The 72,089-nt window shown below is 39.0% G+C and overlaps 2 protein-coding genes and 1 pseudogene across 5 annotated transcripts; 2 read left to right on the forward strand and 1 right to left on the reverse strand.

The window, feature by feature from the left end:
* Positions 1–13,313: 13,313 nt before the first annotated feature.
* Positions 13,314–13,520, forward strand: LOC136393217 (small ribosomal subunit protein eS1-like). Its single transcript, XM_066365833.1, has one exon. It carries the CDS (start codon positions 13,314–13,316, stop codon positions 13,518–13,520), a length of 207 nt encoding a protein of 68 aa, XP_066221930.1.
* Positions 13,521–36,890: 23,370 nt separating this feature from the next.
* ATP23 (ATP23 metallopeptidase and ATP synthase assembly factor homolog) lies at positions 36,891–51,656 on the reverse strand. 4 transcript variants are annotated; one of them, XM_066369337.1, is made up of 6 exons: positions 51,380–51,656; positions 48,319–48,364; positions 47,561–47,642; positions 42,668–42,805; positions 39,577–39,660; positions 36,891–37,338 (listed from the first exon to the last, which is right to left on the reverse strand). In XM_066369337.1, exons 1-6 carry the CDS (start codon positions 51,558–51,560, stop codon positions 37,135–37,137), a joined length of 735 nt encoding a protein of 244 aa, XP_066225434.1. In that variant the 5' UTR covers positions 51,561–51,656; the 3' UTR covers positions 36,891–37,134. The 4 variants fall into 4 exon arrangements, with proteins under 4 accessions (XP_066225434.1, XP_066225432.1, XP_066225431.1 ...); XM_066369335.1 differs by lacking the exon at positions 42,668–42,805 and having other exon boundaries at positions 51,380–51,655; XM_066369334.1 differs by lacking the exon at positions 39,577–39,660 and having other exon boundaries at positions 51,380–51,655.
* Positions 41,944–42,258, forward strand: LOC136393218 (large ribosomal subunit protein eL42-like; annotated as a pseudogene).
* Positions 51,657–72,089: the final 20,433 nt, after the last annotated feature.

The raw sequence follows: 72,089 nt of genomic DNA on the forward strand, positions 1-72,089 counted from the left end.
AGGGAGGTAGGATCTGGGAAGCTGGGGACCACACTTAAGTTGTCTCTGTCTCTGCTAAATGTGGGCTGCAGACAGACGACAGGAACGTGGCTGTGACCCTATGCTCTGGCCACTTTGATTTATCTCATCCTCTGCTGCTTTACCTCACTGCTCCTTCTGGCAGAAGGAGACCCAGTCACTCTGAGTTTTCCTTTCTGTACCCCTCAGATATAATGCAAACAGCCTGAGCTTCCCTCCTCCCCGTACTCCAGCAGAGAAAAAAAGAAGTCACACCAGGTTTGTCTCCTCCTCAGAGCTGACAGTGCGTTTTATCTTCTGGGACCTTTTTCTACCCGACCCACCTTTAGTCCATTCAGTGCATGGATCTTTCAGATATGACTGGGAGTCCAGCTGGGGTTCCTTTGCTGCATTATCATTGTTCAAGTTGTTGAAATTTCAAGGGGAGATATCAGGAGTTATGTCTCATGCTGCCATTACTCTGACGTCATTGATCTAGTTTCTAATCTGTTTTAGTAACCCTGCATAGCAAAGTTGACTAAATTAACATTTAAATAAAATCGAAGTTTCATAAAGCATTCTAAAAGGCCTTTTGTGACTCAAATTTCATCAATGATACATTAGCACCCTCTGCTGGCTAAATTTTCCAATAACTCAAATTGTTTAGTACTGCTTTTTGTTTTCCTTGATATTTTTTCTTTAAGAGCATTAGATGTTTCATTTTGGTTCAATTTTTTACATGTAAATTAGCAAATAAATATTAATAGAATAGTAATAAAAATGTGCATAATTCTTTTTTTTAATAATTTTATTTTTTAATGGGGTGACATCAATAAATCAGGATACATATATTCAAAGATAACAAGTCCAGGTTATCTTGTCGTTCAATTATGTTGCATACTCATCACCCAAAGTCAGATTGTCCTCTGTCACCTTATATCTTGTTTTCTTTGTGCCCCTCCTCCTCCCCCTTTCCCTCTCCCATTCCCCCCTCCCCCCATAACCACGACACTCTTATCAATGTCTCTTAGTTTCACTTTTATGTTCCACCTACGTATGGAATAATGCAGTTCCTGGTTTTTTCTGATTTACTTATTTCGCTTCGTATCATGTTATCAAGATCCCACCATTGGAACATAAAAACGAGACTAAAAGACATGGACAAGAGAGTGGTGGTTACCAGGGGTGGGGGGAGGGAAGACGCAGGAGGGAGAGAGGGAGAGAGTTAGGGGGAGGGGGAGGGGCACAGAGAAAACTAGACAGAGGGTGACGGAGGACAATCTGACTCTGGGTGAGGGGTATGCAACATAATTTAATGACAAGATAACCTAGACATGTTTTCTTTGAATATATGTACCCTGAATTATTAATGTCATCCCATTAACATTAATAAAAATTTATAAAAAAAAAATCCCACCATTTTGCTGTAAATGTTCCGATGTCATCATTTCTTATGGCTGAGTAGTATTCCATAGTGTATATGTGCCACATCTTCTTTATCCAGTCATCTATTGATGGGCTTTTTGGTTGTTTCCATGTCCTAGCCACTGTGAACAATGCTGCAATAAACATGGGGCTGCATGTGTCTTTACGTATCAATGTTTCTGAGTTTTTAGGGTATATACCCAGTAGAGGGATTGCTGGGTCATAAGGTAGTTCTATTTTCAGTTTTTTGAGGAACCACCATACTTTCTTCCATAATGGTTATACTACTTTACATTCCCACCAACAGTGTATGAGGATTCCTTTTTCTCTACAGCCTCTCCAACATTTGCTATTACCTGTCTTGCTAATAATAGCTAATCGAACAGGTGTGAGGTGGTATCTCATTGCCGTTTTGATTTGCATTTCTCTAATAGCTAAAGAAGATGAGCATCTTCTCATATATCTGTTGGCCATTTGTATTTCTTCCTGGGAGAAGTGTCTGTTCATATCCTCTTCCCATTTTTTTATTGGATTGTTTGTTTGTTTGTCGTTGAGTTTTATGAGTTCTTTGTATATTTTGGATATTCGGCCCTTATCTGAGCAGGTGTTTGAAAATATCATTTCCCATTTAGTTGGCTTTCTGTTTATTTTGTTATCAGTTTCTCTTGCTGAGCAAAAACTTCTTAGTCTGATGTAGTCCCATTCATTAATTTTTGCCTTCACTTCTCTTGCCATTGGAGTCAAATTCATAAAATGCTCTTTAAAACCCAGGTCCATGAGTTGAGTACCTATGTCTTCTTCTATGTACTTAATTGTTTCAGGTCTTATGTTTAGATCTTTGATCCATTTTGAGTTAATTTTAGTACAGGGGGACAAACTGTAGTCCAGTTTCATTCTTTTGCATGTGGCTTTCCAGTTTTCCCAGCACCATTTATTGAAGAGGCTTTCTTTTCTCCATTGTGTGTTCTTGGCCCCTTTATCAAAAATTATTTGACTATATATATGTGGGTTTTTTTACTGGACTTTCTATTCTGATCCATTGGTCTGAGTGTCTACTTTTCTGCCAATACCATGCTGTTTTGATTGTGGTGGCCCTGTTTTGATTGTCAGGTATTGTAATGCCCCCAGCTTCATTCTTTTTCTTTAGGATTGCTTTGGCTATTCGGGGTTTTTTATAGATCCATATAAATCTGATGATTTTTTGCTCTATTTCTTTAAAAAATGTCATTGGAATTTTGATGAGAATTGCATTAAATTTGTATATTGCTTTGGGTAATATAGCCATCTTGATTATATTTATTCTTCCTAGCCAAGAACAAGGAATATTCTTCCATCTCATTATATCTTTTTCGATTTCCCTTAACAATGTTTTATAGTTATCATTATATAAGGCCTTTACATTCTTTGTTATGTTTATTCCTAAGTATTTTATTTTTTTTGTTGCAATCGTGAAGGGGATTATTCTTTTAAGTTCGTTCTCAATTGTTTCATTGTTGGCATATAGAAAGGCTATTGACTTCTGTATGTTAATTTTGTATCCTGCAACCTTACTGTATTGGCTTATTGTTTCTAGTAGTCTTTTTGTGGATTCTTTGGGGTTTTCGATGTATAGGATTATATCATCTGCAAAAAGTGATACCTTTACTTCTTCTTTTCCGATATGGATGCCTTTTATTTCTTTGTCTTGTCTGATTGCTCTGGCTAGAACCTCTAGTACCACATTAAATAAGAGTGGAGAGAGTGGACAACCCTGTCTTGTCCCTGATTTAAGGGGGAAAGCCTTCAGTTTAGTGCCATTTAATATGATGTTAGCTGATGGTTTATCATATATGGCCTTTATCATGTTGAGATATTTTCCTTCTATACCCATTTTGTTGAGAGTCTTAAACATAAAATTGTGTTGTATTTTATCGAAAGCCTTTTCTGCCTCTATTGATAAGATCATGTGGTTTTTGTTCCTTGTTTTGTTGATATGGTGTATTACGTTAACTGTTTTGCGTATGTTGAACCATCCTTGAGATTCTGGGATGAATCCCACTTGATCATGATGTATTATTTTTTTAATATGTAGTTGTATTCGGTTTGCTAGTATTTTGTTTAGTATTTTAGCATCTGTATTCATTAGAGATATTGGTCTGTAGTTTTCTTTTTTTGTGCCATCCTTGCCTTGTTTTGGTATGAGCGTTATGTTGGCCTCATAAAATGTGTTTGGAAGTATTGCTTCTTCTTCAATTTTTTGGAAGACTTTGAGTAGAATAGGAACCAAGTCTTCTTTGAATGTTTGATAAAATTCGCTGGTATAGCCGTCAGGGCCTGGACTTTTATTTTTGGGGAGGTTTTTAATGGTTTTTTCTATTTCTTCTCTACTGATAGGTCTGTTTAGGCTTTCTGCTTCTTCTTGACTCAGTCTAGGAAGGTTGTATTGTTCTAGGAATTTATCCATTTCTTCTAGGTTGTTGAATTTAGTGGCATAAAGTTTTTCATAGTATTCTACAATAATTCTTTGTATATCTACGGTGTCCGTGGTGATTTCTCCTCTTTCATTTTGGATTTTGTTTATATAAGTTCTTTCTCTTTTTTTCTTGGTAAGTCTTGCCAAGGGTTTGTCAATTTTGTTGATCTTTTCAAAGAACCAACTCTTTGTTCTATTAATTTTTTCTATAGTTTTTCTGTTCTCTATTTCATTGATTTCTGCTCTGATTTTTATTATCTCCTTTCTTCGGCTGGTTTTGGGTTTTCTTTGTTCTTCTTTTTCTAGTTCCTTAAGGTGTAAAATTAAGTGGTTTACTTGGGCTCTCTCTTGTTTGTTCATATATGCCTGAAGTGATATGAACTTCACTCTTATCAATGCTTTTGCTGCATCCCATAGATTCTGATATGTCGTGCTGTCATTTTCATTAGTCTGTATATATATTTTGATCTCTGCACTTATTTCTTCTTTGACCCATTCATTTTTTAAAAGTATGTTGTTTAGTTCCCACATTTTTGTGGGATTTTTTTCCTCCTTTTTGCAGTTGAATTCTAGTTTCAAGGCTTTATGATCAGAAAATATGCTTGGTACAACTTCAATTTTTCTGAATTTGCTGATGTTGTTTTTGTGGCCCAACATATGGTCAATTCTTGAGAATGATCCATGTACACTGGAGAAAAATGTATACTCAGTCACTTTGGGATGAAATGTCCTGTAGATGTCTATCATATCCAGGTGGTCTAGTGTTTTGTTTAAGGCCACTATGTCTTTGTTGATTCTCTGTTTGGATGACCGATCTAGAGCCGTCAGCGGTGTATTGAGGTCTCCAAGTATGATTGTGTTTTTGTCAGTTTTTGTTTTAAGATCAATAAGTAGCTGTCTTATATATTTTGGTGCTCCTTGGTTTGGTGCATATATATTAAGAATTGTTATGTCTTCTTGATTCAGTGTCCCCTTAGCCATTATGAAATGGCCATTTTTGTCTCTGAGTACTTATCCTGTCTTATAGTCAGCATTATCCGATATGAGTATTGCTACACCTGCTTTTTTTTGGATATTATTTGCTTGGAGTATTGTTTTCCAGCCTTTCACTTTGAATTTGTTTTTATCCTTGTTACTTAGATGAGTTTCCTCTAGACAGCATACAGTTGGATTTTTTTTTTAATCCATTCTGCTACTCTGTGCCTTTTTATTGGTGAGTTTAATCCGTTTACATTTAGTGTAATTATTGATACTGTGAGTTCCCTATTGCCATTTTATATCTTGCTTTCTGTTAGTTTTGTGTCTTGTTTGATCCTTCTCTTTAGTTTTTCTATCTTTTGTTTTTATTTGGTTGTATTCCATCCATCTTTCCTCTGTTGCTATCTTTTTTATCTCATGTGCTTCTGTGGTGGTTTTTTCAATAGTGGTTACCTTTGAGTAATGAAAAGGGTCCCTACCCCGTTCATTGTAGCGAACTATTTTGTGAGTACTTTTGCACTCCATCGTCCTTTGCTACTGTTAATTTCCATCTTCTTCCCCTCTTTCTTTTTGTTGTTGTCACAGTTTAAATTTGGTTTTATTGTGTTCTTCTTGGAGCTTTTACTTGTGGTTCTGTTTTTTTTTTTTTTTTTTTGTTCTTTGTATCTGATTGGAGAACCCCCTTTAGTAATTCCTGGAGTGGGGGTTTTCTGATGATAAATTCCCTCATCTTTTCTGTATCTGTGAATGTTTTTATTTCTCCTTCATATTTGAAGGATAGCTTTGATGGGTATAGTATTAGTGGCTGGAAGTTCCTCTCTTTCAGGACTTTAAATATTGTGGTCCACTCTCTTCTAGCTTGTAGAGTTTCTGCTGAGAAATCTGATGATAATCTAATGGGTCTTCCTTTATATGTTGTATTCTTCTTCTCCCTGGCTGCCTTGAGAATTTTTTCTTTGCTGTTGGTTTGTGTCAATTTCATTATGATATGCCTTGGAGTAGGTTTGTTGGGGTTAAGAAAACTCAGACTTCTGTTTGCTTCTTGAACTTGAGGCTTTAGTTCTTTCCACAGGCTTGGGAAGTTCTCATCTATTATTTGTTTGAGTATGTTCTCCATTCCATTTTCTCTCTCTTCTCCCTCTGATATACCTATTATTCTTATGTTATTCTTTTTGATGGAGTCAGATAATTCTTGTAGGGCTATCTCATTTTTTTTTAATTTTTGAGTCTCTTTCTTCTCTCTGTTGTGCCTCAAGTTGCTTGTCTTCTATTTCACTAATCCTCTCTTCTATCTGACCTGTTCTATTAGCTAAGCTTGTTACCTCGTTTTTCAGCTCATGAATTGAGTTTTTCATCTCTGTTTGATTTGTTTTTATATTTTCAATTTCCTTGGACATATATTCTTTGTGTTCATTGAGTTATTTTCTGAGCTCCCTAAATTGCCTTTCTGTGTTTTCTTGTATATCTCGGAGGATTTTTAGGATTTCTATCTTGAATTCTCTGTCATTTAGCTCCAAGGTTTCCAATATATTAAATTTTTTTCTCCATAGATTTTTCCTCATCTAGCTGTGTTACTCTCTTTCTTTTGAATCCATGATATTCGATTTTCTCTTCCTTAATGGCATCTGAGGGTGGTTTTGTTGATAGTATTTATGAGATTTAATAAGAAATAAAATGTTTAAAAAAAATAAAAAAATAAAAAATCGAAAAGAGTTGTTTTTTTAAAAAAAATTAATAATGAAATAAAGAAAAGTAAAATTTAATAAAAATGTTTAAAAAAGGAAATTATTCCCCCCCTCCTTCTTTCCTCTCCTCTCCTCTCCCCTCTTTCTTGAGAAAATCTTGTGGTGAACTGTGAATTATAACAAACAATGCCTGTGATGGAGGGATTGAATTAGGGAAAAGTAATAAAGGGGCAAAAAAAAGAAAAAAAAAAGAAAGAAAAGGGGGTATGGACCCACAAAAAGCAAATAAGGAAAAAATTTGGGTCAAGAATAAAATGATTTCCTTTTAGGTGTTGGTTGTCTAAGAGTTATGATGAGAGGAATAAGAGGAAAACAGAAAAATGGAGGGACAAATTAAAAAATTACTATTGTATTTAGTGGAAGAAGAACTAGATAAAATGGAGAGCCAGCGATGGGAGCACTGCTAGTGAGTTATAAAGTTGAAGTAAAAACCCCCCAAAATGCCACAAACATAAGTTTGAGTCCCAGATAAGATAATTTGTTCATTATTGAGGTTTGAATGAGAGGAGATGTAAAGGAGAAAGGAAGTAACTAATATAGAGGGAGAAAAGAAAGGGAGAGAGAGAAAAAAAGAGGGAACCACTAAAAGAAGAAAAAAGAAAGGAGAGAGAGAGAGAGCGAGTTAAGGGTTTTGGAGTGCAACCCTCATAGAGAGAAAGGAAGAGGAGAGAAAAGATAATGGGAGATGTAACACTTATGGGTAGTGTAGTTCAAGGAGAGGAGAGAGTAAGACCAGCAAAGAGTTAATCGGCCAAATTGGAGGAGGAAAAAAAGTATCAAGAATGTAGATAAGAGAAACAAACGAACAAATATAATAAAATGGGATAGGTTATAAAGTCTGCAGATTATTCTTGATTTTGAGAGGTTATCTTCTTGCTTTTTCTTTTCTCTCCCTCTTCCTGGTCGGTGACTCTGTACCCCGGGTTCTGCCCCTTTGGCATGCTCAGGTAGAGGTTTGCAGTTGATAAGTCTCTATGGCAATGTCATGTATTGTGCTTTAGTCTCGTTGGCAGTCGAGGCTCATTAGCATTTATAGGCTCTGACAGTGAGAGAGTCCGTTTTCCTGGAGCCTTTCTCCTAGTCTTTCCTTCCTCAATTAGTAGTCTGATAATCCAGCTATGGGGTTGCTGCTGCCTCTGCCTGGATAGTAAGTGGCTCAAAGAGCTGGCAACTCCCCACTCTATTTCCACTCAGCACAGGGCTCTGGGTAAGGCTCAGTCAGTCAGAGCTGCTAGCATAGTCAGGCGGGCTTTCCGCCCACTCAAAGACCTCTGGCTCTGCCACTCTGTCCGGTAATACAGGCGGGTGCCCACTTCCAGGGCGCTTGGAGGAAACTCTCACTCACTATCTGCGTGCGCAGACCAGGATATCCGGCCAGTAGTCTCACGCTCTGAGTGAAACCCCCAACCGCATGGAAAAGTTGCAGTGTTGGAATTGGCTCTCGCTCTGTCCCCGTTCGCGGCTTTTGCAAGGCACTGGGGCGGCCCAAGATTCTGCTTTGGCCCACACAAAGGTCCCTGACTCTGCCCCTCTGTGCGATAACACGGCGCACACTGCCGAGGCACTCGGAGGAATCTCTCACTCACTATCTGCGCGCGCAGACCAGGATATGAGGCCGGCAGCGTTTCCCTCTGAGTGAAACCTCCACCAGCACGGAAAATTTCCACCGTTGGAATTAGTTCTCGCTCCCTCCCATGCGCTGCTTTCCCAGGGCGCTGGGGATGCCCAGAGATTCTGCTTTCGGCCCACTGAAAGGCCTCTGACTCTGCCTCTCTGTGAGGTCAGAGAGGGCACCCAATCCTGGGGCTTAGGAAGAAATCTCTCGCCCACTAACTGCGCACCGACCAGGAGATCGGGTAAAATGGCTGCCCCGATTGTCTTTCTTTGTTTGGGTTTGGCACAAGTGTTAGCTTGTATTGCCTGGGTTGCCACAGGATCAGTTTTTCCTCGGCTTGGATCTCCGTGCCACAGCCTGGTTCGGCCGTTTGTGCCGCGGCCTGGGTCTATTCACCCACTTTGCCCACCTGTTTCTATATTCACAGTTACCAGAGAAATCCGCCCTGTTTAGGTTAGTGAGGAAGGCAGAGCATTTCTTACTCCCTATTTCCTTTGGGGTTTGGTTATATATTTAGCCAATTTTTCACTCGACCATATCTTCGGGTGTATTGCGAAGCATCTGGAGGCTCCAACTATAGGTTTTTCTGTTTCTGGTTGAAGATCTTGTTGAGTTTTGGGAGAGATTTATCGGTATCGCTTCCTACCCTGCCATTACTCTGACGTCATCTTCGCATAATTCTTTAAAATTATTATTTCATGTTTCAATCCTCACCTTAGAGGTGTTTTTGTGAAAAACCACCTAGAGACTTCCTGGTGGGCTGTAATCATGGAGAATATGTCATTGTCCTTTAAATTGTAAAATATTCAATAAAAGGCAATTTGTGTAGGCATCCTGCTAGCAGAACGTATGGGTTCCAATTTTTATTAATTATAGGTATAATTTCCTGTTTATTTTATATGACCTATTGCTTAGGGGTGTCAGACTTAGAAAATAGAAATATACCTCATGTGCTTTCACTGGACATACTTTTAATAAATACTTATACTAAAAAATAGCAAATTGGTGAGTAAAAAATACCTATTGCTTATCTGATATTTTTTTATATTTTTTATTTATTTTTAGAGAGAGGGAGAAAGAGAGGAGAGAGAGAAGGGGGAGGAGCAGGAAGCATCAATTCTCATATGTGCCTTGACCAGGCAAGCCCAGGGTCTCAAACCAGTAACCTCTGTGTTCCAGGTCAATGCTTATATCCACTGTGCCTCCACAGGTCAGGCTGAAATTCAAATTTAACTGGGTTTCTTGTATTTTATCTGCAGAACTTACCTAGTTTCATGTGTATGTTCTGACATTCACAATTGAAATTCTTTTTTCTTGTGATATTCACTGTTTATCCTACCATGACAATGAATAAAAGCAAAACATCTCTTTCTCTGTTTTTTATTTCTGCCCTCACAGTTTGTGAGATACTGCATAGGTTTTGACATATCAAAGCCTAAAGCAAAATATTGAATTAGCAGGATAGGCTAGGTGTGAGATTAAACATATTTGTTGTTAAAAGTTATTTAATTAATGAATAGTTTGCATGAGAAAAACTGAATTCCTAGACATCTTTTATGTAGAAACAAAGATACTATATAAAATAAATTACATATGTGTTTCATTTTGTTTGTTTTCAGAATGGTAAATTTGGGCACCTAGATGCAACATAAATCAGTGAATCTCAAGCCTGCACAATAGATTCAATCACCTGGAGAAGTTTTAAATCTCAAGGATGTCCAGACTCCACCTGCAGGCCAATTAAATCAGAATCCCTGAGGTTGGGCTCCCAAGGAAGCTTAGGACTTAAAAGCAGCCCAGGTGATTTTAATACGCAGCCAGGATGGCAAGCCATTGTTCTGAGGCCAGCAAGTTCCTCCAGTGAGTGCTTCTTAACTTTGATGTGCATGCAAGTCAATGGGCATTTCTAACCAGCATCCAGTCCATACAGTTACTGCTAGGCCAACGACCTCACTCAGAGAAGAAAAATCTTAGAAGAGGTCAGAAAAGACAAAGCATTTTTATTTCAATATGGAATGGCATAATGTTTGTGTAAATTTAATATGCAGAGCACATAAAACCACATTAATATAATGATAACTGCCATAGAAATGAAGGAGGAAAAGTAAAAAAAAAAACTTTTCTGGCCCTGGCCAGTGGCTCAGTGGATAGAGCATCAGGCCAGTGTATAAACGTCCCAGGTTTGATTTCTGGTCAGGGCACACAAGAGAAATGACCATCTGCTTCCTCTCCCCTCTCTCTTTCCCTTCTTTCCCTCTTCCCCTCCCACAGCCAGCTTGATTGGTTCAAGTGTGGTGCCCCAGTTAGCTCCATTGAAGTGCATCTTCAGGCTCAATGCTCAAACATTGGCCCTAGATAGGGTTGCTGAGTGTATCTTGGTCAGAGCACATGAGAGAGTCTGTTTCACTATCTCCCCTCCTCTCACCTAAAAAAAAAAAAAAAAAAAAAAAAAAAAAAAAAAAAACAATAAAAAACTTAGTGAGTTACTGTATCATCTTCACTTGACTTACTGTTTTCTGTTACAGTATCCCACACTGGCCAAAAAGAGTTAATGTTTTCTCCCTGACTACTTTTTCAACACTGGTATGAGAATTTGCATTAGATCATTTTATATGCAGCATCTCAAATATGCAGTAATTTAAAGCATACAACTTTAGATCATATTAGAATTTAGTTCATAGTTCATTTCCATCAGACCTTTTTTAACTCTTTTAGTCTGCTCAGACTTAAAGCAGCAATATGCAGAATTGTGCAACCATGTGAAGCTGATCAAATCAACCCTTGAAAGTATAATTAGTAAATCTACTCATGTGCTTTTGAAAAATTAATCAAGACAGGTTTAGTGAACCTTTGCTGAGAGAGTCTCTTTAGGACAAATGACTTGGTTCCCAATATATTTGCCAGTAAGGAAAACTCCAGCTGCATATCCCAAGGTGACCCATTTGTCTTGCTTGGATGGAGCATAATGACTTCTTAAGCACTGAAAATAATTCTGCTGGTTTAAAATCAATTTGGTTAATACAATTAAATGAAACTATTTGATCCTTCAGGTTCAAAAACCATCAATTCGATTCATACATTAACATTTTAATATAGAAACTGCCACCATTATCTTTCGATGCCTTCTAACAATGTTCTGCAGCAACATGTTGAGGAAAGCAGTGCATATAACATTGTCTTTAAAATCTCTCCAAAATTAGTTGTGAGAATTGATATTAAAATATTTCTTCCTCAAACACTTAAATTTTACCTCAAAGACAATGCCTTTTGCCTGTATTTACTGGAAAAGACAGAGGAGATCCAAACAGTGCTTTAAGTTCCATTGGATAGCCTATCTCCCCACCCCACCACCTTCAAAGTTATGAGACCTGCTTGGAGCACAAAAGTATGGTCAACAATATTTTCAATTCCCATTTTAGTGACTCAGTCGTTGGTATGTAACACTGGAGATTGCTTCCTCTCTTGGAACTCACTGCTCTGTTTTTCTAATAGGGTACCACTCTTTCTTTTGGTCTCTTTCACCACACTCTCTCCATCTCTTCTTTCTCTAACAGAACTGTAAATGCCGGTAAGCCCCAGTCTATAATCCTCAGCACTTTTGCCTTCCCATTTTATTTCTCTCCCTTCATTCTTATGGCTTCAACTATCACATATATGATAATTCCATCTGTAACTCCAGGCCTAGCCGCTCCTCCAAGCTTGAAATCCATGATGTTCAATGGGTTAGCTATTAGTCCCATGTGGCCAGTAAATTTAAATTAAGAATAAATAAGCCTGACCAGGCAGTGGCACAGTGGATAGAGCATCGGACTAGGATGCAGAAGACCCAGGTTTGAAACCCCGAGATCTCCAACTTGAGCTCAGGCTCATCTGGTTTGAGCAAAAGTTCACCAGCTTGGACCCAAGGTTGCTGGCTCGAGCGAGGGGTTGCTCGGTTTGCTGAAGGCCCGCGGTCAAGGTTCATATGAGAAAGCAATCAATGAACAACTAAGGTGTCGCAACAAAAAACTAATGATTGATGCTTCTTATCTCTCTGTTCCTGTCTGTCCCTCTCTCTGTCTCTCTCTCTGTCTCTGTATAAAAAAAAAAGGATAAATAAAATTTAAAATCCCATCCCATTCTTCACATTAGCTTAATTTCAATATTCAACAGCCACTTATGTCTAGTGTATCTAGTGGATAGGTCAGATAAAACACATCTCCAACATCACAGGAAATTCTATTGAACAGTTATACCTAGATAACAACAACAAATAATGCAGGGTGGGGCAAAAGTAGGTTTACAATTGATCATATGGAAAAATGATACAATAATTAATAAACAATAATACAAAAATAAACTGTTTCACATATTCATAAGTGTAAACCTACTTTTGCCATACCCTATATATGTGCCAGAAGCTCTTCTGAGTCTCTTACATATAAACTAATTTAATTCTCACATAAAACTTTTGAGGTACTTATAGTAGTCAAAATCACAGAGGCAATGATCCCTGGCCAGTTAGCTGAGTAGTAGAGCATCTGCCTGGCATGTGGATGTACCTGGTTTGATTCCAGGTCAGGGTACACAGAAAAAGTGACCATCTGCTTCTCTACACCTCCCCCTTCTCTCTCTCTCTTTCTCTCTTCCCCTCCTACACCATGGCTCAATTGCTTTGAGTGTATTAGCCCCAGGCACTGAGGATGGCTCCCTGGAACCTCTGCCTCAGGTGCTAAAAATAGCTTGGTTGCCAGCATGGTCCCAGATGAGCAGAGCATTGGTCCCAGATGGGGGTTGCTGAGTGGATCCCAGCCTGGGTGCATGCAGGAGTCCATCTCTCTAACTCTCCTCCTCTCACTTAGAAAAAGAGAAAATATGAATAAATGAATAAAATCATAGAGACAAAACCTAGAATGTTGGTTAGTGGGGGGTCAGGGAATGAAGATGGAGGAGTTATTGTTTGATGAGTATAGAATTTCAGTTTTGCAAGATGAAAATAGCGTTGGAGATGAAGGATGGGGAGGGCTGCACAACAATATTAATGTACTTAATACCACTCAACTACACACTTAAAAACATCCAAGATGGACACTTCTGCCCTTTCAGCTCTCTGAGAAGCACCATGGTGGTTGGCAAGAACAAGTGCCTTACAAAAGGCAGCAAAAAGGGAACCAAGAAGATAGTGGCTGATCCACTTTCTAAGGAAGATTGGTGTGATGTGAAAGCTCCAGCTGTGTCCAACATAAGAAACAATGGAAAAACACTACTCATGAGAACTCAAGGAACCAAAATCACATCTGATAGTCTCAGGGTCATGCTTTGGAAGTGACCCTAGCTGGTCTGCAGAATAATGAAGTTGCATTTAGAAAATTTAAGCTAATTATTTGATCAAAAACAAGGGGAGAGAGTAATGGCAGGATAGGAAATGATACCGATAAATCTCCCCCAAAACTGAATAAGATCTTCAACCAGAAACAGAAAAACCTATCCTTGGAGCCTCCAGATGTTTCGCAATACACCCGAAGGTATGATTGAGCGAAAAATTGGCTAAATATATAACCAAACCCCGAATGAAATAGGGAGTAAGAAATGCTCCGCCTTCCTCACTAACCTAAACAGGGCGGCTTTCACTGGAAACTGAGAATATAGAAACTAAGGCAGGCAAAGAGTGTGAATAGATCCAGGCCGCGGCACAAACGGCCGAACCAGGCTGTGGCACGGAGATCCAAGCCAAGGAAAAACTGTTCCTGTGACACTCCGGGTGCGCCAAACCCAGACAAAGAAAGACAAGTGGGGCAGCCATTTTACCAGATCTCCTGGTCGGTGCGTGCAGATAGTGAGCGAGAGATTCCTTCCAAAGCCCCGGGAGTGTGTGCCCATGTTCTCCCACAGAGAGGCAGAGTCACAGGCATTTGTGTGGGCCGAAAGTGGAATCTCCGGGCCGCCCCAGCGCCCTGAGGGAGCCGTGCACGGGAAGGGAGCAAGAACTAATTCCAACACTTGAACTTTTCCGTGCGGGAGGGGGTTTCACTCAGAGGGTGAAGCCGCTGGACTGATATCCTGGTCTGCGCGTGCAGATAGTGAGCGAGAGATTCCTCCGAGTGCCTCGGCAGTGTGCGCCCATGTTACCCCACAGAGACGCAGAGTCAGAGGCCTTTGTGTGGGTCAAAAGCGGAATCTCGGGCCGCCCCAGAGCCCTGAGGGAGCCGCGCACGGGAAGGGAGCGAGAACTAATTCCAACGCTGGAACTTGTCCGTGCGGGAGGGGTTTCACTCAGAGGGTGAGGCGGCTGGCCTAATATCCTGGTCGGCGCGCACGGATAGTGGGCAAGAGATTCCTCCCAGCACCTCAGGAGTGGAAGCCCGTGTTATCCCACAGAGGGGCAGAGTCAGGGGCCTTTCTGTGGGCCGAAAGCGGAATCTCAGGTTGCCCCAGCGCCTTGAAAAAGCCGCACACGGGGACGGAGTGAGAGCCAATTCCAATGCTGGAACTTTTCAGTGCGGGCGGAGGTTTCACTCAGAGGGCGAGACTTCCGGCCTGACATCCTGGTCTGCGTGCGCAGATAGTGAGCAAGAGTTTCCTCCAAGCTGCCCGGGAGTAGGTGCCCACCCATGATACCGGACAGAGTGGCAGAGCCAGAGGTCTTTGAGTGGGTGGAAGGCCCGGCTGATTATGCTACCAGTGCTGACTGACTGAGCCTTACCCAGAGCCCTGTGCTGAGTGGGAATAGAGTGGGGAGAGGCCAGCTCTTTGATCCTCTTACTATCCAGGCAGAGGCAACAGCAACCCCATAGTTGGATTATCAGGCTACTAATTGAGGAAGGAAAGACTAGGACAGAGGCTCCAGGAACACGGACTCTCTCACTGTCGGAGCCTATAAATGCTAATGAGCTTCAACTGCCAACGTGACTAAAGCACAATACATGACATCTCCATAGAGACTTATCAACTGCAAACCTCTATCTGAGCGTGCCAAAGGGGCAGAACCCGGGGTACAGAGTCACCGACCAGGAAGAGGGAGAGAAAAGAAAAAGCAAGAAGATAACCTCTCAAAATCAAGAATAATCCGCAGACTTTATAACCTATCCCATTTTATTATATTTGTTCGTTTGTTTCTCTTATCTTCATTCTTGATTTTTTTTTTCCTCCTCCAATTTGGTCATTTAACTCTCTACCAGTCTTACTCTCTCTTCTCCTTGAACTACACTACCCTTAAGTGTTACATCTCCCATTATCTTTTCTCTCCTCTTCCTTTCTCTCTATGAGGGTTGCACTCCAAAACCCTTAACTCGCTCTCTCTCTCTCTCTCCTCTTTTTTCTTTTTTCTTCTTTTAGTGGTTCCCTCTTTTTTTCTCTCTCTCTCTTTTTTTTCTCCCTCTATATTAGTTTCTTCCTTTCTCCTTTACGTCTCCTCTCATTCAAACCTCAATAATGAACAAATTATCTTATCTGGGACTCAAACTTATGTTTGTGGCATATTGGGGGGTTTTTACTTCAACTTTTTAACTCACTAGCAGTGCTCCCATCCCTGGCTCTCCATTTTATCGAGCTCTTGTTCCACTAAATACAATAGTAATTTTTTAATATTTCCCCCCATTTTCCTGTTTCCCTCTTATTCCTCTCATCATAACTCTTAGTCAACCAACACCTAAACGCAAATCATTTTATTCTTGATCCAAATTTTTTTCCTTATTTGCTTTTTGTGGGTCTGTACCCCCCTTTTTTTATTTATTTTTTTTATTTTATTTTTTTTTTTGCCCTATTATTACTTTTCCCCAATTGAGGCCCTCTATTACAGGCATTGTTTGTTCTATTTAATACAATATAATTCACAGTTCACCACAAGATTTTCTCAAGAAAGGGGAGAGGAGAGGAGAGGAAAAAGGAGGGGGGAAATAATTTCCTTTTTTTTATTTTATTTTTTTTTCTTTATTTCATTATTAATTTTTAAAAAACACACAACTTTTTTCAATTTTTTTATTTTTTTAACTTTTTATTCTTTATTAAATCTCAATAATACTATCAACAAAACCACCCTCAGATGCCATTAAGAAAGAGAAAACCGAATATCATGGATACAAAAGAAAGAGAGGTAACACAGATAGTTGAGGAAAAATCTATGGAGAAAAAATTTAATATATTGGAAACCTTGGAGCTAAATGACAGAGAATTCAAGATAGAAATCCTAAAAATCCTCCGAGATATACAAGAAAACACAGAAAGGCAATTTAGGGAGCTCAGAAAACAACTCAATGAACACAAAGAATATATGTCCAAGGAAATTGAAACTATAAAAACAAATCAAACAGAGAAGAAAAACTCAATTCACGAGCTGAAAAACGAGGTAACAAGCTTAGCTAATAGAACAGGTCAGATAGAAGAGAGGATTAGTGAAATAGAAGACAAGCAACTTGAGGAACAACAGAGAGAAGAAGAGACTCAAAAATTAAAAAAAAAGGAGATAGCCCTACAAGAATTATCTGACTCCATCAGAAAGAATAACATAAGAATAATAGGTATATCAGAGGGAGAAGAGAGAGAAAATGGAATGGAGAACATACTCAAACAAATAATAGATGAGAACTTCCCAAGCATGTGGAAAGAACTAAAGCCTCAAATTCATGGAGTAAACAGAACACCGAGTTTTCTTAACCCCAACAAACCTACTCCAAGGCATATCATAATGAAATTGACACAAACCAACAGAAAAGAAAAATTCTCAAGGCAGCCAGGGAGAAGAAGACTACAAAATATACAGGAAGGCCCATTAGATTATCATCAGATTTCTCAGCAGAAACTCTACAAGCTAGAAGAGAGTGGACCCCAATATTTAAAGTCCTGAAAGAGAGGAACTTTCAGCCACGAATACTATACTCATCAAAGCTATCCTTCAAATATGAAGGAGAAATAAAAACATTCACAGATACAGAAAAGATGAGGGAATTTATCATCAGAAAACCCCCACTCCAGGAATTACTAAAGGGGGTTCTCCAATCAGATACAAAGAACAAAAAAAAAAATAAAGCCACAAGTAAAAGCTCCAAGAAGAACACAATAAAACCAAATTTAAACTGTGACAACAACAAAAAGAAAGGGGGAGAGGATGGAGATTAACAGTAGCAAAGGATGATGGAGTGCAAAAGTACTCACAAAATAGTGCTCTACAATGAACAGGGTAGGAACCCTTTTCATTACTTAAAGGTAACCACCATTGAAAAAACCACCACAGAAGCACATGAGATAAAAAGATAGCAACAGTGGAAAGATGTATGGAATACAACCAAATAAAAACAAAAGATAGAAAAACGAAAGAGAAGGATCAAACAAGACACAAAACTAACAGAAAGTAATCTATAAAATGGCAACAGGGAACTCACAAGTGTCAATAATTACACTAAATGTAAACGGATTAAACTCACCAATAAAAAGGCACAGAGTAGCAGAATGGATTAAAAAAAAAATCCAACTGTATGCTGTCTAGAGGAAACTCATCTAAGTAACAAGGATAAAAACAAATTCAAAGTGAAAGGCTGGAAAACAATACTACAAGCAAATAACATCCAAAAAAAAGCAGGCATAGCAATACTCATATCTGATAATGCTGACTACAAGACAACAAAATTACTCAGAGACAAAAATGGCCATTTCATAATGGCTAAGGGGACACTGAATCAAGAAGACATAACAATTCTTAATATATATGCACCAAACCAAGGAGCACCAAAATATATAAGACAGCTACTTATTGACCTTAAAACAAAAACTGACAAAAATACAATCATACTTGGAGACCTCAATACACCGCTGACGGCTCTAGATCGGTCATCCAAACAGAGAAACAACAAAGATATAGTGGCCTTAAACAAAACACTAGAGCACCTGGATATGATAGACATCTCCAGGACATTTCATCCCAAAGTGACTGAGTATACATTTTTCTCCAGTGTACATGGATCATTCTCAAGAATTTACCATATGTTGGGCCACAAAAACAACATCAGCAAATTCAGAAAAATCGAAATTGTACCAAGCATATTTTCTGATCATAAAGCCTTGAAATTAGAATTCAACTGCAAAAAAGAGAAAAAAAAACCACAAAAGTGTGAAAACTAAACAACATACTTTTAAAAAATGAATGGGTCAAAGAAGAAATAAGCACAGAGATCAAAAGATATATACAGACAAATGACAGTACGACATATCAGAATCTCTGGGGTGCAGCAAAAGCAGTAATAAGAGGGAAGTTCATATCACTTCAGGCATATATGAACAAACAAGAGAGAGCCCAAGTAAACCACTTAATTTCACACCTTAAGGAACTAGAAAAAGGAGAACAAAGACAACCCAAAACCAGCCAAAGAAAGGAGAAAATAGAAATAAATGAAATAGAGAACAGAAAAACTATAGAAAAAAATTAATAGAACAAGGAGCTGGTTCCTTGAAAAGATCAACAAAATTACAAATCCTTGGCAAGACTCACCAAGGAAAAAAGAGAAAGGACTCATATAAACAAAATCCAAAATGAAAGAGGAGAAATCACCACAGATATCATAGATATACAAAGAATTATTGTAGAATATTATGAAAAACTATATGCTACTAAATGTAACAATCTAGAAGAAATGGATAAACTCCTAGAACAATACAACCTTTCTAGACTGAGTCAAGAAGAAGCAGAAAGCCTAAACAGACCAATTAGCAGGGAAGAAATAGAAAAAGTATTATAAACCTCCCCAAAAATAAAAGTCCAGGCCCTGACGGCTATACCAGCGAATTTTATCAAACATTCAAAGAAGACTTGGTTCCTATTCTACTCAAAGTCTTCCAAAAAATTGAAGAAGAAGCAATACTTCCAAACACATTTTATGAGGCCAACATAACCCTCATACCAAAACCAGGCAAGGATGGCACAAAAAAATAAAACTACAGACCAATATCTCTAATGAATACAGATGCTAAAATACTAAACAAAATACTAGCAAATCGAATAAAACAACATATTAAAAAAATAATACATCATAATCAAGTGGGATTCATCCCAGAATCTCAAGGATGGTTCAACATACGTAAAACGGTTAACGTAATACACCATATCAACAAAACAAGGAACAAAAACCACATGATCTTATCAATAGACGCAGAAAAGGCTTTCGATAAAATACAACACAATTTTATGTTTAAGACTCTCAACAAAATGGGTATAGAAGGAAAATATCTCAACATGATAAAGGCCATATATGATAAACCATCAGCTAACATCATATTAAATGGCACTAAACTGAAGGCTTTCCCCCTTAAATCAGGAACAAGACAGGGTTGTCCACTCTCTCCACTCTTATTTAATGTGGTACTAGAGGTTCTAGCCAGAGCAATCAGACAAGACAAAGAAATAAAAGGCATCCATATCAGAAAAGAAGAAGTAAAGGTATCACTTTTTGCAGATGATATGATCCTGTACATCGAAAACCCCAAAGAATCCACAAAAAGACTACTAGAAACAATAAGCCAATACAGTAAGGTTGCAGGATACAAAATTAACATACAGAAGTAATAGCCTTTCTATATGCCAACAAAGAAACAACTGAGAACAAACTCAAAAGAATAATCCCCTTCACAATTGCAACAAAAAAAAATAAAATACTTAGAAATAAACATAACAAAGAATGTAAAGGACTTATATAATAAAAACTATAAACCATTGTTAAGAGAAATTGAAAAAGATATAATGAGATGGAAGAATATTCCTTGTTCTTGGTTAGGAAGAATAAATATAATCAAGATGGCCATATTACCCAAAGCAATATACAAATTTAATGCAATTCCCATCAAAATTTCAATGACATTTTTTAAAGAAATAGAGCAAAAAATCATCAGATTTATATGGAACTATAAAAAACCCCGAATAGCCAAAGCAATCCTAAAGAAAAAGAATGAAGCAGGGGGCATTAAAATACCTGACTTCAAACTATATTATAGGGCCACGACAATCAAAACAGCATGGTATTGGCAGAAAAGTAGACACTCAGACCAATGGAACAGAATAGAAAGTCCAGAAATAAAACCACATATATATAGTCAAATAATTTTTGATAAAGGGGCCAAGAACACACAATGGAGAAAAGAAAGCCTCTTCAATAAATGGTGCTGGGAAAACTGGAAAGCCACATGCAAAAGAATGAAACTGGACTACAGTTTGTCCCCCTGTACTAAAATTAACTCAAAATGGATCAAAGATCTAAACATAAGACCTGAAACAATAAAGTACATAGAAGAAGACATAGGTACTAAACTCATGGACCTGAATTTTAAAGAGCATTTTATGAATTTGACTCCAATGGCAAGAGAAGTGAAGGCAAAAATTAATGAATGGGACTACATCAGACTAAGAAGTTTTTGCTCAGCAAGAGAAACTGATAACAAAATAAACAGAAAGCCAACTAAATGGGAAATGATATTTTCAAACAACAGCTCAGATAAGGGCCGAATATCCAAAATATACAAAGAACTCATAAAACTCAACGACAAACAAACAAACAATTCAATAAAAAAATGGGAAGAGGACATGAACAGACACTTCTCCCAGGAAGAAGTACAAATGGCCAACAGATATATGAAAAGATGCTCATCTTCATTAGTTATTAGAGAAATGCAAATCAAAACTGCAATGAGATACCACCTCACACCTGTTAGATTAGCTGTTATTAACAAGACAGGTAATAGCAAATGTTGGAGAGGCTGTGGAGAAAAAGGAACCCTCATACACTGTTGGTGGGAATGTAAAGTACTACAACCATTATGGAAGAAAGTATGGTGGTTCCTCAAAAAACTGAAAATAGAACTACCTTATGACCCAGCAATCCCTCTACTGGATATATACCCCCAAAACTCAGAAACATTGATACGTAAAGACACATGTAGCCCCATGTTCATTGCAGCATTGTTCACAGTGGCCAGGGCATGGAAACAACCAAAAAGCCCATCAATAGATGACTGGATAAAGAAGATGTGGCACATATACACTATGGAATACTACTCAGCCATAAGAAATGATGACATCAGATCATTTACAGCAAAATGGTGGGATCTTGACAACATTATATGAAGTGAAATAAGTAAATCAGAAAAAAACAGGAACTGCATTATTCCATACGTAGGTGGGACATAAAAGTGAAACTAAGAGACATTAATAAGAGTGTGGTGGTTACGGGGGGTGGGGGGAAAGAGAGAGGGAAAGGGGGAGGGGGAGGGGCACAAAGAAAACTAGATAGAAGATGACAGAGGACAATCTGACTTTGGGAGATGGGTATGCAACATAATTGAAAGACAAGATAACCTGGACTTGTTATCTTTGAATATATGTATCCTGATTTATTGATGTTGCCCCATTAAAAAAATAAAATTATAAAAAAAAAAAAGAGAAAAAGAAAATTTAAGCTAATTACTGAGGATGTTCTAGGTAAAAATTGATTAATATTCATGGCATGGATCTTACCCATGACAAAATGGGCTTTTTGGTCAAAAACTGGCAGACCATAGTTGAAGCTCATATTGAAGTCAAGACTACCAATGGTTATTTGTTTATCTATTTTGTATTGGTTTTACTTAAAAACGCAACAATCAAATTCGGAAGACCTCTTATGTTCAGCATCAACAGGTCTGCCAAATTTGGTAGAAGATAATAGAAATCATGACCCGAGAGCTGCAGACAAAAGACTTGAAAGAAGTGGTCTCTCCTGGACAGAGGGGCAGAGTCAGAGGCCTTTGTGTGGGCTGTGACCAGAGTCTTGGTGTGGTACCTGCACCCTGAACAACAGCACATGGGGAGTGCGCGAAAGTGAACTTCCCTACATCCAAACTTCTCCGGGTGGGTGGGGTGCCTCACCCAGCCATATAAGCTAACAGCCCCGGGAAGGAAAAAAAATACAAAAGCATTGGGAGGAGGGGCGCGCAAGCAGCTTGCAGTCTGACTCGGGAACATATCTGTGGAACCAATCACTGAAATTAGCTTAACCCACAGTCTGCTCACCTCCCAACTGACCTATGCGGTTCTAACTGACAACATCTCTCTCTGTTCAGCATCCAAGAAAAGAGGCATAATATTTTTTAGTGCCTCTTGCTAAAGGGGTGTGGGCAACTTCTGATTGGCAGAGCTTTCATACTCAGGGCTATATGTTAAAAAGAGGTATTTGGCAGCTTGTAAGGTCTCCTGTTTTGCAAACAGTGACTAGGGCATCTTCTACCCAGCCAAAATAGGTTACAAAGTGCAAAAGGCCTGGGGAGAGTGGTCCCACAGAGTGCTGAGGCATACTGGACATGCCTGGAGGCGCATAGAAAGAACCCTGAGAGCAATTGGCTCACAGCCCTGCCTGATTATGATGGCGGCTCTGACTGACAGAGCCTTACCCAGAGCCCTGTACTGAGTGGGGATAGAGTGGGGATTTGCCAGCTCTTTGAGCCTCTTACTCCCCAGGCAGAGGCAGCGGCAGCCTCATAGCTGGATCATCAGGCTGCTAATTCAGGAAGGAGAGACTAGGAGAGAGGCTCTGGGAAAACAAACTCTCTCATTGTCAGAGCCTACAAATGCTAACAAGCCTCAACTGCGAATGAAACTGAAGCCTAATATATGACATCACCATAGAAACTTATCAACTGTAAATCTCTACCTAAGTGTGCCACAGGGGCAGAGCCTGGGGTACAGAGTCATCGACCAGGAAAAAGGAGAGGAAAGAAAAAGAAAAAAGATAGCCTCTCAAAATCAAAAAAAATCCACAGACTTTATAACCTTTTCCATTATTTTTGTTTGTTTGTTTCTTTCATCTTCTTGTCTTGATTATTTTCTTCTTCTTCCACTTTGGTCGTTTTATTCTCCACCCATCTTATTCTTTCCTCTTCTTGAACTACACTACCTATAAGTGCTACATTTACCATTTTTTTCTTTCTTCTTCCTTTCTCTCTATAAGGGTTGCACTCCAAACCCCTTAACTCTCTCTCTCTCTCTCTCTTTGTTCTTTTTTTTTCATCTTTTCATTTTTTCCTCTTTCTTTTTTTCTCCCTCTATATTAGTTTCTTTCTTTCTCCTTTGCTTTTCCTCTCATTCAATCCTCAATCATGAACAAATTATTTTATTTGGGACTCAAATTTTTTCTTTGTGGCACTTTGAGTGCTTTTTACTTGGCTTTTTAACTCATTAGCATTTCCTATTTTTTTTCCTTTTTCCCATTTCCCTCTTATCCCTATCATTATATCTCTTAGTCAACCATCACTTACAAGCAAATCATCTTATTCTTGACCCAAATTTTTTCCTTTTTTGCATTTTGTGGGTCCCTACCTCCTTTTTTTCCCCTTTATCACTTATCCCCAACTCAGGCCCTCTGTTATAGGTAGTTTTTGTTCCATTTAGCACAATATAATTCACAGTTCATCACAATTTTTTCTCAAGGAGGAGGGGAGAGGAGAGGAGAAAAAAAGGGAAATAAATTTTCTCTTTTTTCCATTTTTTTTACTTTTTATTCTTTATTAATTCTCAGTAGTACTATCAACAAAACCACCCCAGGATGCCATTAAGGAAGAGGAAATTGAACATCATGGATACAAAAGACAGAGAGGTAGCACAGATAGATGAGGAAAAATCTATGAAGAAAAAATTTAATATATTGGAAACCTTGGAGCTAAATGACAGAGAATTTAAAATATAAATACTAAAAATACTCAGAGATATACAAGAAAACACAGAAAGGCAATTTAGGGAGCTCAGAAAATAACTCAATGAACACAAAGAATATATTACCAAGGAAATTGAAACTATAAAAACAAATCAAACAGAGATGACAAACTCAATTTACGAACTGAAAAACGAGATAACAAGCTTAGTTAATAGAACAGGCTAGATAGAAGGTAGGATTAGTGAAATAGAAGACAAGCAACTTGAGGCACAACAGAGAGAAGAAAAAAGAGACTCAAAAATTTTTAAAAAATGAGAAAGCCCTACAGGAATTGTCTGAGTCCATCAAAAAGAATAACATAAGAATAATAGGTATATCAGAGGGAAAAGAGAGAGAAAATGGAATGGAGAACATATTCAAACAAATAATAGATGAGAACTTCTCAAGCCTGTGGAAAGAACTAAAGCCTCAAATTCAAGAAGCAAAGAGAACTCTAAGTTTTCTTAACCCCAACAAACCTACTCCAAGGCACATCATAATGAAACTGGCACAAACCAACGACAAAGAAAAAATTCTCAAGGCAGCCAGGGAAAAGAAGAATACAACATATAAAAAAAAGGTCTATTAGATTATCATTGAATTTCTCAACAGAAACTCTACAAGCTAGTCTAGAGTGGACCCCAATATTTAAAGTCCTAAAAGAGAAGAACTTTCAGCCAAGAATACTATACCCATCAAAGCTATCTTACAAATACAAAGAAGAAATAAAAACATTAACAGATACAGAAAAGATGAGGAAATTTATCATCAGAAAACCCCCACTCCAGGAATTACTAAAGGGGGTTTTCCAACCAGATACAAAGAACAAAACAAAACCACAAGTAAAAGCTCCACCAAGAGCACAATAAAATGAAATTTAAATTGTGACAACAAAAACAAAAAAGAGGGGGGGAGAGGACGGAGATTAACAGTAGCAAAGGACAATGGAGTGCAGAAGCACTCATAAGATAGTGTACTACAATGAACATGGTAGGTACCTTTTCCATTACTTAATGGTAACCACCCTTGAAAAAACCACTGCAGAAGCACATGACTTAAAATAGATAGCAACAGAGGAAAGAAGTATGGAATACAACCAAATAAAAACACAGGATAGAAAAACAAGAGAAGAATCAAACAAGATACAAAACTAATAGAAAGCAATTTATAAAATGGCAATAGAATACCCACAAGTGTCAATACTTACACTAAATGTAAATGGATTAAACTCATCAATAAAAACACACAGAGTAGCAGAATGGATTAAAAAAGAAAATTCAACTGTGTGCTGCCTACAAGAAACACATCTAAGCAACAAGGATAAAAACAAATTCAAAGTGAAAGGCTGGAAAACAATACTCCAAGCAAATAACATCCAAAAAAAAGCAGGTGTAGCAATACTCATATCTCATAATACTAACTACAAGACAGCAAAAGTACTCAGAGACAAAAATGGTCATTTCATAATGATTAAGGGGACACTGAATCAAGAAAACATAACCATTCTTAATATATATGCATCAATCCAAGGAACACCAAAATATATAAGACAGCTACTTATTGACCTTAAAACAAAAACTGACAAAAATACAATCATACGTGGAGACCTCATTACACTGCTGACGGGCCCTGGCCGGTTGGCTCAGTGGTAGAGTGTCGGCCTGGTGTGCAGGAGTCCCAGATTCGATTCCTGGCCAGGGCACACAGGAGAAGCACCCATCTGCTTCACCACCCCTCCCCCCCTCTCCTTCCTCTCTGTCTCTCTCTTCCCCTCCCACAGCCAAGGCTCCATTGGAGCAAAGTTAGCCCTTGCACTGAGGATGGCTCCAGGGCCTCTGCCTCAGGCGCTAGAATAGCTCTGGTCGCAACAGAGTGATGCCCCCTGGTAGGCATGCCAGGAGAATCCCGGTCGGGCGCATGTGGGAGTCTGTCTGACTGCCTCCCCATGCTTCTCACTTTGGGAAAATACCAAAAAAAAAATACTTAAAATACACTGCTGGCGGCTCTAGATCATTCATCCAAACAGAAAATCAATAAAGATATATTGTCCTTAAACAAAACACTAGAACACCTGGATATGATAGACATCTACATTTCATCCCAAAGCGACAGAGTATACATTTTTCTCTAGTGTACATGCAACATTCTCAAGAATTGACCATATGTTGGGCCAAAAAAATATCAGCAAATTCAGAAAAATTGAAATTGTACCAAGCATATTTTCTGATCATAAAGCCTTGAAACTAGAATTCAACTGCAAAAAAGAGAAAAAAAACCACAAAAGTGTGGAAACTAAACAACATACTTTTAAAAAATGAATGGGTCAAAGAAGAAATAAGCACAGAGATCAAAAGATATATACAGACAAATGACAATACGACATATCAGAATCTCTGGGGTGCAGCAAAAGCAGTAATAAGAGGGAAGTTCATATCACTTCAGGCCTATATGAACAAACAAGAGAGAGCCCAAGTAAACCACTTAATTTCACACCTTAAGGAACTAGAAAAAGGAGAACAAAGACAACCCAAAACCAGCCAAAGAAAGGAAAAAATAGAAATAAATGAAATAGAGAACAGAAAAACTATAGAAAAAAATTAATAGAACAAGGAGCTGGTTCCTTGAAAAGATCAACAAAATTACAAATCCTTGGCAAGACTCACCAAGGAAAAAAGAGAAAGGACTCATATAAACAAAATCCAAAATGAAAGAAGAGAAATCACCACAGATATCATAGATATACAAAGAATTATTGTAGAATATTATGAAAAACTATATGCCACTAAATGTAACAATCTAGAAGAAATGGATAAACTCCTAGAACAATACAACCTTTCTAGACTGAGTCAAGAAGAAGCAGAAAGCCTAAACAGACCAATTAGCAGGGAAGAAATAGAAAAAGTATTCTAAACCTCCCCAAAAATAAAAGTCCAGGCCCTGACGGCTATACTAGTGAATTCTATCAAACATTCAAAGAAGATTTGGTTCCTATTCTAGTCAAAGTCTTACAAAAAACTAAAGAAGAAGCAATACTTCCAAACACATTTTATGAGGCCAACATAACCTTCATACCGAAACCAGGCAAGGACGGCATAAATAAAGAAAACTACAGACCAATATATCTAATAAATACAGATGCTAAAATACTAAACAAAATACTAGCAAATCAAATACAACAACATATTAAAAAAATAATACATCATGATCAAGTGGGATTCATCCCAGAATCTCAAGGATGGTTCAACATACATAAAATGGTTAACATAATACACCATATCAACAAAACAAAGAAAAAAACCATATGATTTTATCAAGAGATGCAGAAAAAGCATTCAATAAAATACAACACAAATTTATGTTTAAGACACTCAATAAAATGGGTATAGAAGGAAAATATCTCAACATGATAAAGGCCATATATGAAAAACCGTCAGCTAACATCAGATTAAATGGCACAAAACTGAAGGCTTTCCCCCTTAAATCAGGAACAAGACAGGATTGTCCACTCTCTCCACTCTTATTTAATGTTGTGCTAGAAGTTCTAGCCAGAGCAATCAGACAATATAAAGAAATAAAAGGCATCCATATTGGAAAAGAAGAAGTAAAGGTATCACTTTTTGCAGTTGATATGATCCTATACATCGAAAACCCCAAAGAATCCACAAAAAGATTACTAGAAACATTAAGCCAATACAATAAGTCACAGGGTACAAAGTTAATATACAAAAGTCCATAACCTTCCTATATGCCAACAATGAAACATTAGAAAATGAACTCAAAAAAATAATCCCCTTCATGATTGCAACAAAAAATAAATAAAATACCTAGGAATAAACATAACAAAGAATGTAAAGGACCTAAATAATGAAAACTACAAAGCATTGTTAAGGGAAATCAAAAAAGATACAATGAGCCTGACCTGTGGTGGCGCAGTGGGATAAAGCATAGACTCGGAACACTGAGGTTGCCGGTTTGAAACCCCAGCCTTACTTGGTCAAGGCACATATGGGAGTTGATGCTTCCTGCTCCTCCCCCTTCTCTCTCTCTCCTTCTTTCCCTCTCTCTCCTCTCTGAAAATTGAATAAAGGTCTTTTTAAAAAAAAAAAAAAAAAGATACAATGAGGTAGAAAAATATTCCTTGTTCTTGGATAAGAAGAATAAATATAATCAAAATGGCCGTATTACTCAAAACAATATACAAATTTAATGCAATTTCCATCAAAATTCCAATGACATTTTTTAAAGAACTGGAACAAAAAATCAGATTTATATGGAACTATAAAAAACCCCGAATAGCCAAAGCAATCCTAAAGAAAAAGAATGAAGCAGGGGGCATTACAATACCTGACTTCAAAATATATTATAGAGCCATGACAATCAAAACAGCATGGTACTGGCAGAAAAACACACACTCAGACCAATGGAACAGAATAGAAAGTCCAGAAATAAAACCACATATATAAGGTCAAATGATTTTTGATAAAGGGGCCAACAACATGCAATGGAGAAAAGAAAGCCTCTTCAACAAATGGTGCTGGGAAAACTGGAAAGCCACATGCAAAAGAATGAAACTTGACTACAGTTTGTCCCCTTGTACTAAAATTAATTCAAAATGGATCAAAGACCTAAATATAAAACCTGAAACAATAAAGTACATAGAAGAAGACATACGTTCTAAACTCATAGACCTTGGTTTTAAAGAGCATTTTATGAATTTGACTCCAAAGGCAAGGGAAGTGAAGGAAAAAATAAATGAATGGGACTGCATCAGACTAAGAAGTTTTTGCTCAGCAAGACAAACTGACAACAAAATAAACAGAAAGCCAACTAAATGGGAAATGATATTTTCAAACAACAGCTCAGATAAGGGCCGAATATCCAAAATATACAAAGAACTCATAAAACTCAACAACAAACAAACAAACAATCCAATAAAAAAATGGGAAGAGGACATGAACAGACACTTCTCTCAGGAAGAAATACAAATGGCCAACAGATATATGAAAAGATGCTCATCTTCATTAGTTATTAGAGAAATGCAAATCAAAACTGCAATGAGATACCACCTCACACCTGTTAGATTAGCTATTATTAACAAGACAGGTAATAGCAAATGTTGGAGAGGCTATGGAGAAAAAGGAACCCTCATACATTGTTGGTGGGAATGTAAAGTAGTACAACCATTATGGAAGAAAGTATGGTGGTTCCTCAAAAAACTGAAAATAGAACTACCTTATGACCCAGCAATCCCTCTACTGGATATATACCCCCAAAACTCAGAAACATTGATACGTAAAGACACATGCAGCCCCACGTTCATTGCAGCATTGTTCACAGTGCCCAAGACATGGAAACAACCAAAAAGCTCTTCAATAGAAGAATGGATAAAGATGTGGCACATATATACTATGGAATACTACTCAGCCATAAGAAATGATGATATCGGATCATTTACAAAATAGTGGGATCTTGATAACATTATATGAACTGTAATAAGTAAATCAGAAAAAAACAAGAACTGCATTATTCCATACTTAGGTGGGACATAAAAATTAAACTAAGAGACATTTATAAGAGTGTGGTGGTTATGGGGGGGGGAGGAAAAGGGGGAGGGAGCAGGGCACAAAGAAAACTAGATAGAAGGTGACGGAGGACAATCTAACTTTGGGTGATGGGTATGAAACATAATTGATTGACAAGATAACCTGGACATGTTTTCTTTGAACATATGTACCCTGATTTATTGATGTCACCCTAGTAAAATTAATTTTTAAAAAAAGGTAAAAAAAAAATAGAATATCCTATTCTAATTTCTATAGAACCAAATTCTGCTCTTCGGGACTCTAACACTTGCACTGTTAAAGAAGTAGAAATAAGCAGGGAAGAGAAAGAAAATAATGCAAAAAAAGGGGGGGTTGTTAGCAGAATACATAGCTCTTGCTTCTCAAATATTCTAAATTCAGAAGAAAAGTTTAAAAATTCAAGTGCAATATTATTATCAACATAAGTTAACATTTAATTAATTATACATTGGGGATATTGCTCTGAAGTGAGTTTAATTAACAAATAACTAGGTTTGGTAATATCCTGGCTGATTATCTCTATCCTCTTGAGAAGGGGAAGTTAAATGTTGAAATAACATTATCAGATTGCTGCAGACTAAGATCATCCTGTTTCATTCTTCTGTCTGCCCTTCCTTCTCTCTCCCAAGGGCAGAAATGAACAAAACAATGGTTGTCTAATTGCTTAGCACTCAATTTTCTGCCTAGCAAAGACTATGTGGTTATGCTGTTTCCCATATGATTTTAGTTCTAAAGAAAACATTATTGCATTTAGAATTCAGTGCATATTAATCTTTAATTTAATTGTGGAAAGTTTCAAACATGTAGTAAGTGCACAGAATCGTGTGATGAATATTGTCACTTAGGTTTGACAGTTATCAATATTATGACATTTTGTTTAATCTATACCTCCATCTACTCTTCACCTGCCATTCAGTTACTTTCTAAGGTAAATTTTACATATACTGAGATGTTTAAATATTTTTTAAATTTTATTGATTTCTAGAGAGAGGAGAGAGACAGAGAGAGAAAGAGAGAGACAGAGAGACAGAGAGAGAGAGAGAGAGAGAGGTGAGAGGTAGAAGCAGGAAGCATCAACTCATAGGAGTTGCTTCCTGTATGTGCCTTGACCAGGCAAGTCCAGGGTTTTGAACCTGCAACTTCAGTATTCCAGGTCGATGCCTTATCCACTGTGCCACCACAGGTCAGGCATGAGATGTCCAACTATTAACTGTACAACTTTGACAATGGATACATCTGTGTAACCTACATCACAACAAAAATATAAAATACTCTCATCACCCCAAAAAGCTCTTTCTGTTTTGTCCCAATTTTTTTGTCCACTCCCCCACCCTCCTGGCAACCACTGTTCTGGTCTTTTATTCCAACATGGATTAGTTTTGCCTGGTCTATAATTTCATATGCATGGAATCTTCAGGTAAGCACTCTTTTGTATCTTAAGCTTTATTTAATTAGTATAATGTCTGTGAGCTTCATCTTATTGTGTGTATCGGTAATCCATTCCTTTTTGTTGCTGAGAAGTGTTCCATGGTTTGAATATATCACAACTTGTTTATTCATTCTTCTGTTGGTAAACATTAGGTTGTTTATACTTTGGGGTTTTTTATAAATAAGGCTATTATAAACGTTTTTGTCCCGGTCCTTTTGTGGATTTGTTTTCATTTTTCTCAAGTATTATACTTACCTTGTAATAGCACAAAGGATAGGTGTATGTTTAACTTTACAATAAACTGCCAAACCTTTTTCTGAAGTGATTTTACTAATGTACATTTTTACCAGTAATCTATGAGAGTTCTTTTTGCACCACATCCTACCTAATAAATCTTTTAAGCAGTCTATTAAATTTTTGGCTTTTCTAGTGGCTGTGTAGTGATTTCTCACTGTGGTTTTAATTTCCTTTTCTTTGATGACTAATGATATTAAACAATTTTCATGTGCTTATTGTTTCATGTGTTCAATTACGTATCATCCTTCATAAAGTGTCTGTTCAAGTGTTTTGCTATTTTTTATTGGGTTGTTTGCCTTTTCTGAGTTATAGGAAGTTTTCCTATTTTCACATAAGAGGTCTTTCTCAGATAAATACATATATTCTTCCAGTCCATGGTTTGTCTATTCATTTTCTTAATATTTTTCAATGAACAGAATTCTTTAATTTTTAATTTACCAATTAAAAACATCTTATGGTTCTTATTTTCTGTGTCTTTGATGCAGTTTGATCTGCTTTGAGTTAATTTTTGTATATGGTGTTAAAGGTCCAACTTCATTAGTTTGCATGTTGATACCCAGTTTTCTTAGCACTGTCTTAAATATCTTCTCCCCATTGAATGGTCTTGCCACCAGGCTCTCTATTCTGTCCCATTGGTTTATAAATCCTCCAGCCTTGTGGTTTCCCCACCCCCACCCCAAGATTAGTTTGACTACTCAGAGTCTCTTGAAGTTCCACATGCATTTTAAGATGGGTTTTTCTGTTTCTGCAAGAACAAAAATAGTCATTGGAATTTTGGAATTTTGATAGGAATTGCACTGAAGCTGTAGATCACTTTGAGTAGTATTGACATCTTAATATTAAGTGTTCTAATTAATGAACATGGAATGCATTTTCATTTATTTGTTTCCTTTAATGTATTTCAGCAATGATTTGTAGTTTTTATTGTACAAGTCTTTTACCTGCTCGGGTAAGTTAATTTTTAAATATTTGTTTATGCTATAGTAAATAGAATAATTTTTTAACTCCCTTTACAGAGCACTTATTTTTAGTGTATAGAAATACCACTGATTGGCCCTGGCCAGCTGGCTCAGTCATTTAAGAGTGGTGCACCAAAACAACAAGGGTGCAGATTCGATCCCTGGTCAGGGCTTACATGGGAAGCAACCAAAGACTGCACGACTGAACAACAAATATTTCCCTTTCCCCTCCCCTCTCTCCCTTATCCTCTCTCTGTCCCTCTAAAAATCAATAAAAATTAAGCCCTGGCCGGATAGCTCAGTTGGTTGGAGTATCGTTCCAGAGCACGAAGGTTGCCAGTTCGATTCCCAGTCAGGACACGTACAGCTCAATGTTCCTATCTCTCCGTCTCTCCCTTACTCTCTCTCTCCCTGCCTCTCTCTCTCTCTCTGCCCCTCTCTCTCTCAAGAACAAAATAAAGAAATACCATTGATTTTTGTGTGTTGACTTGTATACTGCTACTTCGCTGAATTTGTTTATTCTAATTGTGTGTGTGTGTGTGTGTGTGTGTGTGTGTGTGTGTGTGTGTGTGTGTAATCTTCAGAGTTTTCTACATTTGAGATCACATCATCTGCCAACAGAAATACTTTTGTTTCTTCCTTTCCAATTTGGGTGCCTTTTATTTCTTTTTCTTGACTATTGTTTTAGCTAGGGCTTACAGTGACAAATTGAATAAAAGTGGCAAAGCAGGCATTCTTGCCTTGTTCCTAACCATAGGAGGAAAGTGTTCAGTTTTTCACATTGAGTATGATGTTCGGTGTGGATTTTCCATATATAGCTTTTATTATGTTGAGATAGTAGTTTTCTGCCTGACCAGGTGGTAGCACAGTGGATAGGGCGTTGGACTGGGATGCAGAGAACACAGGTTCAAGACCTCGAGGTTGCCAGCTTGAGCATGGGCTCATCTGGTTTGAACAAAGCTCACCAGCTTGGACCCAAGGTCGCTGGCTCAAGCAAGGGGTTACTCGGTCTGCTGTAGCCCCCCAGTCAAGGCACATATGAGAAAGCAATCAATGAATAACTAAGATGTCACAACGAAAAACTAATGATTAATGCCTCTCATTTCTCCTTTCCTGTCTGTCCCTTTCTATCCCTCTCTCTCTCTCTCTCTCTCTCTCTCTCTCTCTCTGTTTAAAAAAAAGAGAGATAGTAGTTTTCTTCTAGTCCTAGCTTGTTTTGTATTTTTATCAAGAAAGGGTATTGAATTTCATCAAACATTTTTTCTGGATTGATTGAAATGACCATGTGGTCTTTTCCCTTTATTGTTAATATGGTATGTTACACTAATCAGTTTTCAGTTGTTGAACCATCCTTGCAGTTGAGAAATAAATCCTACTTGGTCATGTTGTATAACCCTTTTGATATGTTCCTGAATTTGGATTCCTATTATTTCTTGAGGATTTTTTTAACAATGTTCATAAGGGATATTGGTCTGTATTTTTCTTGTAGTGTCATTTTCTGGCTTTTATATAAGAATAATTCTGGCCTCATAAAATGAGTTGGTAGTATACCCTCTTCAATTTTTTCAAAAATTTTGAGAAGGATTGATATTAGTTCTTCTTTAAATGTTTGGTAGAATTCACTAATGAAGGTAGGGATTTTCTTTGTCAGATTTTTGATTACTAATTTAATATCCTTACTTGTTATAGGTCTAACCATATTTTCTAATTCCTCATGGTTTGGTGTTGGTAAGTTTTGTGTTTCTAGGGATTTTTTTATTTCATCTAGGTGATCCAATTTGTGGATGCAGTACACAGTACCCTCAAAAATCCTTCTATTTTTGCTGAATCAGTAGTAACGTCCCCACTTTCATTTCTAATTTTAGTATTTTGAGATCTCTTTTTTTCTTACTCCATCTAGTTAAAAGTTTGTAAAATTTGTTGATTTGTTCAGAGAACCAATTTTTGGTTCCACTGAACCTCTCTCTCTCTCTCGCCCTCTCTCTCTAAAATTAATAAAAATTTTTAAAAAGAACCAAATCTGCATTTGAATCCCTGAGTAGATTTTTCAGTTGTTATTATACTTTCCAGCTCCAGAATTTCTTTTTGGTTTCTTTTTAAGTCATCTATCGGTTGGTATTTCCATTTTGTTCATACATTGTTTTTTTGTATTTTTTTAAATTATTCAGTGAGAGGAAGGGAGGCATATAGACAGACTCCCACATGCACCCCAACGGGGATCTACCCAGCAAGCCCACTAGGGGGTGATGCTCTGCCCGTCTGGGGTATTGCTCAGCAACCGAGCTCTTAGTGCCTGAGGCAGAAGCCATGGAGCCACCCTCAGTGCCCAGAGCCAACTCGCTCCAATTGAGCCATAGCTGCAGGAGGGGGAAGAGAGAGAGGAGAAGCCCATGGGCACTTCTCCTGTGTCCATGACTGGGAATCAAACCTAGGACAACCACACGGTGGACAGATGTTCTACCACTGACCAACTGGCCAGGGCTTCATACATTGTTTCTTGACTTTCTCCTGTGTCCATGACTGGGAATCAAACCTAGGACAACCACACGGTGGACAGATGTTCTACCACTGACCAACTGGCCAGGGCTTCATACATTGTTTCTTGACTTTCTCCATATCTTACTTTAGTTCTTTCAGCATCTTTAAGACAATTGTTTTAAATTATTTATCTACTATAACTACCATAATGTCTTTTCCAAAGAGTTTGCCAGTTTATTTTTTTCCTTTGAATGGGCCGTACATTCTTATGTATGCCTTGTGTATCCTTTGTATGACTTGTGATATATTTTTATGAAAACTGAACACTTGAATGTAATAATGAGGTAGCTTCAAAAATCAGATTCATCCTCGTTCGTAGGGTTTGCTGTTGTTTTGAGTTTGGGAGTTTTTGTTGTTGTTTTTGGTTTGGGGAGGTGTTTGGTGAAGGTTTTGTTTTTGTTATAGGCTGTCTTTGTGCCAAGGATCTGTCTTAAGTATAAACCTAAGGTCTTCTTGGGTCTTTTCTGAGCCTGCACCTTTCCCTGGGCATACATAGTGACTTTTTTTTAAGAGAGAGAGAGAAATGGGGACAGACAAGGAGAGAAATGAGAAGCACCAACTCATAGTTGCAGCTTCTTAGTTGTTCATTGATTACTTTCTCATATGTTCCTTGACTGGGGGGTTCCAGCTGAGCCAGTGACTTTTTGCTCAAGCCAGTGACCTTGGGCTTCAAGCCAGTGACCTTTGGGCTCAAGCCAGCAGCCATGGGATCATGTCTATGATACCACACTTAAGCCTGCAATCTCACGCTCAAGCCGGATGAGCCCACACTCAAGCCTGTAACCTTGAGGTTTTGATCCTGGGTCCTCAGCATCCCAGGCCAACACTCTATCCACTGCACCGCTACTTCTTGGTCAGGCCATAGTGACTTTCTAACTTCCCTTGTATGTGCCATTGTGTTTTAATGTTCTGGTCTTCAATGCCTGGCTCCCAAAAGGGGAAAAAATAAAAAATGAATAGGAAAAACAGCCTCAGCTCTTTAAATACCATGGAGGTCACTTCAGCCAGCTGAGAAACAGTTTGCAAATATGGGAGGTGGTACAACAATGTCACCATCTTTGTCAGAACCTCTGTGAAAAGAAGCAGCAATCAGCAATCATAGCAGACCCCAAATATATGGAGGACAGGGGGCTTTCTGCCCCACCAGCTCCCAGTCTCTATACAAGCAGCTCTGAGAAAACATGTACGGCTGCCTGCCACAGGCACAGTGGTGGGAATTGGGTAGCTACTACTGCACTAAGAGCAGGAATTGACCAAAATTCGCTGCAATTTATCACCTAAGCCTCTCCCTGGAAGTTGCAAGCCTTCAGTAGCCTCCAGAAGTCCAAAGTATTTCCATCGGACAGATTCTGTCAGTGCGATTTTGTCTAGGTAAGGTAGGCCAAGACATATTTGCTGGGACAGCTGGAAGATGCAGCTCAAACTGGTGAGCCCACGCTCAAGCCAGGAAACTCAGGGTTTCACCTGGGATCTCACTGTCCCAAGCTGACACTCTATCCACTGTGCCACCACCTGGTCAAGCTGCACTGGCCTTTACTAAAAAAAAAAAAAAGAAAAGAAAAATTCTAATTAAGACTGTTTCCAAAAAATTAAGCCTAATAGTCTCATACTGTATTTCCCCATGTATAAGACACACCTTTAATTTGGGGGCCCAAACTTTGAAAAAAAAAATGTATCACATAAAGTTACTGAACTCAAGTTTTATTCATCATAAAATTCATACAACTCCTCATCACTGTCAAAACTCCCACCCATTAGCTTGTCCTCATCTGTGTCTGATGATGAATCACTGTCTTCAACAATGAGCATAAAAACAAGCGCAAAAAAGCGGGAAATACAAGTTAAAAAAAATCTACAACCACTGTATAAGATGCACCCGTTTTAGACCCCAAATTTCTCGGAAAATTGTGCGTCTTATACGTGGGGAAATATGGTACATGTTGAAAGAAGAATAGGAAGTGGAAAAACATTGATCACTGAATGAATTATTTCCAACTTTCATTCCTTATATGTTTTAATCAAACATCTCAATAAATTTCCTATAATGAGAATGGTACATTTTCTTTCCACTTAATGTAAATACCAACAGTGGTTGCCTAACATCATACAAGGATATCACCTCACAGGTTTCTTAATCAAATCTAAAATAATCATATGTAATAAAAATAAAATCACAATAATAAAAAACACAAGTACAATGTAGAAAATATAAAAATGTAATTTATTTGCCTTATTTACCAATGGTTAGCTATAAAGATACAATTTTTTGCCTTGGAGTTTCAGTTTTCACCAGTCACTTTTTCAATCATATGCTAAAATCAGAATCTTCTGTTTTATCTGTATTTAATTGATTGTTTATGTTTTATAGGTTTGTGCACTTGAGAACCATATTTTCTCCTTGATCACTGAAGCTCTATAACATAAAATGTCATTGTCTTCATATATTTGAGTAATATCGATCACGGTTTTGAAAGTCTCTATGAGCATATCTTGCATAAGTCTTGTTATGTGGGATCCTTCCAAAAGGTTCATGGTCATTGAAACAAGATTCAAAAACTTCATCAACAGCCTTTTCAGCTACTTCTTTGCTGATGTTCCTAACAGCCAGGATAGAAAGAATGGCTCTGTCTCTCACACAAGTCTAAGGAGAAAGAAAAGTATGCGGCTTTAATTTTATGTGAAAATTTAATCATAAAATAATACTGTCTATAATGTCTGAACCATAATCAAAAACCATTTTCCTATTATTTTATTCTGTGATTCCAAAGAAGAAACATAACTTAAATTATGGAGCATGTTTAACTCAATCTAAAATTATTTAGGTATAAGTAAGATCATCTCCAATTTTCTCATCCTTTCCAATAATATAAGCAGATGTCATTCTCTGAAGTTCTAGGCAGTGTTTGCCAAACAATAGCTTCCAATCTGTAAAATCACAGAAAAGTGGATAAGCAAGGTTCTGGTTGAATTTTTAATAAAATTTAAATAAATTTAAAATATACTTTATTTCTGCAATTCTCTTCCATTGCAGCTGACCAGTGCTAGGTAACTTTTCCTTTGAGAGAAGCACTATCCCTTGCAGGTAACAGGAAACCACACATATACTTCTCAGGGAAATAGAAAAATCAAACATTTTCTGTTTGTTTGTTTCTGAGTGTTCTTTGCATCAGTATGCAATGTTACTGTTGTTGATTTTTTTTTTTAATCAAGAGAGAGAGAAGCATCAACTTGTAGTTGTGGCACTTTAGCTATTCAGTGATTGCTTCTCATATATGCCTTGACAAGGGTGGGGGAAAGATGAGTGGGGGGGAGGCTCCAGCCAAGCCAGTGATCCCTTGCTCATGCTAGCGACCTTGAGCTAAGCCAGAGACCTTGGACATCAAGCCAGCAACCTTTAGGCTCGCCCCAGAGACCATGGGTTCATGTTGATGAGCCTGCACTCAAACAGGCGACCTTGGGGTTTCAAATCTGGGTCCTCAGCGTCCCAGGTCATTGTTCTATCCACTGCTCCACCACCTGGTCAGGCTACTACAGTTGATGTTTATATTTCTTGAGTACAAAAGCAGGACTCCCATTTCCTAAAACTCTTTTCCCTCAATCAGGCTTCCGCTACCTCCACATACTTACTATCCTGTTCCTAGTCGTATTTGTTTGCTGCTGCTGCTACCCAAGGTAAAAAAAAAAAAGAGAGAGACACTCCTTTGGCAACAACTCAGTGCCCTGGATCATATGCTCTAACCACATTATCCTCTTCTCTGGGTGTGCTGATGTGAACCCTACTTCCGCCCTTCCCACTTGAGAGCCAGAGCAACAGCTCAGTGAAATGCAGCCCAAGCTGAATCTACCAAAAAAGCAGGATTCAAGGGCACAGAAAACATGTGTCACTAAGCTGACAGCACAGGCTGAAAGCACAAGAGTCTTATCTAAGTCATCACCCTCCCCAGGCAGCAGGCTTTTCTTCTAGCTCCCATTCACTACCTTCACAGTGTCTCTTAAGTTCACTTTGACTTTCTACCCTCCACCCCAGATTTAGTCACTCTCTTCTCTAGAGAACCAAGGGCCTTTCTGTTGTTGTTCCAAAGCTATCCTTACTGTACCTGGTTGAAACTGCTGTCCTGATGCTTATAACGCTCACAAACGGGCACAGCCATCTCCTCCCATAGAAAATCTGTGACCAGCATTTCTCCGCCGTGTGGATACAGAGCCCCTTGGTTGCTGTTGGCAGATCTGCTCACAGTCATTATCAGTCCATTGGTTCTATACTCTCTTCTGTGTCCATCTACAGCAGCTAGATGTACGACATGACAGCAAAGCTTTCTAACAGGATGATCTTGCCTCTAGTTTTCTCTTTGGTTTTTGTTATTGGCTTTGTTTTGTTTTGTTTTGTTTTGTTTTGTTTACAAAGCCTCTCTCAGCTCAGTTCATCATAATCAAATCTGTGCAATCCAAAACTTTGCTATGACATCATACACCTTTAAGGTGCACTAATATCCAGCCATAACCTGTGCTGCAGTGTAGTCTCTTCTGAAAGGTATTACTTTTTTGTCTTGAAAATACTGTGGTAGTTTTAAAATGTAAGCCCAGGACTGCAACGATAAAAGACAGGCTGTGATTTCACTTCCATTCCTTATCTACCCCCATCCAAAGGTATCCCGAGAGAGATCTTAATACTTCTCATCACTATTAAATTCTCTGTCACACAGCTTGCCCCAAACTATAAAACAGAACTAAATTCCATCTATTTGGCGTAAATGCTGTACAGTTTGTATTCTTTTCACATAACTAGTTCTTTAAAATTCCAAATACCAAATGTACTTCTCATTTCTTCATTATCTCCACTCTTAGCACTTTTAAAGGTAAGTGATTTCATGTTAGTTACCTGATAGTGTTGCTTTAATCCAAAACGTAACCTAAATATTTCATTTACAAGTGAGCAGTCTCCACTAAGGTTAGCGGCTCGGACCTATCACAAAGACAGAAGGCAAACAAAAATAAGTGCTCATGCTCTATACCTTTATATCAACCAATTTTCTTTATTGCAAAGAATGCAAAAGTAGCATGTTTTACTGAGATCAGGGTAACTGTAAGACTTTTTTTAAACACTTTTTAAAACTCTCTCAGCTCCAGAAGTTATTTAGTTGACAGAGCAGAGGCCCTGGCCGGTTGGCTCAGCAGTAGAGCATCAGCCCTGTGTTGTAGAAGTCCCAGGTTTGATTCCCGGCCAGGGCACACAGGAAAAGCATCCATCTGCTTCTACACTCTTCCCCCTCTCCTTTCTCTCTATCTCTCTCTTCTCCTCCCGCAGCAAGTCTCCATTGGAGCAGGCCCGGGCACTGAGGATAGCTCCATGGCCTCTGTCTCAGGCACTAGAATGGCTCCGGTTGCAACAGATCAATGCCCCAGATGGGCAGAGCATCACCCCCTAGTGGGCGTGTTGGGTGAATCCCAGTCGGGCGCATGCAGGAGTCCGTCTCTGCCTGCCAGCTTCTCACTTCAGAAAAAATACAAAAAAAAAAAAGAGAGAGCAGATATCCAAGAGCTATATTAGACAATGCTAAATGCACTGGACTGGGTGTGCATGACAACCTGAAGTTAGGACTTGGTTTCTAATTTGCCACATTTTTTAAGTAAATAGCAGCTTAGCTCTAGCAGGCTAACTCAGTGCATAGAGTGTCGGCCCAGCATGCAGACGTCCCAGGTTCAATCCTTGGTCAGGGCACACCTGAGAAGTGACCATCTGCTTCTCATCTCCTCCCACTCCCACTTCTCTCTCTCTTTCCCTCTCACAGCCAGCGGCTCAACTGGACCCGGGTGCTGAGGATAGCTTGGTTGGTCTGAGCACTGGCCCCAGGTGCTAAGGACAACTTGGTTGGTCTGAGCACTGGCCCCAGGTGGGGTTTGACAGGTAGGTCCTGGTCAGGGCATATGTAGGAGTCTGTCTATCCTCCCCTCTTTTCACTTAAAAAAATTAAATACGCAAAGTATAAAGCAGCTTTAACAGATGAAAAAATCTTGGAACAACTGGCATAGATTCTATAGATAAAGCTAACCTGGCCACATTTTTGAAAATTCATTGCAAATGGAATGACCCACTTCTTGTTACTTGACAATAATGTGGCCTTTATTCCTCTGAAGAGTTCAAGGACTTATACATTTTAGCTAACAGGAATTAATCCTCATACCACCTGAGAGAACGACCTATTTAACGATTCAGGATTCAGTCTACTCTCCAAATAATATGAGTTATAATTAGAAGCAGTAGGGTCGCTTATTAATTTCAAGGAAAAAAGAAAAAAAATCTGAATTATAAAGTATAAGCTTGACATTTATATTAGTTTTTTTAACTTCTCAGCATATTGCACTCTTCAATTAATGAAATGCAAATATGAAATACTCATGTCTCTCAAGAAGCGTATTTATATTTATATTTATTTACATTTCTGATAGCAATCCAAAGTGCTTAATAATAAATATCGTCTTATGTTGTATTTTTGAGACTCTAGAGCAGGGGTAGTCAACCTTTTTATACCTACCGCCCACTTTTGTATCTCTGTTAGTAGTAAAATTTTCTAACCGCCCACCGGTTCCACAGTAATGGTGATTTATAAAGTAGGGAAGTAACTTTACTTTATAAAATTTATAGAGCAGAGTTACAGCAAGTTAAAGCATATAATAATAATTACTTACCAAGTACTTTATGTCAGATTTTCACTAAGTTTGGCAGAATAAATCTTTATAAAACAACTTACTATAGTTAAATCTATCTTTTTATTTATACTTTGGTTGCTCCACTACCGCCCACCATGAAAGCTGGAACGCCCACTAGGGGGCGGTAGGGACCAGGTTGACTACCCCTGATCTAGAGCAAGAAAGGAGTACCTATAAAGGCAGCATAGAAATCCAGTTAGGAAACCTGGTTGTTGCCTGACTGGTGGTGGCACAGTGGATAGAGCGTCAGTCAACCTGGGACGCAATATAAGAAGCAATCAATGAACAACTAAGGTGCTGCAACTATGAGTTGATGCTTCTCATCTCTCTCCCTTTCCTGTCTCTCTTTCTCTCTCTCACTTAAAAAAAATACCCTGGTTATAATCCTGCCTCTTCCACTTACTAAACTATAAAATCTAAACAAATGCCTCACTTTCCACATATATAAAGTGACGATAGAGTATCCATTTCTATGGCTTGTTATTAAGATCACATAAGAATCAACAAACATTCTATGTACCAATAACATTCTCACAACATGGTGAATGTTCCTAAAATCCACCAGACTTTCGGTAAGAATTATGGCAAGCATCAACCCCACAAAGTAACAGAAGAAGAAGGGCAAGGACCCTCTGTATGCACAGGGAAAGCAACATTATGACAAGAAGCAGAATGGCAATGGTGGGCAGACTAAGTCAATTTTCCACAAAAAGGCTAAAACTACAAAGATTGTGCTGAGGCTTAAATGCATTGAGCCCAACTGCATGCAGATCTAAGAGAATGCTGACTACTGAGATATAAGCATTTTGACCTGGGAGGAGATAAGAGAAAAGGTCAAATGATTCAGTTCTAAGCTTCAGATTTTGTTTTATTATATGACAATAAAGTCTTGAGGATATGTTTACTTAAAAAAAAAAGAAACCACAAACAGAACACTGTTTGGCACACAACCCTCAGTAAATGGTAACTATCCTTATTTTTTATGTTATATAGTTTATTCCTTAAGAAATAGTTTATTATAACTAAAGTTAATCATCGCTATTATTAGAATTTAAGGGTTATATTTGATACAATTTTTAAAAAAATACTTAAAATATCTCGTTTTGTCTCAATTGTATTCAATAGTTAGAAACAGTAATTCAAGACTAACTTGGAAGTTTGACAGTAAGAAAAGGAATATGTTTAAATTAATTATACTTGAATAAATTCTTCAAACACAGTGTTGGGAGGGGGAAGAAGGTAACTTCTACAATAAAACTCACCTCTGAGCAAGCCAAATGTTTGACATTGGTGAACCAGTCAATATGAGCACGACAATGATCAAAGGTATGAATGAGCTCGTGCGTGACCACTCTGTTCATATGAGCCTGATTACCGATATTATTCTGGCACAAAACAATCTAGGAGGCACCAAGATAAGAAAAGTTTGGTTATGTCTAAAATCTCTCATTTCAAGAGTTCTAGTCTTTCTCTCACACGAGAGGGGCTCATCTGCTTGTATTGCCTCCACCCATTTTTCTCCACTGACCCCACACCTACCTATCCATTAGGACCCAGTCTTAACTACATGTTCCTTTAAGCTTTCCCAATGACTAACTTCTCCCTTCTCTTCTCTCTGAACTATATTAGCACTTAGATTAAGGACACTTCTTCACATACTGTCCTCATTGGGCGGACTGTATCAGTGTGGCTTGGACTCCACGCATTGTATTTAGAGCATGGACTTTGGAATGAAATGATAGATTCAAATTCTAGCCCCATTCCTTACTTACTCAGTACCTAGAGCAAGTTTCTTTTTTTTTTTTTTCCTTAGAGAGAAAGAGAGAGGAACAGACAGGAAGGGAGAGAGAGGAGAAGCATCAACTCATAGTTGCAGCTCCTTAGTTGTTCATTGATTGCTTTCTCATGTGTGTCTTGACCAGGAGGCTCCAGCTGAGCCAATGACCACTTGCTCAAGCCGGCGACCCCACACTCAAGATGGTGAGCCCGCACTCAAGCCAGATGAGCCCATGCTCAAGCCAGATGAGCCCACACTCAAGCCAGCAACCTCAGGGTCGGGAACCTGGGTCCTCAGTGTCCCAGACTGATGCTCTATCCACTGCACCACCACCTGGTCAAGCCAGGGCCAACTTTCTTAACTTCCCTGTGCCTCAGTTTCCTCAACTATAGAAAAGAGATAGAGTACCTACCTCATATAATCGTGAGAATTAAATGAGAATATATGTAAAATGCTTCTTATCAAGTTTCTAAAAGAGCAACGAATCAACAATGAATGACCACCACTGCCCACTCTACTAGAATTGCCAGGAAAAATCCTCAAAAAGACCTTCGGAAAGCAGTATAAAGAGCCAACAGCACACTGAGCAGACCCCTATAAGAATAATAAAGACACGAGAGATTCTAATAATAACAGTTACCATTCAGTGCGCACTTTCTATGTGCCAGGCACTGGGATATGTGCTAGATATTTCATATACATTAATTCAATATCCATTTATTAATCTAATATTTATTGAGAACTATTAGTAGATTTGCAATCTTCTAACAGAGATAGAAATTAATCAATACTTACCAAAATGCTTAAATATATTCAATGACTGCTGTCATGAAGAAAAACAAGAGGTTGTCATGAGTACTTACAAGGAGAATGCCTGACCTGGTCTGGAAGTTTCGGAAAGGTTTTTCAGTGGAAGGAATGTTTACAGTGGAATCTAATGGATGACTGGAGGTGAATGTGAGGAGACAGAAAGGGAGCAGAGCAGACAGAGAACACACCTATGCGAAGTGTGTGGGGAGGGCTGAAGGACAGAATGTTTGAGAAGCTGGAAGCAGGCCGACACTGCTGAAGCACAGAGTTTGAGGTGGTAGGCATGAGACAAAGTTGATGAGGTCAGCAGTGGCCAAATAACTGAACACCTTGTCTTTATCCTGAGATCAATGGGAAATCACTGAAAGGCAGTAGTGAAATGGGTGGTGCTTTTGTTTTTATCCTTTGACTATAGTTGGAAAAATAAGATGAGTATGACCAAAATTGGATACAGAGACATAAGCTGAAGGCTAATGAAGTATTCTGGGCAAGAGGTAATGGTACCTGAGCTAGGATAGTAGGAGCCAAAAATGGTATCTAGGAGGAAAATTAGGTAAAATTTGGTGATAGAATATGGGAAGGGAATCAAATCCCTTCTTTCTGGTTTGTGTAATAGGATGGATGGTGGTGTCATTCACTGAAATATGCAAAACTAAAAAGACCAGATTAGGTAGGATAGGGGATAGTAAAAAAATCAGTAATTTAGACCTGGATAGGTCAGGTCTGAGGTGCTGTTAAGACAACCAAGTGTGGGTATTAAGTGGGAACATGGATATAAGGATGTAGAGTTCAAGAGAACTCTGACCTAGGAAAGTAAATGAGATCCCCTTGGCAGAGTACAATGTGAAAAAGAAAGGAATCTAACACCAAGGATTAAGGGACTTCAACATTTAAGGACTGATAGAGAAAGGTGAGCTAACAAAAGAGCAATCAGAAGAATGTTGTCCACCGGGCACCATAGGAAGAAAAGTTCTTGGCATTACCTGTGAAAGTCAAATATATACATACCAAATGACCCAGTAATTCCACTTCTAGGCAAATACTTTGGAGTAACTTTTGCATATGTGCACCAGAGAAAAGTTAAAAAATATTCACAGCAGCTTTGTTCAAAATAACAAAGTTGAAAAAGTCAATATTAAATAAGGTAAACTACAGTATAGACATGCTAACAGTGAAACTAAATAAACCAAAAGTATAAAAAACAACATGGAAGAATCTCATAATGTTGAACAAAAGAAATATACTACATGGTTTCATAAAACTACAAAGTAATACCTATAACTCAAAGTATTCCATGAATAAACCTTAAGAGCAGGCAACTAAATAACACACTGTTGGGTTGTACAGATAGATGGTAAAGCAATTCAGAAAGCAAGGAATGGTGATCACAAAAGTCAGGATAAGTAAAGAGAGGTAACGTAATCCAAGAGGGGTGCACAGACTCCCGAAGCCCTGGCGGTGCTCTTGCTCACAGCTGGATGGCAGTTACACAGGTAATCATTCTTTATTACAACCAAAAGTTTTAAAAAACAAAGGCTTTTTACTTTCTGTATCAATGAGATACCTCATGATAAGAGAGTGCCCACTATGTTCAAAACTGCCGAGAATTAAGATGAAAGTTCAAATTGTCCACTCTATTTAACCCCTAGTGGGGATGAACTTACCAACACCCATTTTGAGAGCTATAGGTATTGCGATTACTAATTTACAAATGAGAAAACTAAGAATAAGGTGAATAAATTGCCCAAGCCCCACAGCTAATTAGCAGGGGAACTAGGACTTGAACTCAAGTCTACCTGATTCTAAAACCCAGAACCCTCACCCCTGTGTTTTTGCCCATGATTATAGTGAAATAGCTGTAAATAACCAAAATATATATAATATTCCCCATCAAGAAACAAATGCAGTTAGATGTGAGTTATATTCAAGATGGAACTAGTTACAACACCTTCATCTACCCTCATCACAACAAAATCTATCTACCACCTCCAAGAGTCTCTCAAAACCTTGCAATGACTTAAAATAACATGTACTGAACATTACTATGCTTTCTATGATAAACACTTTATAAGAAATGTCTCACTTAATTCTCATAACCATTCTATAAGATAGATACAATCATTACCTATATTTTACAGATGAGAAATCTCATTCCCCTAATCAAAAACTTTCAAAGGCATATATGCCTTTACCATGTAAAGGAGAAACTCTTTAGCTCAGCATTCAAAGCCTTCCCCTACAACCAATATGGGAGAAAGTATGGTGGTTCCTCAAAAAACTAAGAATAGAACTACCATATGACCCAGCAATCCCTCTACAGGGTCTGCCCCAAAAACTCGAAAACATTGGTACGTAAAGACACATGCACCTCCATGTTCATTGTAGCATTATTCACAGTGGCCAAGACACGGAAACACCCAAAGTGTCCTCAATAGAGGATTACATGAAGAAGATGTGGTACATATATACTATGGACTACTACTCAGCAGTAAGAAATGATGACATAAAAAAAAAATGATGACATTGCCATTTATGACAACATGGATGGACCTTGGGAACGTTATACTAAATGAAATAAGTAAATCAGAAAAAGCTAAGAACTATATGACTTCACACATAGGTGGGATATAAAACTGAGGCTCATGGACACAGATAAAAGTGAAGTGATTACCAAGGAGAGGGGATAGGGGAAGGGTGTAAAGAAGAACAAATGTAAGGGGACGGAAAATGATCTGACTTTGTGTTATGTGTATACAACATAATCAACAGTGTAAATGCTATAGAAATGTTTACCTGAAACCTATGTACTCTTATTGATCAATGTCACCCTGTTAAATTTAATTTTCTAAATAAAATTTTAAAAAATAATAATAAGCCTGACCTGTGGTGGCGCAGTGGATCAAGTGTCGACCTGGAATGCTGAGGTCGCCGGTTCAAAACCTTGGGCTTGCCCAAGTCAAGGCACATATGGGAGTTGATGCTTCCTGCTCCTCCCCCCCCTTCTCTCTCTCTCTCTCTCTCTCTCTCTCTCTCCTCTAAAATGAATAAATAAAAACAATTTAAAAATAAATAAATAATAATAATAAAATATCCCCCCCCAAAAAAAGCCTCCCACCATATGGCTTCCCTTCTTTCCAGTCCTATTTTCCTTCAGTAAACTAGACAACATACCATTCCCCAAATACACCTTGTTCTTTCCCAGCACTCCACCTCTGCTCACGCTTTTCCTGTCTGGGGCAACAGTCTTTTGTCTTCTTTGCCCTAAAGAGGCTTTATATCCCTTAGCTGAATTTCTTGCCAGCTTTTAGTCAAGCATCTCACTGTCCCACTGTGGTAACCATGCCCACCTAAAACCTATAGGTATAAGCTGCCTCAAGTTCTGTCGTTGTCTGTGTTCATCTCTTATCTCCCCTAAGAAGGTGTAAGCTTCTTAAGAGTAAGGACCATGACTAACTCATTTTCTGAACCCCACACACAGTCTACCGAACAGAATCCCCAGCATGTGGAAGGTCCTCAGTAAGTATCAGAAGAATTGGAGGAAAGAAAATAAGTTGGTGAAAATGCCTACCTGAGACATGGAAGCATCAAAACCTCCGCTGACATTTCCATTACAATCTTCACAAGAGAAGTGTCTTTCTCGGTCAACAGCACTAAAAGGCAAGAATGAATTAGAGACCATGTCCTGAAGCATTACCAACCTGAGTGTGCACGTGGCACAAGGAAACAGCCACAAGACCCGATTCAAACCCCCTCCACTACTGACACATAGGAAACATTAGGAAAGCAACTTAACGCCCACAGGACTTGGTTTTCATTTGTAAAATAAGGAAATTGTCTCTGAAATCTATCCTACTTCAAATTCTATGAACTTTATGATTCCATAAAGTATTTGGTCAACGAACTAGGACCATACTGGAAATATGATGGAGTTCCAAGACGTAGACCTCAGAAGTCACTTCCTCTAATCCCCTCCAAGTTAAACAACACCTAGACGGGTCCTGCATAACAAGCTAAGACTTCTTCTCCATTGAGGCACAATGCTGAGGATGGCACAGTGGAAAAGCCAGGTTTAGTAATTCCTTACAAGAAATATTGTAAGCATTCTCTTCACTAAATAACCAAAGTCAACAGTAGACCCAGAGATTTAGAGTTACAGCAGATGTCTAAAAAGAATAAGGCTTGTCTGGAGAGAATGCAGCCAATTAATATCACCTACCATATGGAAAAGGCATTGTTGCTTAAAGTGAAATACAAGTAGTTCCAGTAGTGGAGGGATTGTTCAGAGTAGCCAGAATATAAAGCAGCACTTCAAAATGATTTACTTACCAACCTGAGTGCTTCATGGCATCAAGTAGAAGTTTGACATATGGATCTAAAAAGATATTGACTCAATTATGTATGCTAAATGGAAAAATAGCCAACTAAATTATCCATATAGCAGTATATTATCAAAAAGCAATTCACAAATCTTAATGAAATAATACTATATTAAAATTGGTTTTAAAAAAGATAGGCTTAAATTAACATAAAAGCAACACGTTAACGGAACATAACACTAATATAAATACCAAGATGGGGACTACCACACATCCTAGATAATATCAAGTATGCTTTTATAGGCTATTTTTAGTTAAATGATCAAAGACAGAGGGAATTTTGAGCTAAAAGCATAGAAAGGAACAGCAGCATAGTATCCAGATTTAGAGGAAGGCATGCCCCACTGTTGTCTGAGTCAAACCACACTGGAAACAGTGTCCCATTCTGAACACCACATGGGACCTACTCTTCCACAAGGGAAGGCAATTAGACTAGTACAGGACTATGTTCAATAAAAGAGAAAGGATTTGTGGGTTTGAAAAGGAGAAAGACTTAACTAGGACCACCACAGCTTCAGGTATTTGAAGAGGTGCCATGTGGGAATTGAGTCAATCAATATTTCTTCAAAGGATAGAACAAAGATCAAAGGTAGAAGCTACATGGGCAGATTTCAACTCAGTATGAGAAAGATTTCTCCAACAATTAAAGCTTTTGATACAATAGACAAGTAGCCTCAAAGAACAAATAACTGTTCAAGCAGAGGTCTATAAACATTCTGGTCAGTGATGGCACAGAGGTTTTCCTGTATAGGGTGGAAAAGCCTGTAACTCCTGAAGACCATTCCACTTCTAAGAGTCTGTGAGCCGATGACAATTACAGGAAAGTGCAATGAAAACAAATGCCTCTAATAATTTTTCACATGGGCATCTTGTCTGAGAGTATAAATGCACAGCAAATATAAGACATAAGCAAAAAAAAAAAAAAATAGAACAGGAAATCAAGGGGTGTTTTTACAGTATTAAAAGCAAAAAAAGGAAAGTAAAAGAAAAGTAGTGGGATGATAAAGTTAGGTTAGACTACTGCTTTACTAACCTGCCTCCTCTTAAGTGTGTTAACAGTAAAATAATTATTAATGATAAGTATTATTTAGTGTATACCAGGTGTCTGGCACCATATCAATTGTATTATTACTCAAGCAACTAAGAGATTTTTAACCAAGTTGAAGTGGATTTAAAAATCAACAGTCCTCTGCCTGACCTGAGGTGGCGCTGTGGATAAAGCACTGACATGGAACACTGAGGTTACTGGTTCGAAACCCCTGGCTTGCCTGGTCAAGGCACATATGGGAGTTGATGCTTACTGCTCATCCCCCTGCTCGCTCGCTCTCTTTCTCTCCCCCTACCTCTCTAAAATGAATAAAATTTCTAAAAAAGAAAATAAAATAAAAATCAACAGTCCTCTTACACAAAAATTGCAGCATAGTGGTTTTGTACTTTAAAAGGGGCCTGCAGTATTTCAGAATCAATTTGCTTTGAAGAAAAAGAAAACAAAGTTCTCCCATAATGCTTGGATTCTGGCATCACTCCTACCTCGGGTATAGAATTTCAAAGCTGCAGGTTGATGCTTTAATATGAACAGGTTGTCCCAGTAGCACTCCCCATGCAAGGCTGAGGCCAGCTCATTCCTACTGCGATTCACGTTCAGCACCTCACATCCTATCTCAACTTTTCCTCCACTGTTTGGCTTTTATATTTGGTTCCTGATATGCTGGCACCTCACACTAATAAGCTCTATTCCTCACAACCCTAATAGAAGGTGTTTTTAACCCTCTCTGTCCCCCACCCCTTTTTTTTTTCAGACAGGAATGAGGGTATCAGAGAGTTAAATCACTCTTTAAAACCTAACAGGGAAAGGGACCAGAATTTGAACCAATATCTAACTGCATCCCATGTTCTTTCCACTGTGTTCCACTGAAACATCTTAAAGGCAAGATATTTAGCCATCTTAGTATTTTCCCACACCAGAACCTGGAAGGTGTTTGATATTGTAAATACAATGTCATCATTCCTTCTACTCAACTTCCACCTCCCACCTCCTTTGATTCCCTAAGTGCAGATGATCTCGAAGCAGGCTGGAAAATCTTTGGATGGTTGATTTTTAAACTGTGACAGGGTAGGTATTCAACAGTAACCTGGTTTTGGGACAAGTACATTGAAGACTAATTTCTGGCCCTGGCCGGTTTGCTCAGTGGATAGAGCGTCGGCCTGGCGTATGAAGTTCTGGGTTTGATTCCCGGTCAGGGCACACAGGAGAAACGACCATCTACTTCTCTCCTGGTTTCTCTCCCCCTTCTCTCCCTTCCCTTCCCCAGCCAGTGGCTCCACTGGTCCCAACGTCAGCCTCAGGCGCTGAGCACAGCTCGGTTGGTCCCAGCGTGGGCCCAGCGCTGAGAATAGCTCCGTTGATTGGAGGGTGCATCCTCCCAGACAGAGTTGCCTGGTGGAACCCGGTTGAGGCGCATGTACTATCTCTCCTCCTCTCACTTAAAATTATACAAAGTAAAATAAAACAAAATATAAGACTTAGATTTCTAAATGTGTCTGAAGTAAATTTAAGAGGTCTATGTAAAAAAAGTTAACGTAGTGTAGGTTTGTAAAACTCGTTTATTGCACTGCCAGCAGTAAGTATGCCTTAGTAACGTGGCTCTTCAAAACTGCTTCACCAGACTTGTCTCCACGCTGCTGCATCACTTACATAAGAAATCATCAGACCGTCAAGCCAGTGAGAGCGGTCGAAAGGGGCAAACTCCTAAGCCAGAGCCCGTTCACTCCACGGCAGGAATAGGTCTGAAGGGCGCCTCAGCGCCTGCTCCGATAAGGAAACCGAACCCAGACGCACCACAACCACCGCCACCGCCACCGCCACCTCAGCCCGCGCCCATGAAGCCGAATCTGCCTGGCCTCGGCGCCCAAAGCCGCCCATGCCGCACTCGGGACTGAGCCCGGGCCTGTCTGTGCCCGCGGCCCTCAGACCTCAGCCGCCGACCCCCAGCCTCCAGGCCAGCTCCTACTTGTCTGCAGAGTCTTCAGGAGCATGAGCTGGCACTTCTGGTTGCTGGAGAAGAAGCTGGAGAGGAACCCCTGCTGGGGCTTCCCCTGCCCCAGCCTCTCGGCGAAGGCTGGGCACGCGACGCGGGGCTGCTGCTCCCCGGCCGCGGGGCCCGGCCCGCGCTCGTCCGGAGCTCCCGCCATGCCATCCGCGGACGCGCGCCGGCAGCCCAGCGTGAGACTAAGGAAGGAAATCACCCTCCGGCCAAACCCAGCGCCCAGGCTCCGCCTCGGCTTGGCTGAACTGACGTTGGCAGGGCGACGGTAGCGGGGCGGAGCCGAAGAGGCTGGGCTGGAGGAGCTACTCAACCCCGCGAGGAACGCGGGGCGGAAGGAGAGGAACGGGGAGAAGCATGACGGGGGCGCTGGGCCACGTGCGGGCGGGAGGAGCCGGAGTGGGCTTCTGCCCTTGCAGGCAGCACCCGGGTTGGTTGTGGGCTTTGCCGGCTGCCCTTTAGGGTTGTTGCCGGGTCCCCAAAGGCGTCGTTCCGCAGCCCTACCTCCTCGTGGGTAATTTCTGGTCAATATTAGCCACTATGTCCCCTTCTCCCTCTGAAAGTTTCTGGCGTCCTCCTACTCCCTGTCGTTTCCACCAACAGGCTATTGCCGTTTCTGTCCCACCTCTCCTCTGATGCCCAAGCCACATTGAAAGCTGTGTTTTTCAGAAACTGTTTTTGAAAGCTACAATTATAATGACTGGTCACATCAAAATCTTCAAACTACAGGACACAACTACTTTTTTTCCTGCTTCATCTGAGCCCATTCACTCACCCTGCTTTCTTGCCACCCCAAATAGCTCCAACAACAAAACACAACCTATTTACTTCTACTTCCAAGCCTTACCTCATACTTATTGATACATCGTTAAGACCCTTTCCTGAGTCCTTTCCCAAGTCCCAATCAAATCTACCCTAATCAAAATTAATCTTGGCCCTGGCCAGTGGCTCAGTGGGTAGAGCGTCTGCCCAATGTATGGACATACCCAGTAGGATTCCTGGTCGGGGGACACAGGAGAAGCTACCATCTGCTTTTCCCCTCCCTCCCTTGCCCCCTTCTCTCCCTCTTCTAGTATTGTGAACAGTGCCTTTCATGTCACAGATGCTTAATAAATGTCCTAACTGGATGACTGCTAGGATAATCCATTCATTTGAAATATGAAAATATGAACACTTCCTGTGTACATGGAATTCTAAAGCTATAAATTTTAAAAATCCACTTTTTATTGAGCTCACCTGAGATACATTATTTCTAATTCCACTACAACCCTGTAAGGCAAGTATTAGTATCAATATTATGCTGATAAAAATGTGAGCTTGGTAAAATTGAATAATTTATCCAGGATCACACAACCAGTTCAATGTAGCTAGGGAATGGAACACACATATATGCAAAACTATACCATTACAAGTGGGTATGTTTAGTATGGAAAACTCAAGGGAGGCTAGAGAGAGAAGGTGAGGCCTGAAATGGACCATAACCTATAAATATTTGAAATACTATTTGAAATATTATTCAGCTACATGAATATGCAAAACACTGCAAATTGAATGATGCCTTTTTACCTACCAAATTAGAAAATACGTTTTTGGTTTTGTTTTTAAGTGAGAGTTGGGGAGATAGAGAGACAGACAGACTCCTACATGCTCCCTGACCAGGATCCACCCAGCAACTATGTCTGGGACTGAATCAACTGAGCTACCCTCAGTACCTGAGGCTGACCCTTGGACCAACCAGGTTATCCTCAGCACCCAGGCTGACGCTGGAACCAATCAAGCCACTGGCTGTGGGAGAGGAAGGGGAGAAGCAGATGGTTGCTTCTCTTGTGTGCCCCGACCAGTAATCGAATCCGAGATGTCCATACTCTGGGCCAACACTCTAACCACTGAACCAACCTGCCAGAGCTAGCAAACATGTTTTCAATACTCATTCTGAATGCAACAAAGAGAGAAACCTAGCATAAATTTATACCAAAATATGATCAATAGTTGTCTAGGTGTTGGAATATTTTTATTCCATTCTTCTGAGTTTTCCCAATGCTCTACAACAGGGGTCCCCAAAAATTTTACACAGGGGCCAGTTCACTGTCCCTCAGATCGTTGGAGGGCTGCCACATACAGTGCTCCTCTCACTGACCACCAATGAAAGAGGTGCCCCTTCCAGAAGTGCGGCAAGGGGCCGGGTAAATGGCCTCAGGGGGCCGCATGGGGCCCACGGGCCATAGTTTGGGGATGCCTGCTTTACAATAAGCATGTATTACCCTTATAATCAGGAAAATAAACTCTAAAAAATTGAGTAGGCTTTGGATGCCATGTGTGTAACTGTGTAACTTCATCCACTTATAGTATAAGGATATAGAGATGGAATGGGAAGGTATTAGGGGAAAAATAAGGAAATGCAAATCCAAATGACTAAGTTAAAAGAGAAAACTAATTACCAAAAAGAAATGAGATCATGAACAAAATTTTAGCTCTAAGGATTTTCATTTCTGGATTGCAGCACTAATTAAAGCAAAAAGGATAGGGGAAGGAGGAGAATAGAGAGGAGATAGATGGTGATGGAGGCAGACCTGACTTGGCGTGGTGAACCCACAATGCAATATACAGATGATACATTACAGAATTATACACCTGAAAATTGTGTAATTTTATTAACCAATATCACCTCAATAAATTCAACTTAAAATTAATTAATAAAAGCAAAAAGGATAAAATGTTTAAATGTCTAACAACAGGTGCAGTGGAATACATATAGTCATGTTGTTGAAGTGTCTTTTCTCAAGTATTTTCATAAAAGTTATTTTAAGTTATAAAGTAGCAGGTGCAACATGATTTCTCTTTGAAATTTTATTATATGCATAAAAAGGTCTAGAAGACTGCTCCAAAGTGTTCAGTGTGGTTCTTCCTGATGAGTAAGATTTGGCTATTTTGTTTTTTGTGCTTGCCTTCATTTTCTAAATCAAAACTTAATTGATTTTTCATAGGAAGTAAGTTGTTTAAAGTTCATTAACTATATCAGTGATAGGGAAGCCCAAAAGTTAGAAATTTGGCTTCAGTAATAGTACCTTTTAGTTGTAATGAATAGGAGAGGAATGTAATGTAATGTAATGTAAGGGTTAGGAAATAGTTAATCTGCTTGCTATTCTCTAATGCAGCGGTCCTCAAAGTGTGCACCTGGGCGCACTGGTGCACCCTAGATTTCCAGGTGAGCCCTATGGTATTCCAGAGAAATATGTGCCTGTTGGGGACCAAAAAACCAACAGGGTTTTTGGAGTTTAGAGTTTGGGGAGACAGAAATGTGGAGAATTGGCTGTAAACTGACAGTCTGCACAACCCCCCACCTCACTTGCCTGATTGGGTTGCAAAAGACTGTTAAGCTGTGGTGCTGGATTGTTTACACTACCCCCCATGTTCCCCAGAAAGACTGGAGGCAAGTTTCTTCTATCCTTTGTTTGGTATAAAGTTAAGATGATATGTATGGTGGGTGTTTTACATTGATGATTAAACATAAGGAATTATCTCTTGAAGCCTTTTGGATTTCTATAAAAGAAGAATATGTGGCAATATCTAAAAAAGCTTTGAACATTTTACTACAATTTTCAACATCCTATTTATGTGAATTATTATTTCTTACCCTCAACACAAGAGTAAAAAGAGAGGAATTCTTCAATGTATTGACGAGGAAATGAGAGTTTGCCTTTCAAATATATGCCCAAACATTGAAGAAATTGCTAGGACACATCAGGCTCATGTTTCTCATAAACACAAAAAACTTAATGAAAAAACTTAACTCATTTGCACTTGGACCTGCCAAATTTACTAAATCTTACTAAGAATGTATCTATATATATATAAAAAGATAACTTGTCGTTTTTTTATTTTTTAACCCCTTTTTTACAAATTCTAAAAAGCATAACTCAAAAAATGTAACATAAAAATGTTTTTTAAATGTCAGAATAAATTTAATTTTGTCGTATTTATTTTGTTTAATTACCATAAAAGCACACTTGGACTTTATATATATTTTTTTAATATTTGACTTAATTATTATAACATTTCTCAGAAATTTGTATATAGTGCGCCTACAATTATTTGTAGGATTTTAAATGCAACCCAACTTCAAAAAGTTTGAGAACCACTGCAATGTCTCTCTGGCCTTTACTTGGAAATGTAGCAAAGAAAAGTGTTCCTTTGTAGGACTGTCAGGGAAAGCTTATACTGGGGAAAGACCTGACAATTAGGAGAGTTTAAATCATAATAGTTGGCCCTGGCCAGCAGCGGCTGCAGTAGAGCATAGGTCTGACGTGTGGAAGTCCCAGGTTCAATTCCCAGTCAGGGCACACAGGAGAAGCAACCACTTCCCCACCTCCTCTCTCTCTCTCTCTCTCTCTCTCTCTCTCTCTCTCTTCCCCTCCAGCAGTTTCTCTTCACCTCCAGCAGCCATGGCTGGAATGGTTCAAGCAAGTTGTCCCCGGGCAGTGAGGATGGCTCCATGGTCTCACCTCAGGGCTAAAACAGCTTGGTTGCCCAGCAACAGAGCAACAGCCCCAATGGGCAAATCATCCTGGGTGGATCCCATTTGGGGTGCATGCAGGAGTCTGTCTCTGCCTCCCTGTCTCTCACTTAATAAAAAACTTTTTAAAAATCACAACAGTTGTTTGTAAAAGCCTCCTCATAACTGTGAAGGCCTATACATTAATTAGGCAGTGAAGCAGTGGACAGAGCATCGGACTGGGACACGGAGGACCCAGGAGGACCTAGGTTCGAAACTCCAAGGTCTCCAGCATGAGCTGGGACTCACCAGCTTGAGTGCGGATCACTGGCTTGAATATTTAATCATAGACAAGACCTTATGGTCTCTAACTTGAGCCCAAAGGTCGCTTGCTTGAGTATAGGATCACTCACTCTGCTGTATCCCATCCCATAACCCCCACAAGGCACATGTGAGAAAGCAATCAATGAACAACTAAGGTGCCACAACAAAGAACTGATGCTTCTCTTCTCTCTTTCCCTGTCTGTCCCTCTCTCTGTCAAAAAAAAAAAAAAGAAGAAGAAATGTAGCTCACAAATCTTAAATATTTACTTTGTATCCTAAGAAAACACGGAGTCTTTCCACAGGCAATTCAGAGGCACAAGGTCCCAGCTGTTCCTGGGAGACAGCTGCCCACCCCCCCAACCTTGAAGATTTACCAAGGACACCAGATTGGACCCTGCTAATTGGGTCTGTACTAAATCAAAAGAACCTGCTGAGGAGACTTCCTGCAGCTGAAACCCCACTTCCTGCATATTATTGTGACTAACTGCACAGACGTTTTTTCCTTTTGCCCCTTACATCATTACTAACAGCCCCTGAACCGTACAAAACCACCAGTGCCAGGAGACTATTAAGCCAGTTCTTTTGGACAGGAGGCACCTGCTGCAATTTGAAATTGATGGCACACCTTATACCTACTCTGTCCTCCTCTCTCTCTTTCTTGGCATTAAGGGCAGCGGGTTCCAGCTTTGTTTTCCGGTTACAATAGCAACAAGTTACATTGCACATAAATTTAAAGCGCTTTACATCTTTCAACTTCTTAATAACATCTAGTTTATTTAGCAAGTCCAAATAAAAAAATGGTGAGATTATGACCTTCCCTTAACTTTCCTGTCACTTTAAACGTTAGGAAAGAACAAAACAGTCCTGGCAGTCCCTCCGCAGGAAGGCGCCACACTCCGCGCGGTAAGCCGACCAGGACAGGAACGGCAGGTACGTACTTCCGGGAGGTCAACCCTCCGAGCCGGAAATGAATGAAAGAAAATGCGTAGCATTCTGGGAAGAGGTATGGAAATTGTGTTGGGGTCGGCTAACAGTTACCAGGACAACCAAAGTTGATGAACAGTTGTCCGACTTTTGAAGCAGCTGGCAGGATAAACTGAGATGCTCAGAGGTCTTTTGGGATAAGCGAAGAGGGGATGAGACCCCTTTTAAGAGGAAAATTTCTAGAAATTCGGAAGTTATCCAGTCGTGCGTCTGCCGGAGGAGTCTGGGTCACGCCCTCTTGTTCTTTGAGCCTTGCAGCGAAATGAAATTGGCCCAGTATCTCCTTAATGTCACTTTTCTAGTTTTTTGCCTCTTTTTAGAAAATGTAAGTTGAGAATTTCTAATTTACATTGTAGTTTGGTCTAATGTCAAAGTAAATTATTCTTGCTTTTAAAATTGTGGGAAGTTTTTTAAAAAAAAAGAAAACGCAAACCATTTAACTACACAGAAGTACTGTAACTTAAAAGTTTCATATATTACCTGTCAGTTTTTTCTCTGCACAAATATTCTTTAGATAATTGAGTTTATTGGGGGGGGAACCATTTTGCATATTGCTTTTCCACATATATATGTATATGTGATATAACTGATATTAAAATCTTTTTTTTAAGGGAGAGAGAAAAAGAGGCACAGATAGGGACAGACGGAAGGGAAGAGAAGTGAGAAAGACTTCCTCATGGCTGCACCTTAGTTGTGCATTGATTGCTTTCTTATATATGCCTTGATGGGGATAGGGGAGCTCCAGCTGGGCCAGTGACCCCTTGATCAAGCTAGCGACCTTTGGGCTTAAGCAGAGATCATGAGGTCATGCCTATGATCCCACGCTCAAGCCAGTGATCCCGCACTCAAGCTGGTGAGGCCGCACTCAAGCCAGCAACCTCGGGGCTTTGAACCTGGGTCCTCTGCATCCCAGTCCAACACTATCCATTGCACCACTGCCTGATCAGGCTGATATTGAAATCTTGGCCACAAAGAGGACATTGAAGATTTTCATGTAAATCTGTAGAGTTGAAGAGATAGAAATGAAGTGGATTCAGCGTGTGAAGTCAATTCTTTTAAATAGTGTGTCTATGAAGGACACACTTTTTATAAGAAAAAGAGAAGGGTCAGTAGCCAGAGGAGAATGGCAAGTGAATGTAAAGACTTGGGGCTTTTCTTTAAGGAGAAGAGACTTAGTGATGTTTATTAGTGCAAGAGAAAAAACTGGTAGAGGTTACATATACTGGCAAGAAAGGGGATAACTGAATGAATTCTTAAAGAAATAGGAGATGATATGCATAGATCAAGTACATAAATCAGCTTTGATAGGCAGAACTGGGAAGGAAGATGTCAAGGTGGGTATGGATGTTAATAATTTTAAAACTATTAGAAATTGGCCTGACCAGACGGTGGCGCAGTGGATAGAGCGTCAGACTGGGATGCTGAGGACCCAGGTTCGAAACCCCGAGGTCGCCAGCCTGAGCACGGGCTCATCTGGTTTGAGCAAAAAGCTCACCAGCTTGGACCCAAGGTCTCTGGCTCAAACAAGGGGTTACTCGGTCTGCTGAGGACCCGTGGTCAAGGCACGTGTGGGAAAGCAATCAATGAACAACTAAGATGTTGCAATGCGCAACGAAAAACTGATGATTGATGCTTCTCATCTCTCTGTTCCTGTCTGTCTGTCCCTGTCTATCCCTCACTCTGACTCTCTCTCTGTCTCTGTAAAAAAAAAAACAAAAAAAAACTATTAGAAATTGGCAAAAGAGTAACAAAAATATATCAAAAGACACATATGAAAATGGCCAATAGGCCCTGGCTGGTTTGCTCAGTGGGTAGAGCATTGGCCCCACGTATGGACGTCCCAGGTTCAATTTCCAGTCAAGGTACACAAGAGAAAAGACCATCTGCTTCTCTCCTCGCTCCCACTCCCCCTTCTCTCCCTCTTTCCCTCCCACAGCCAGTGGTTGAATTGGTTCCAGCATCCCCCTGGGCCCTAAGGATAGCTCAGTTGATTCAAGCATTAGCCCCAGATGGGGATTGCTGGGTAGATCCCCATCTGTGTGCTTGTGGGAGTCTCTCACTATCTCCACTCCTCTCACTTAAAAAAAATGGCCAGTAAATAGGTATGTTCTGCCACATTAGTGATAAATACATATGGTATATCCAATGCTTATGCAAAGATTAGAAAGAAAATGATATATGTGTTGGACAAGGATTCAGTGAAACAGGCATTGCTGGTGGGAATAGAAATTGGTATACATTGCAAGTGGGGACAGAAATTGGTATACCTTCTCTCTCCCCCAGGCATTGAACTATGTATCAAAATCCTTAAAATGGGTATGTACTTTGAGTAAGCAAGTATACTTATAGGAAATTTACAAAAGGAAATAATCAAAACTGAGCATAACACATTAAGCTGGCTAGAGTTCAGTTCTGTTTGTGTACCAACAAAAGATAGTTTAAATATATTATACCCAGACTTCTTCAACATAGATAACATGGTTGTAAATAAGAGAAGTTCACTCATATTTAAGAGCATCCTCAGGTTTTCTAGGAAGAGAAATGGAGTTTCAGTTTGATTGACTACCTTTCTTCACAATCAGTGGGATGCTTTGAACCATTAAAAATGATGATGTGAAACAATATTTTTCAACCTTTCACACTTGGGGACCGGTGAAAATAGGAGAATTATTTCAGGGACAGCTAAAGCAAAAATCACCCTGAGCATAAGCGAATTCAACTAAGATGTTTGGATCTATAATCTTCACACAACATCGGGTGGTTAACTCTTTCACGGACCGACACCAATCTGCAGACTGGCGGTTGAAAACACTGATGCAGAAACTATTTAATGATTGGGAAAGATAATGTAAAATGCATTGTTAAGAGAGAACAATGGATTATGAAAGCCGCAGTGTATCGGTTCTTACCAGACAGCGTTTGTTTGTTTCTTTGTTTTTTAACTATTCTGCTTTTTGCTTATCTGTATCCTACATAATAAATATATTTTGTAAGGGCAAATAAAATTTTGCTCTCTTAAAGATGAGAATGAGTTTGTAAGTGGGATAGGAAATTGGGGAAGTGTGCTCCCAATGGCCTTGAAGTAGATGATGGCTCTCTCTGCATTAGATCAAATTAATAATAATAATAATAATGCTTTAACAAGCTTTAGGAACTATTTTAATGTATTTTATAGATGTAGATTGTTTATTGATACTCCACCTCTCTCAAAAGATTGTGCTCAGAAAGAGATGTGCAGTGTAATATGTAGAAGAAAATGACTGGAAGAGAAAATAGACACAAAAGGTAATTGGAAAACAAAATAAAGGCAGGGATATGTTAATACCCATAAAAATTCATACCAAAGGTCCTGTGTGCTAGAGGGCTGCTGCCCCAAATTAGACTCTGAGCTGCTTAGCAACTAAAGCAAAGGAAAAACAGTTTTAAGTTTCACATGTTGTATGAGTTTTATTTTTTTAATTGCTTAAGAGAAGTATAGTTTTGGTATTAAAGCCTGAGGAAAAATTCTCCCAAGTGCTTCATAAGGGAATAATATGCAATTCAGCTATTGTATTCTGTTTTTTATAGAATTTAGGCACATCTCAGAAAGGTTATACTCAGATTCATTAACTCAGAAGTTATAAGCTCTTATTAAGTACTGTGAAAAATATAAACGTGTAAGACTAGTTTCTGCCTTCATCGATTGTGAAAAATAACTATAATATATAGTAGCATATTGATAATACATGGTAAATAATTAGTAAGGTGAATAATTGATATGATAAATATTAGAATAACCAATATGAATAACTATAAATCAAGACAGGATTTCTACAGTGCACAGAAATAATTTTAACAAGTATTTCTTATTAATTTCTTGTGAAAATGGGATCATAGTCAACCCATTTGTAAAAGGCGATGTTATTCTCAGCCTTTGTAGATGAAGAAACTGAGGTTTTCAGAGATTAAATTGACCAACATCACATGGAAGGTAAAGGACAGGGCCAGGATTTCAAACCAAGTCTGTTTCATGCAGAATACCTTTTTTAACTACTAAATTTTATTAAAGAGCTAGCATTCAAGTAGACTTTAAAGGAGGGAAAAGTTATGTCAGGCAGAGATTGGGAAAGGATAATATAGGTGGAGAGAATAAAACTAAACAATCAAAAGGTTGGAAAGCATAGGGCATGTTTTGGATAACACACACACATACACACATATGCCAGGAATATGAGATTTATGCAGATAATCACTAGAGAATAGGCTAGAAAGATGAGAGACAGATATTTAAGATTCATAATCTAGAACCTCACAGGCAAGTGGCTTCACTTAAGGCCTAGCTTAACTGATTAAGGTCTCTGTCTCAGGGCTTGATAAAACAAGAGTTTTAAGCACAGACCTTGAGTTTGAAAAGTTTTAACCTCAGATTCTATATTAGGGTCTTACCTCACCAGGTTGAGGAAAGGGTCTGATGACATATAACAGAATCCTGTTCACATGAGCTGTATAAAATTGGTCCAGTATGTAAATTCTTTGGGCCTCAATTTCTCCATCTCTTAGATGAGAGATGATTCCTTATCTCTTCCAGTACTAGCATTCTGTGGTCAGGCCAGAGGTTGCAAATTCAAACACTAAAATTAAATACTAAGAAGGTTTCATAAGTGAGTAAAGTAACTCACTTCTAAGGAAAATAAGGATGGTAGAGGATGAAGTGATCCTTTAGATGTTCCATCTAAAGTCCAGTCAGTACTTGCAGGAATGAGGATTCAGTGTTGCCAGATTTTCTGATGTTTGGGGTTTGTTTAGGTTTTTTTTTTTTTTTCATTAAAAACAACACCTAATTTTTAAGAATATTACAAAAAACAAGCCCAGGTTGGGTAGTTCAGTTGGTTAGAGAGTCATCCTAATTCACCAAGGTTGCAGGTTCCATCCTGGTCATTGCATATACAAGAATCAACCAATGAATACATAAATAAGTAAAATCAATGTTTCTCTCTCTTTCTCTTTCCCCCTTTCCTCTCTCTCTAAAAAAAAATTAATAAATTTTAAATTAAAAAAAAATTAATTCTTTTTTTTCTTTCTTCTTCTTTTCCAAGAAGAGGAGGGGAGATAGACTCTTGCATGCTCCTTGACCAGGATCCACCCAGCAACCCCATCTGGGGCTGATGCCCTGCCCATCTGGGGCCATGCTTGCAACCGAGCTATTCTTAGTGCCTGAGGCAAAGGTTCCAGGGAGCTATCCTCAACACCCGGGGCCAATGTACTGGAACCAATTGAACCATGGCTGTGGTAGAATAAGAGAGAAGGAGAGAGGAGGGTGAGGAGTGGAGAAGCAGATAGTTGCTTCTCCTGTGTGCCCTGACCAGGAACTGAACCCTGGATATCTACACACTAGGCCAACAGTCTACCACTGAGCCAACCAGCTAGGGTCTGCTTTTTTAAATATTATACAGAATAAACTGTTAGGGTTAAATTGACTCCTTTAAAACTCAAATTTCCTTCACCCAACTCCTGTTAGGGCAACTTCTTCAGTAAGCATTTCCCTCACGCAACCTCCCCCTCCCCTTAAGAAACTCCCTCCCCAACCTTGCCCTGGAAAGGTTCTGAAAAATGTCCTTGAGACAAGGCCATCATGAAGGGCCTGAGGGTTGGGAAAAGGAAACCGTCTGTAACAAAGATAACCAACCTGATATGCTAATCTAAGTGTGTCCAGGTGCAGACAACCCCATGCCAGCAAATGTTTGCAGCATCCCCTATATCTGCCTGCTCCCTCCCGCAGCTCACTGCTGACACCCTTTGCTGGCCTCAGTCCTCTTGCACCCAAGCGTTTTTAAAATAAACTTTCCTCTTGGAACACACTAGCTTCGTGTTTTCAGTTCATCCTGCAGTTTCTGCCTTTCTCAAACAAGACGCCTCTGCTGGCTAGATACGGTTCATGGGTCACTAATTTTCAACCTCTTCTACACATAAAAGGACTTAAGAATGGTAAATGTTTAAATGAAAAGAATTAAATATGAAGGAAGAGGAAGAAATCCAAGAATAGCAAGATTTCCTCCCGGCTAGTGAGGGGGAGGTGGTAATATTAATATAAATTCTGAAATCAAGCCTGACTAGGTGGTGGTGCAGTGGATAAAGCATCGGACTGGGATGCAGAGGACCCAGGTTTGAAACCCTAAGGTTGCCGGCTTGAGCACGGGCTCATCTGGCTTGAGCGTGGGATCATAGACATGACATCATAGCCACTGGCTTGAGCCCAAAGGTTGCTGACTTGAAGTCCAAGGTCACTGGCCTGAACCCAAGGTTGCTGGCTTAAGCAAGGGGTTACTTGCTCTGCTGTAGCCCCCCAGTCAAGGCACATATGAGAAAGCAATCAATGAGCAACTAAGGTGCCGCAATGAAGAATTGATGCTGCTTATCTCTCTCCATTCCAGTCTGTCTGTCCCTATCTCCCTCTCTCTGTTTCTCTCTCTGTCTCTGTCACACACAAAAATTCTGAAATCAGGAGAAGGTTTGAGAAAAGGTGTTTGGGTTTGGGTCTTTTGGACACAAGACCAACTTCTCAGTCATAGGTGTCCACAGCATGAATCAAATTCAGCTGATGAGTTTGTGAAATCTGTGGGATTTTCTGGGGAAAGGGTGCAGGAAGTGTAAGCAGGAGTTTGGGGAGAGAAGATGAAAGAGGAGTTAAAGATGTAAGATTTATTCTCTCAAACTTTTATTAAACATCATGATTAGTATTTGTTATGAGGGAAGAAACCACAAATGTTTTCTTCACCATCCAGCACCTCGCACAATACATGGTAGTTGCTAAATGTATGTTGACTAAACAATTGAATATGCAAGGGTGAATTGGAAAGTGTTCTTAAAGAAACTTTTGGCCAGAAAATAAGACAAATTTTACATATAAATAACTAATCCAAGGTAAAAAAAAAAAAAAAAAAAAAAAGCCGTGCTGTTTTTAAAGGGGGGGGCACCATTGGATTCAGAAGAAAAATGTTTTTAGAAGTTTAGCTGGGCTTTGATAGTGAATAGTTAGGATTGGATCATACAGCTGTTGGGAGTAACTGATCAGAAGCAGCTAAAAAGAAAGTGCATACCTTTCTTTTGAAAATAGAGGATGCTTGATTTGAAACTGCAAAATGGTGAATAAAGAACCATTTTGGCCTGACCAGGCGGTGACACAGTGGATAGAGCGTCAGACTGGGATGCGGAGGACCCAGGTTCGAGACCCTGAGGTCACCAACTTGAGCATGGGCTCATCTGGTTTGAGCAAAAAGCTCACCAGCTTGGACCCAAGGTCACTGGCTTGAGCAAAGGGTTACTCGGTCTGCTGAAGGCCCACGGTCAAGGCACATATGAGAAAGCAATCAATGAACAACTAAGGTGTCGCAACGAACAACTGATGATTGATGCTTCTCATCTCTCTCCGTTCCTGTCTGTCTGTCCCTATCTGTCCCTCTCTCTGACTCTCTCTCTGTCTCTGTAGGAAAAAAAAAAAAAAACGAGTTTGAAGGCAGAACTTGAGTATGACCCACATGTAAAGAAGGTAAGGAAAAAGAGCCAACAAAGTAAACAGGGAAGAAGTCATCATAAAGCTAAGAGAAACATCAGGAGAGTGAATTTATAGAAACTAAGATTGCACATTTCTAAGAAGAAAGGTCAATCAGTATTGTTAAATGCCACATAGACAGCAGGACAACAATGAGGAGGATCTAAGCCATTGGGTTTGATGATTAAAGAAATTATTGATGACTTTCAACTAAATTTCTTTAAAGTTGACCAGTGAATAAAAGGAGAGGAGCTTAAAAGATCAGTAGAATTAAGAAGTTTTTGACTTGGTTAGGAATGTAGGGAATAGAGTTCCTTAAGAGCAGGGAAAACAAGAAAAGAGGATTAAGTTGCAAAAAAGAATAAATGTATTATATATATATATGAAATAAGATTTTAAAGGATCTAAACAGTAATTAGATTAAGAGAGGAAAGAAGAGTCTTTTGTCAAGAATCAGCATTACAATTCTAACAAATATTCAATAATGAAGATAATATTTTTTTAATCTCAGCATATTTTTCTACTCAGTTATCTGGGGTGTTTTGTTTTGCTTTTCACATTTATGGCCCTAAAGTAACTTTTGATATGCTTAAAAATAGTATTAGAACTTCCTTAGTAATATTCCTTAATGCTTCTTTAAAGTCCTCTTGTTATAAGTAAAGGGGTAATATAGTATATAACTTCTGCATTTTTGGTTTTTCAGCATCACTTCCTTTCAAGAAAGTGCCCCTCAGCCTGACCTGTGGTGGCACAGTGGATAAAGCGTTGACCTATAACAACTGAGGTCATCAGTTCGAAACCCTGGGCTTGCCTGGTCAAGGCACATATGGGAGTCGATGCTTCCTGCTCCTCCCCTCTACTCCCCCCCAACTCCTAAAATGAATAAAAATAAAAATCTTTGAAAAAAAAAAGAAAGTGCCCCACCCTGACTGTAGTGTATGTGGTTCTAGTAAGACTGGTTCTCAACTTCCCACCCTGCCATTACTCCTAGAGATCTGGCCAATGACAGCCATCATTGGTACTTTTGTGGGCACAGTAATAAAGACTGTTAGACTGTGTACACATGGAGCAGACAGACCACCTTTGCTGTAACATGGAGGTTTATTTAAAACTGGAGCTAAAAAGCCAACTTGGAAGACAGAAACCATGTCCTGATGATATTTGAGTCTAGGGATCCAGACATGCCTGAAGACTTCTTAGTTAAATGTGTTAGCAAACTCTCTTTTATGCTTAAACTTGAGTTTTATCTGGATTTTTGTCATTCACTACCCCAAAAAGATCCTACTGCATATATACCTCATTAAATCAATATTATTTCTGTTTATTCTATGACTTATAAATTTGTTTCACTGTAATGTAGTCTACATTTTTCAGTAAATTAATCCACAAATTTAGTACAATCCCAGTCTTAGTCCCAATATTATTTTAATACAGCTTTTTTTGTTGTTTTCTTGCTTTGGAACTAATCAAATTACTCCAAAATTCACCCAGAAGGGTAAGAAAACATTAAAATACCAAGAAAATAAGGCTGAAATTTATAAAAAGGAATTGCACAATAAGATGGCAAAGCATATTATAAAGCAAGAATAATAAACATAAGAGTGTAATGGAGTAGGAATAAAAAATCATGGGATAGCCTGGCCTGTGGTGGCGCAGTGGATAGAGCACTGACCAGGAATGCTGAGGTCGCCAGTTCGAAACCCTGGGCTTGCCCAATCAAGGGACATAAGACAAGTAACCAATGAACAACTAGAGTAAAGCAACTACTTCTCATCCCCCACCCTCTCCTTCAGTAAAATCAATAAATAAAATCTTTTTTAAAAATCATGGCATTGAATTAAAGCTTGAGTATATATAAAAGCATTTACCATATTTAATATAGAGCCAATCAAAGAAAGACTAATTCAATAACATATTTAAGGACTAAAGTAAAAAAATAGATCTTTACTTATTCACCATCCCAGAAAAAATTCCAAACGGATTTATGACTTACATGTGAAAATGAAGCCAGAGCCTGACCTAGCAGTGGCGCAGTGGAAGGGGTGCCAGCCTGGGACACTGAAGACCCAGGTTAGAGACCCCAAGGTCACTGGTGTGAGCGCGGGCTCACCTGGCTTGAGCATGGTATCATAGGCATGACCTCATGGTCACTGGTTTGAGCCCAGAGGTCGCTGGCTTGTGCAGGGGGTCACTTGCTTGGCTGGAGCCCCACTCTCCTGCCCCCCCCATCAAGGCACATATGTGGAAGCAATCAATGAATAACTAATGTGCCGCAACTATGAGTTGATGCTTCTCATCTCTCTCCCTTCCGTTAGTCTGTCCCTGTCTGTCCCTCTCTCCTTCTCTTGCAAAAAAAAAAAATTGAAGCCAGACTCTCAATAGATAGTAGATGGTACATGATTGGTACAATCTTTTTTTACTATTATTTTTTTTGTTTGTTTGTTTTTGGTTTTGTTTTTTTGGGGGGTTTTTTTTGTTTTTTTCTGAAGTTGGAAACAGAGAGGCAGTCAGACAGACTCCCACATGAGCCCAACCGGGATCCACCCGGCACGCCCACCAGGGGGCGATGCTCTCCCCATCTGGGGCGTCGCTCTGTTGCGACCAGGGCCATTCTAGCACCTGAAGCAGAGGCCATAGAGCCATCCTCAGCACCTGCGCCAACCTTGCTCCAGTGGAGCCTCAGCTGCCAGAGGGAAAGAGAGAGACAGAGAGGAAGGAGAGGGGAAGGGGTGGAGCAGCAGATGGGCGCTTCTCCTGTGTGCCCTGGCCAGGAATTGAACCTGGGACTCCTGCACGCCAGGCCAATGCTCTACCACTGAGCCAACCGACCAGGGCCTACTATTATTATTAATTTTAACTTATTGTGTTAACATCAATTCAAGTGTCCCACTCGATATAACTCCCTCACCCCCACCCTTTTGTCCCCCATTGCCCACCTCTACCCACTTCCCTTTGGGATTTTCTGTCCTGTTACCTGTAACTATCTGTTATGTATATATAATTTCACTAATCCCTTCACCGTCTTTGATCCCATTTCTTCATACCCTTTCTCTCTGACAGCTGTCCCTCTGGTCCCTGTGACCCTGCCTCTTCCTCTATTCTGTTCCTCAGTTCACCTTGTTCATTAGATTCCACATATAAGTGAGCTCATATGATATTTGTCTTTCTCTGCCTGGCTTATTTCACTTAGCATAATAATCTCCAGGTCCATCCATGCCATCGCAAAAGATAAGATTTCCTTCTTTTTCACAACCCTGTAGTATTCCATTTTGTATATGTACCTCAGCTTTTTAATCCACTTGTTCACTGATGGACATTTGGGCTGTCTCCAGATCTTGGCTATTGTAAACAATGCTGCAATAAACGTGGGGTTGCATATCTTCTTTTGAATCAGTGCTATGGTGTTCTTAGGGTATAGTCCTAATAGTGGGATAGCTGGGTCAAAAGGCAGTTCTATTTTTCATTTTTTGAGGAATCTCCATACTGTTTTCTACAGTTGCTGCACAAGTCTGCATTCCCACCAGCAGTGCAGGAGGGTTCCCTTTTCTCCACACCCTCACCAGCACTATTGTGTGTTGATTTGTTAATGATAACCATTCTTACAGGTGTAAGGTGGTATCTCATTGTGGTTTTAATTTGCATTTCTCTGATGATTAATGATGTTGAACATTTTTTCATATGCCTATTGGCCATCTGTATGTCCTCTTTGGAGAAGTGTCTATTCAGTTCTTTTGCCTATTTCTTAATTGAATTGTTTGCCTTCCTGGTGTTGAGTTTTAAAAGTTCTTTACAAATTTTAGTTATTAACCCCTTATCAGACATATTGGCAAATATGTTCTCCCATTGTGTGGGTTGTCTTTTAATTTTGTTAATGGTGTCTTTTGCTGTGCAAAACTTTTTAGTTTGATATAGTCCCATTTGTTTATTTTGTCCATTTTTTCACTTGCCCATGGAGATATATCAGCAAAAATATTGCTACGAGAAATATCGGAGAGTTTACTGCCTATGCTTTTTTCCAAAATGTTTATAGTTTCACAACTTACATTTAAGTCTTTTATCCATTTTGAGTTTATTTTTGGGAATAGTGAGAGTTGGGTCTAGTTTCATTTTTTTGCAGGTAGCTGTCCAATTTTCCCAACACCACTTATTCAAGAGACTGTCTTTACTCCACTGTATGCTCTTACCTCCTTTGTCAAATATCAATTGACCATAAAGGCGTGGGTTTATTTCTGGGTTCTCTGTTCTGTTCCATTGATCTATATGCCTGTTCTTATGCCAGTACCAAGTTGTTTTGATTACTCTGGCCTTATAGTATAACTTGATATCAGGAAGTGTGATACCTCCCACTTTATTCTTCATTTTCAAAATTGCTGAGGCTATTCACATTCTCTTTATAAATTTTTGTAATATTCCTTCTATATCTTTGAAGTATGCCATTAGTATTTTAATAGGAATTGCAGTGAATTTGTAGATTGCTTTAGGTAATATAGACATTTTATTAATGTTTATTCTTCCTATCCATGAACATGGTATATGCTTCCACTTGTTTATATCATCCTTGATTTCTTTTTTCAGTGTCTTATAATTTTCTGAGTACAAGTCTTTTACCTCCTTGGTTAAAAATACTCCTAGGTACTTTATTTATTTATTTTGTAATAATGTAATGGATTGTTTCCTTAATTTCTCTTTCAGACAGTTTATTGTTGGCATATAAAAATGCCACTGATTTCTGAATATTAATTTCATATCCTGCCACCTTACTGAATTCATTTATCAGGTCTAGTTGTTTTCTGACTGAGACTTTAGGGTTTTCTATGTACAGTATCATGCCATCAGCAAGCAATGATACTTTTACTTCTTTTCAATTTGGATGCCTTTTATTTCTTCTTCTTGTCTGATTGCTGTGGCTAGGACTTCCAGTACTATGTTGAATAAGAGAGGTGAAAGGAACACCCCTGTCTTGTTCCTGATCTCAAGGGGATTGCTTTTAATTTTTGTACAGTGAGTATGATGTTGGCTGTGGGTTTGTCATAGATGGACTTTATTATATTGGGGTATGTTCTCTGTATTCCCACTTTGTTGAGAGTTTTGATCATAAATGGGTGCTGGATTTTATCAAATGCTTTTTCTGCACCTATAGATATAATCATGATTTTTATCCTTCCTTTTGTTTATGTGATGAATCACATTGATTGATTTGTGAACAATTGTACCAACCGTGCCTCCCCAGAATAAATTCCACTTGATCATGTGTGATTTTTTAATGTATTGCTGGATCCAGTTTGCTAATATTTTGTTGAAAATTCCAGCATCTATGTTCATCAGGGATATTGGTCTATAGTTTTCTTTCTTTGTAGTGCCTTTACCTGGTTTTGGAATGAGGATTATACTTGCCTCATGAAAGAAGCTTGGAAGTCTTCCCTCCTCTTGCATTTTTTGAAATAGCTTCAGAAAGATAGGTGTTAGTTCTTCTTTGCATATTTGGTAAAATTCACCTGTTAAGTCATCCAATCCAAGACGTTTGTTTGTTGGGAGTTTTTTTATAACTGTTTCCATTCCATTTGTTGTAATCAGTCTGTTTAGGTTTTCTGATTCTTCCTGATGGAGTCTTGGAAGATTGTATGTTTCTAGGAATTGATCCATTTCACCTAGGTTGTCCAATTCTTTGGCATATAGATCTTCATAGTATTTTCTTACAATCCTTTGCATTTCTGCAGTGTCAGTTGTTATTTCCCCTTTTTCATTTTTAATTTTACTTATTTGAGTCCCCTCTCTTTTTTTCTTGATGAGTCTGGTTAAAGGTTAATCAATCTTGATTACCTTTTCAAAGAACCAGCTGTTAATTTCATTGATCTTTTGTATTTTTTTAAACTCTATGTCATTTATTTTCACTCTGATCTTTTAAATAATTTTAAATAATTTTTATTTATTTATTTATTTTTACAGAGACAGAGACAGAGAGAGAGAGAGCTAGACAGGGACAGACAGACAGGAACAGAGAGATGAGAAGCATCAATCATTAGTTTTTCATTGCGACACCTTAGTTGTTCATTGATTGCTTTCTCATATGTGCCTTGACCGTGGGCCTTCAGCAGACCAAGTAACTCCTTGCTGGAGCCAGCGACCTTGGGTCCAAGCTGGTGAGCTTTTGCTCAAACCAGATGAGCCCGCGCTCAAGCTGGCAACCTCAGGGTCTCGAACCCGGATCCTTCCGCATCCCAGTCCAATGCTCTATTCACTGCACCACCACCTGGTCAGGCTTCACTCTGATCTTTATTATTTCTTTCCTTCTACTTCCTCTGTGCTTTATTTGTTGCTCTTTTCCTACTTCTTTTAAATGCAGGGTTAAGTTGTTTATTTGAAATTTTTCTTGCTTCTTAAGGTATACCTGTAATGCTATGAAGTTCCCTCTCAGGGCTGCTTTTGCTGTGTCCCACAAATTTTGAGTTGTTGTATGTTCATTTTTATTTGTTTCATGGAAGTTTTTTATTTCTTCCTTGATCTCATTGTTAACCCATTCATTATTTAATAACATGCTATTTAGCCTCCAAGTGTTTGAATGGTTTTCAGTTTTTCTATTGTAGTTGATTTCTAGTTTTATGCCATTGTGATCAAAGAAGATGCTTGATATGATTTTAGTCTTCTTAAATTTATTGAGACTTGTTTTGTGTCCTAACGTGTGGTCTGTCCTAGAGAATGTACTATGAGCACTTGAACAGAATGTATATTCTGCTGCTTTGGGGTGAAGATATCTATTAAATTCAGTTGATCTAGTGTGTCATTTAAGGCAGCTGTTTCTTTGTTAATTTTCTGTCTGGAAGATCTATCCATTGATGTTAGTGGGGTATTAAAATCCCCTACTATTATAGTATTGCTGTCGATCTCACCCTTTATGTTTATCAAAGTCAGTTTTATATATTGAGGTGTTCCTATATTAGGCACATAAATATTTACAATGGTTGTATCCTCCTGTTGGATTGCTCCCTTTATCATTATGTAGTGACCTTCTTTATTCCTTATTATAGCCTTTGTTTTAAAGATTATTTTGTAGATATAAGTATTGCTACTCCAGCTTCTTTTCTTTTTTCATTTCCATTTGCATGATATTCTCTTTTCCATCTCTACACTTTCAGTCTATGTGTATCTTTTGTTCTGAGGTGGGTCTCTTGTAGACAACATATGTACGGGTCCTGTTTTCTTATGCATGCTGCTAAACTACATCTTTTGATTGGAGCATTTAATTCATTTCCAATTAAGGTTATTATGGATATGTACTTATTTATTGCCATTTTATTCTCTAAAACTACAATCCTCTTTTTCTAGATCTTTTTTTCCCTTTGCTTTTTTCA

This window comes from Saccopteryx leptura, chromosome 2, assembly GCF_036850995.1.
Source record: "Saccopteryx leptura isolate mSacLep1 chromosome 2, mSacLep1_pri_phased_curated, whole genome shotgun sequence".
Lineage (NCBI taxonomy): Eukaryota > Metazoa > Chordata > Mammalia > Chiroptera > Emballonuridae > Saccopteryx > Saccopteryx leptura.

Excerpts from the sequence above, each read along its gene's own strand:
- LOC136393217 (XM_066365833.1), top strand. The coding sequence starts at position 13,314 with ATGGTGGTTGGCAAGAACAAGTGCCTTACAAAAGGCAGCAAAAAGGGA.
- ATP23 (XM_066369337.1), bottom strand. The coding sequence starts at position 51,560 with ATGGCGGGAGCTCCGGACGAGCGCGGGCCGGGCCCCGCGGCCGGGGAG. Across the intron at positions 39,661-42,667 it reads AACATTTGGCTTGCTCAGAG|GTCCGAGCCGCTAACCTTAG; the intron begins GTGAGTTTTATT and ends TCTTTGTGATAG. Across the intron at positions 37,339-39,576 it reads GATTAAAGCAACACTATCAG|ACTTGTGTGAGAGACAGAGC; the intron begins GTAACTAACATG and ends CTTTCTCCTTAG.